Here is a 72,089-nt window from a genome sequence, read left to right as displayed (position 1 = left end):
ATCCTGTCTTGTTGGAGATGGCCAATAGCTGGTACTTACACAGGGCAAAGATTACCTACTACTTAATAGGGAACATCTGGATATTTTCCAAGTCTTACAGGCTTGGATGCTCGACTAATGAATTGCAGATAGACTGAACACCAGCCAACATCCCTGCTTCTGGTTTTATAATAGAGGGGAGGTTATTAATGATGGAACTTCAGAGCTGGGCAAAGATACTGGTCTCATAACCTATGTCATTAAAGGCCAGTTTTGGCTTGAGCCTGAGATGATTGTCTTCCAATGATCATATTAATTCAGTTTCTTGCTGAATAGTTGTTTCCTGATCCACTAATTCTTTCCACCATTTTTACTTTTATATCTGATTTCTATCATCCACAGTACTTTGTTTTTGTTTTAATTAATAAATTAACCCCTCATCTGATGCACTCATGCACTCTGTTTTGGTCAGAATTCGAAACTGCTGACAGGGTCAAAGTAGTTCATTGAAGTATGTCAGTGTCCGTTTAACACTGGCAATTCTTTTTGAAATGTTACAGCTTTTGTAGTAAAAAGTTGAACAACTTGCCAAATGGGTGTAAATATATGTTAACCTACAAAAATCTATAGTCAATACTTACATAGGACCTCACAAAGTATGGATGTAACAGGCATACCAATTAGAATAACACATAGATCTGAAATGATAACTAAAAAAATCCCATTCCTATGAGGTATTGAATAGAATGTACCAGTATGGTTAATAACGAACAAAATAAATCTTGCTAAGAGTAGCAACATGAATTTTCATGGATATGTTCAGATGATTTTTTAACCAAGGCAACACAACAGGTAAAAGGCACTGTAATTTTGAGTGAGTGAACGGGTCACATTTTAACAGCTACATTATAGTTTGATGAAGCCGTTTTATCAGTGGCTGATTTGTACAAGAGGATAAATTGTTTTTGCCATCAAAGCTGATTTGGAAGATTGCATTGAATAAATGGAATTGGAATTGGTAACAGAATAAATGATTTCTAATAATCCTTGACATTGTTGTGTGTTGTAATATAGAATACATATTTTTAAAAATACATGAATTTTTATGTCAATTTAATAATTTCTGGATGTCTCAAAGCAATTTACAGCCATGAACTACTTTTGAAGTTTAATCACTATTGTAACTTAGGCAGGCAATTTGCAGACAGCAAACTCCCAAAAACAGCATTGTGATAATGACAATATAAACTATTTCAGTTATGTTGATTCCATAATAAATATTGGCAATGTTGCTGGAAATAAGTCTTCTTTGAAATCTTTGGAATCGTTTGTATTCATCTAAGTGTACAAATAGTGAAATGGCTCTGTAGTATTGCAGGAGGGTGGTCTTGTAGCAGAGAGATAAAGGGGGACTCTGCAGGTTTGGTACCAGGCAGGGGTAGCTGGAACCAGTTCAAGCCAACCTGAACCACAAGTTGCAGGCTAAAGTGAACTATAATACACCCATGCCTGGTTACCAGCCGAGCAACTATCCCATAAATTCCAGGATGGAAGCTTGCCATTATGCATACAAGGTAAAGACCAAACTGCACATGGCTCACATAGCACACAAGGTGCTGAAGCTTGATGGCTCATGTAGCACGTAGATACTGAAGCTTGACACTGCAACAGGCTTACCTCACTCTATGTATACACAGCACATGCTAGTTATAGATAAAGGGGTAAAAAGTAGATAAGAAATAGTATAAGAATAATGGAAACTTTGGATTGGGGAGCATTTATTTCAGGACGAGTAACTCCACTGTTGATGTTAACTTGTAATAAAGAAAGTTTGTTCTGAAGGTAAACCTCAGACTCTGTGTGAATTCTTTCTGTCTACAACAGATATGGCCTTGCTTTGACATCCTATCCAAAAGAGAGCACTTCAGATAGTGTAGCTCTGCATGAAAACCTGCACCAGTGTTATGGGATGTAGATTTGCACACAGCATTCAGAAGTGGGACTTAAACCCAGCACCTTACAAGGTGAAGAAAATGCAATCAAATAACTGGCTTCATCAGTAAAGTGCACAGATGACTGTGCCCTTGATAGTGCAAACCAAGAAGGCCATGATTTGGGTTATTGCTTCATAGTGAGTCTCAAAAGGGTAGTCTCAAAAGCACCATAATTGCCCTTTAAAAAGATTTAAAATATAATCAGTGAGATTTCTATTATCTTGTCCAGTTATCCCTCAAAAGAGTCATATGTGACATTGGTTGAAAATGGCATCAGGCTCATTGTTGCCCATGGCTGAATATTCCAGATGCTGCTCATTGTCCTGGCTTCCATATTAAGAGCAAACACTAAGTTTCCAATGTCTCCACAGAAGCACAGCCAAGTAAAAGTTAATACAATCAACAGAGGGCAGAATAAGATACTCAGATGTGGGGATGAAACAATGTGAAGACGAAATTCTGCTGAAAAATACGAAATAAAGTTAATGTCAACATCAATATCCTTTCAGATTAACTCTACATCTCAAACATAGAATGAGATTATTTTGTAAAACAAGGCTTAATCTTAAAATACACAATATTCTGTGTAATATTGATTCAGAAACAACTGCAATGGTTTTGATATAGATGATCTCCAGATAAATGTGCCACAATAATCCGTGGGCCTTCCCACCAGAGCAAGTGCTGCATGGAGCATATGGACTTCTGATCCTCGCAAAATATCAGGGTCTGTTCCTGATTTTCACTGCACAGGATAACTGCTAAGTACTTATTACCCTCAAGATACATCCTGGGTTGAGGGTGGATGTTCATTTTTGTGTTAATGAATATAACAAGCAGCAATCCTCTGGTATAAGCATCCTCTGCAAAGGGGCTAATTTGACCATAGAAATGCAAGCTTGTTTACCTGACGATCCCCATATCTGCCACTGAGCTTTGCTTATTGCGGCATACTGATCACCTGATGTATCATGGCTAGCCCAGGAATTCTAGGCCATGATCTCTTTGATGTAGATAGTCATCTGTGAGTGGAAAGTAGTGCTGACCCCAAAAAAAGGCTTCCCTTGGGATCTTATCAGTAAGGCTGGGAACTGAAAAGTTGGAATCCCAGCTTAAATCTGATGCATCAACCACATTCTTGAAAGTAAAATTTTAAGATCATGTTCTTATTGTTTTGTGATCTTGCCATTATTCACAATAATTTACACTCAAGGAGGTCACCAATGAGCAAGCAAAGGATTTTGTCACGGGTGACATCCAACATTTCAGTCAGGTATAATGCACATTGGTTACAGCTATGCTCAAACAATATACCTTAATTCCTGTTTCAAAAAGCACCCTATTCCAACAATGAAACACTTCCAATATTTCAGCAGTTATCCTCATGGCCACTCCAAATGAAGCTGCCAACTTGGTAGTGAATTACAGGAGAGAGTACGTTGTGCTTAATAACATCTGAGCTCAGACAGTTGGAAATTTATAACTGGTAGATGGAGACTTTTGTCCTTTTAGTCTGGCCAGCACTCAAAACTAGATCAAAGGACTGAAAGAAAGTATTCAGACTTACTGTGACATGTGCCTACATGACTAATTATAGCTGTTTACCTTTGTGCATATCAGCCAGGGTGTGCAAATATTCTGGCTGAAAGACTATTTTCTTGCGCTGTTCCTATATGAGGATCTATATGGGGATCCTATATTAAAATTCCTTGCTGACACTAGCTTATAATTTCATCGACTATGTCAAAAGCAAACTTATGAAAACCTATGATGGATGCTGGTGGCTGGGATGCTGTCACGTGGTACATAGCATAAAGTTAAAACAGTTTTGCAGCTTCACAATTAACACAGAAAATTCACTCTAATGCTCCAAAATAGCAATGCCTGACACTGAATTGTAGCCTCCCAACTCCAGTTTATAAGGAATGAATTTCCATTTTCTCTAAAATTAGCACGGAATCTGATGTAATAACAACTGGTAGAACGCATGCTCATTCTGCACCCCTATTTAGCACTTTCCTAAGGATTCTGACACCTCCAGAGGGAGTTCAGCAAAAGGGATGCAAGTAATGGCAGCACCCAGCCATGCCAGCTCTTGATCCTACCTAAAAGTTTCCATGAGTGGGAAGGAACTCTACTCAACTCAAAAGGCCATCAAGAGAGCAGGATGCCTTATGCTGTCAGTTTTCATGTTATTTGGCTTTCTGAGGCCTAGCAGAGTATCCCTAACATTACAAGGCTAGCTCTAATGATTCGAAATTGTGGATGAAGGCTTCATGCTTCCAGCCCACAAGTATTTGCATTTTACCATTTCCACAGTGTGGCAGGTCAGCTTAGGTCACTGCTTACGGTGCAGGAATCTGGCATTTGGGTGGAATTGGAGTAAACTACAACATGGAACCATCATCAGGGTCAGGGGCCACACTTCTGACTGGATGGAATCTCTAACTGCTGGGTTGGCTGACCAATGGAATTTCAGCTCCATCATGTTTGCCTAGCTCTTGCAGAAGTCATTCATGGGAGCCATCAGCACAATTGGCATAGCATTGAAAGTCACATTAATGAACACACTTTTAATATTTGGTTTACTTTTATATATCTATCTATATCTATCTATCTATCTATCTATCTATCTATCTATCTATCTATCTATCTATCTATCTATCTATCTATATATATATATATATATATATATGTATATATGTATAAAATATATATATATATATATATATGTTTATTCATCAAAATATCATTATTGATTTAATTGATTTTGAATGCAAGTTAACTACTGTGTTTGCTTATATCTCATCAATCACATATCAAAAACTTTCTTTTGTATAAGGAACCTATATGGAATTCTTGTAGATTTTTTTAATTGATGCGTGAAGGAGCCGTATAAGTGTAAAATGCTCTTCAAAATCTTGCCAAAATAAACTGAAGATCAACACCTGCTTTAGTGTATCAACCTTCCAAACTCTCACATTAAAGGACACCTTGACAGAAGCCTTGCTTTATCACAGATCATCCTCTTAGCTTCCAGTCAGCTATGGCGCAGTGTGCACCTATGAGTCACAAAGTTTTGGGATCAGTTGTACTCGGAGAATTGAACATAAAAATCTATGGTTATATACCAGTTCAGCATTGAGAGAATGCTGCACTGTTGGAGCTACTGACTTTTGGACAAGATATTAAACTGTCACTCGCCTGTCATGTTGGCAGATGTATAAGATTCTGTGGCGCTGTTTTAAAGAATGTTGAGGGAGTTATTTCTGATGTCCTATCCAGCAATTATCTCTTAATCAACATCACTGAAAGATTATCTGGTCATTATCCAACAACTGCTTGCAGTGTGCAAATTGAATGCTACTTTTCCTGTATTACAATAGTAATTACTCTTGAAAATACTTTATTATCTGTAAATTGCTTTGACATGTTATTAAATCTTGTCAGGTGCTATATGAATGCACATTTTTCTTTCCTTTTGCAGAATCTTGGCATCATTGCCCATATGTAGGAAGCAAAGCTGTATCATACTATATTAGGAAATGCTTCTATTCAATCTATGTGCAAGTAACGTGGGCCATTGCCAGAGAATAATGCATGGCAACATGCTATTCCTGGGGACAAGCATATTGAATGCTAATGCAATCAAACGATGCAATATTCTGAAGCAAAAGGAAGAGCAGACAGCTTGAGTCCTCAAATATGTAGGTTACAAATGTAATCACACTGGCAACACCACATACAGTGATGAATATTGATGAAATAGAACCCCCAGTGGGAAGGATTGGGGTGCCAAAGTAATGAATGAACAAGCAGGGGGGGGGCCTTACAATATGAAAACAGAAACATCTGTGGAACGCGAAATGGAGTTAATGTTTCAATTCTGATGAGCAATTGTCTACCTGAAACATTAAGACTGTTTCTCCTGCCACAGATGCTGCCTGACCTGCTGAGTGTTTCCAGCATTTTCTGTTTTATATTAGATTTCCAGCAATTGCACTGTATTGATTTTCAGGACTCAGAATATGGCTGGAAGAAAGTTGGCAAATTTGCTATAAACTGTTCCTACATGGACAATCAATTCCATTATTTTCTGTGGACTGTGATTGCGGAATGACGTAGTATTATTTAAGAACATACACAAAGATGCTCCTCCCATTCCTATAGTGAGGATTAGCACAGTTTTCATCTCTGAGATCACTGATGCTGTCATCTTTTCACAAGACTATAGTAGTACAGATAACTATTCCGTCATTACATAATTTCCATGGAAGATGGATTTGCGATGCCTGAGTTGTATTCAGCCACATTATCTAGATCACTCTCCACTATTACCATAGAACCATACAGCACAAAACAGGCCCTTTGGCCCACCATAAGAGTTCTTCATTACTGTGACGGTGCTGTACCAGTCTTAGTTGCAAATCACATCTTTATCCACAGTGATAAAGATTTGTTTGCTTCTCGTTAGCCTGAACCAGTACTACCCAGAGTTCAGCTTCTCACCTTGCGTCAACTGCTGCATCACTGACTAATTCTTGCAATGTGTCTGTAATTGTGTTACAGAGAAGCACGTGTGCTAACAGGTGGTGCTTTGGTGAGTGTTGCTTTTTCAGTTTCTGGAGGAGTGTGACTTTGTTCTTCTCGCTTGTGAAGAGAGCAGATGGTGTGTTATGTGTAAATAAGACTCCGATCCATATGGGTATAACATTGCCATTACATGCTCCATTAAATGTTAGTGCTCAGTCTCTGTGGGTGGAATGTATAACATATAAGGACAGTAATTCTGAAGCTGCACTCCTTGTGTAGAGACATGCCGAAGATGAACATAGGCTATTAGTATACCATGTTATGGGCCAAAGTCACATATTTAACAAAAGTAAAGCATTGCAATTTCTATCTTACTAAGTCAAATCTGAAATAGAAGATGGCATTTACCCTGCTTCTTTATGTCTGTTTTGCCTTTAAAACAAAGAAAAGCAGACAATGAAATGGAAAGAATTAACCTTCAAAATCACAAATCTCTTCCAACCTTTACACATAAAATGTACTTTGCACAAACCTTGCTTTTCCTTCTAATTCCTTTCTTGTTACCTTTATGTTAACATTTTCCATCAGCATATTTCTTCCTTTTACTTTCTTCTATGTGCTCGTAGGGATAATTTTGCAATCTCACCAAGTTATTGAGGAATCCAAGCTTGTCTAGCAAACAAAAATGCCTCTCTTTTGGTGTACTATGCAGTTCAGATTAAAAAAAACAAAGCAAGTTGGGATGCTGATTGGATACATGAGCAGAACTAAGAATGGTCATGACCTTGAATGTTGTCTCCATCTCACAACCATTGACAGAAATCTGCAACCAGAGCAAACACAAATAATGACGAAACCATTAAACAAAAGAGGATTTTTGGAGATGTAAAATTGTTAAAGTCACAGCTAGTCCTTTCAAATGGTTAAGGAAGCCTTGGATAAGGAAACCATATAACCCAATGACCATCTGGACACCTCCAGAGATCCAGCCACCGCCAGACATGGATATGCACCTCCTGCGACTTCATTACAAATGCTGCAATGGTATTTTGTCTGTGCATTTGCAATTGATTGCACATAAGCATGCACAGGGATGCCAACAGAAAGAAGAAGTCAGTGAAACAGAAGGTTTTGAACTGGTGAAGTATTAAGCAGTAGTGAATAAGTACTGGAAACTGGATGAGAGTCGAAGTGCCAGTCCTCCCTGGCGAGTGTAGACAAGGCAGCTTCAGTCACAGAGCTCAGGAGCTCAGATTTCAAGATACACAGGAAGCATAAAATCTTATCTACACAAATAGTTTCTGTGCATATGATTGAGATGATGATCCTACCTGCTACACATTACTGAAAGCCTCTCATAGCCTGTAGAACTCTCTGTAGAACCAACAAAAGTCCATGAGATTTCTTCAGCAGCAAGATGGCTGTGATTGCTGGAACTCAGTCATCTCAGCCCAAGGACTTTGCTGCTGGATTTCCTCAGTGCAATATCCTATGCCAACCTTTCTTTCCAAAATTAGGTCAAAGGTGAGGACGGTTGCTGATGATTGCTCAGTTTTCAATTCTATTCCCAACTCCTCCGAAAATGAAGCAGCTGATGCCTACACACAGCAAGATTTAGGTACCATTCAGGCATTGGCTGATGAGTGATAAGTAATATTCATGCCACACAAATCCCAAGTAATGAGCACCAACAAGAGAAAGGTTAACCACCTACCCTTGACATTCAATAGTATTACTACTGGCAAGTGCATGAGGGTTCACCATTCACCAAACATATAACTGGACCAGCCACATAAATATTGTGACGACAAGAGCAGGTCAGAGGCTGAGTACGTTCTGGTGAGTGACTCACCTCCTGACACCCCCAATCCTGTTCACCATCTGCAAGGCACAGCTCAGAAGAATGAAGGAAATGTTCCACTTGTTTGAAACATTGCAGCTCCAACACCATCCAGAAGAAAGCAGCCTACTTTGTTGGAACTTGACACACTACCTCAAATGTTCATTCTTTTACCACCATGATAGCAGAACGTGTCATCTACAAAGCTCACTACACATACTGGTCTTGGCTTCTGCAACAGCACAATGCAAACGTATCACCTGACTTCTGACGGCAGGTCATTGACCCAAATCATTATCTCTCTCCACTGATGCTAACTTCTCTGCTGAATATTTTCTAAATTTTCTGTTTTTATTTGAGAATTCATTCTCTGCTTTATTTCAAGTTCTTTTTTGGAAAGAACAGAGGAAAGATAAGGGGAATGTTTTTTTTCCATATTGAATTCCAGGACACTGCACATATAAAGATGATGGAAACTGACTCCATAAATAACTTTGAAAAGCAGATGGACAGGTACTCAGGGATGTAGAATTTCAAGGTTGTGGTCAAACATAATTACACCTGCAAGGATTCATCACAGATTTGAGGAGTGAAATGCCTTCTTCAGTACTATGACTTTCTACGATTCTTGAGGAAATTTCCAATATTTATTTGCTACCACGAATACCACTATTTTCCTTTCAAAATCATGGCTTCTAAATTCAGTATTATTTTTAACAACCTCTTTATCTTGCTGACACAATCCAGCCTTTGGTCATTTGCTTTCCAGATAAAAGCCTGGTGGCAGTATTTTCATTAGACAAGGCACTTCTTTTATCTTTTGGTTACACTACAGCTATCAACAAATGAATGCATGAAAGGCACAGATTGTTCTCATTTGTACTTTGAAGGATTCATTCCAATCAAATTAACATAGCATACACAATGTGTATCCAGCAAATCTCCCATACTTTGTTCTGTTATTGTCATTGTCTTATGCATTTGGGGAAAAATTCTTTGTCACTACAAATCGCAACAAGTTATGATACCTGACACTATGCATATTTGAGAACTAATTTAGATTGGCCTCTTTTCAGTCTAAAAATCAAAATATGGATTTTAACTCCACCTGCCTGTTGGGAACAGGAGAGGTAGTGGGGTGGGAAAGTGGGAATTTTCTACCATTCTCCTGGGTTATGCCTTGCAGATGGTGGATAGATGCCAGGAGCTGAGACACTTGCCAGAGGATACCAGCCTCTAAGCATCACTTGTAGTCATAGTGTTTATGTGGCTGCTCCAGTTGTGCTTCAGGTCAATGGTGAACCATGGATGATGATGTGTCTCATCTTGGCGATGATATTGCCATTGAATGTCAAGGGCAAATAGTTAACATAACAGCTGGATGCTGCCTGCTACAATCCTACCATGACTGCCACACTATTTTTTTTACTCAGTGGAGGTACATAGAACATAAAACAGTACAGCACTTGACAGGTCGTTCTGCCCATGATATTGTGCCAATCTTTATGTCGATTTATACTAAATGTCCTCCTTCTGTTTATCATCCATATCCCTCCATTCCTTTCATATTCATGTGTCTATCTAAAAGCCTCTCAAACTCCATCAGACTGCCTAATTCCACTACTACCCCTGGTAACCCAATCCAGCGCGTACCACTCTCATCGTAAGAAACTTGCCCCTCACGTCGCCTTTAAACTTTCCCCATCTAACCTTAAGACATGTCCTCTGGTGTTTGACATTTCTACCCTGGGGAACAGATTCTGACTGTCTACCCTATCCATGCCTCTCATAGTTTTAAAAACCGCTATGACATCTCCCCTCAGCCTCCGATGCTCTAAGGAGAACAACCCAAGTTTGTCCAACCTGTCCTCATAGTTTATACCCGCTAATCCAGGCAGATTCCTGGTAAACCTTTTCTGCACCTTTTCCACAATCTCCACATTTTTCCTGTAATGGGGTGACCAGATCTGCACACAATACTCCAAATGTGGTCTGGCTAAAGTTTTATATAGCTGCAACATGACTTCCTTACTCTTATACTCAACGCCCCTACTAATGAAGAAAAGCATTCCATACACCTTCTTTAGCAACTTATTCATTTGCGTAGCCACTTTCAGTGAACTGTGGACCTGGACCCCAAGATCCCTCTGTATCCCTACCATTAACTGTATACTTTCTCCTTTCATTTGACCTCCCGAAGTGTAAAATCTCACACTTGCCTGGATTAAACTCCATCTGTTACTTCTGCGCCCGTATCTGTGACTGATTTATATCCCGGTCTATTCTTTGATAGTCCTTTACATTGTCCACAACTCCACCAATCTTGGTGTCATCTGCAAATTTGCTAATCCACCCATCTACATTTTCATCCAAATTATTGATATACGTATATCACAAACAAAAGAGGTCCCAGCACCGATCCTTGCGGAACACCACTGGTCACAGACCTCCAGCCAGAATAACAGCTTCCACCCCTATTCTTTGTCTTCTATGGGCAAGCCAGTTCTGCATCTAAACTTGAATTTCACCCTGGATCCCATGCATCTTTATCTTCCGAATCAACCTATCACGAGAGACCTTGTCAAATGCATTACTAAAGTCCATGTAGATAACATCCACTGCCTTACCCTCATCGAGCACCTTTGTCACTTCCTCAAAAAAACTCGATCAAGTTTGTAAGACATGACCTGCCCCACACAAAGCCATGCTGATTGTTCGTAAGCAGGCCTTGCCTTTCCAAATGTGCATAAATCCCATCCCTCAGTATCCTCTCTAATAGCTTCCCTACCTCTGACGTGAAGCTCACTGGCCTATAATTACCTGGATTATCCCTATTTCTCTTCTTGAACAAAGGCACAATATTTGCTACTCTCCAGTCCTCCAGGACCTTGCCTGTTGCTAGTGAGGACATAAAGATCCTCGTCAAAGCCCCAGCAATCTCCTCATTCAATATTCTGGGATATATGCCATCAGGCCCTGGGGACTTAACCACCTCAGTGCTTTTCAGAAGACCCAGCACTACCTCCTCCTTAATCTCAAAATGTCCCAGCACAATAGCATGCCCCACTCCGTTTTCACTATCCTCCAATTTCTCCTCCTCGATAAGTACCGATGCAAAGTTCTCATTTAGTAACTCAGCCACTTGCCCTGACTCCAAGCACACATTTCCTCTTTTATCCTTGAGTGGACCTACCCTCTCCTTCTTTATCCCCTTTTTCTTAACATAAGTATAAAATGCCTTAGGATTATCCTCGACCTTGCTCGCCAAGGACATTTCATGGCCTCTTTTGGCCTTCCTAATCGCCTGCTTGAGCACTTTTCTGCTACCTTTATATTCCACAAGGGCCCGGTCTGACTTTAGCTTTCTAAACCATGCATATCCTTTCTTTTTCTTCCTGACTAAGTTTACAAACTCTCAGGTCATCCAAGGTTCCCCTACCTTCCCATCCTTGTCCTTACTCCTTACCGGAACATGCCAATCCTGAACTCTGATCAGTTGGTCTTTAAACAACTCCCATATGTCAGACATGGACACGTCCAACAGCAGCTGCTCCCAATCAATGTCTTTTCCTGCCATAACTTGCCCTCCCTCAATTTAGTACCTTCCCACAAAATCCAATTTTATCCTTACTCATAACTATCTTAAAACATAATGAGTTGCAGTCACTACTCCCAAAATGTTCACCCATTGTCAGGTCTGTTACCTGGCCTGGCTCATTTCCCAAAACTAGGTCCAGTATGTTCCCTCCTCTGGTTGAACTCTCCACATACTGTCAAGAACCCCTCTTCAATGCTCTGAAGAAATCCCGCCCCATCTAATCTTCTTGTATTAAAGAAGTTTCAGTCAAATACTGGGGAAATTAAAGTCCCCCACTGAGACAACCCTGTTGTTTCTGCAACTTTCCACAATCTGTCTACACATCTGTTCCTCCATTTCTCAGTAGCTATTGGGGGGCCTATAGTATAATCCCATCAGCGTAATTTCACCTATCCTATTTCTGAGCTCCACCCAAATTGCCTCTGTGGATCAGCCCTCCAGCATGTCCCCTCTGAGTACTGCTGTAACATTCTCCCTTATCAGTTGTGCAACCCCCCCCCCACCTTTTATACCCCCCCTCTCTATCACATCTAAAGCAATGAAACCCAGAAACGTTGAACAGCCAGTCTTGTCCCTCATGCATCCAGGCCTCTTTGCTGGCCTTTTACTCACTACAAGCCAGTGGGGAGCAGTGATTTTGAATCTGCCAAGCAGTAATGTGTGTGTGTGTGTGTGTTTTTAAATATCTAATTATTTTAAGTGCCATATGTTGTGATTTTAGGGGTTTATTTTATGCAGAGTTGCTCATTGAGGCCTTTATTTAATTATTTATTTATTCACTCAGTGACTGTTCTCCAAATGGACATTTTGAATCAGGAAGGGGTGGACTTTCAAGCATGCTGTTTGGGAAGGTGCTGTTTGCAGCTCACAGTGATGCTTGGAAGGCATTTTAAGAATAAGTTGCTTATTTTCAGCTTGTTTTGTACAACAGTTCAACACAATTTCATTTTCGCATGGGAACTGGCAACACCAGCAGGAAGCTTATAACACTATAAAACTTGCACCAGTGTCATTATCCAGAGTCCAAAGTAACTTTAATTCAAATTCACATGAGGCCTTATCTGGGCCAGCCCAAACTTGCCAGTATTAAGATTGGGTGTGTGAGGCATACAGAAGCTGTATATTTAAATCTGCTCACAGCTGCAGCTGAGTGGATTTCAGCATTTTGCTTTGCTCTCTCAAATGTTTCTCTGATATTGTTTCATTTTTGCATTTATTACCTATAGTATGTCAGCTCTGGCTTAGTTGGTAACACACACTTGCCTCTGAGATAAAACGTTTTAGGTCAGTCCCACTCCACAAAATTGTAGGTAAAATTCTGTACTGACACTCCACTACAATGCTGAGGAAATTCTAAAGTCTTAAGTTTCAAATGAGATGATAAACCAAAGCTCCGTTTGTTCTCTCAGCTTGGTCTAAAACTCTCCATGTCACTATTTATCCCTGGTGTTTTGGTCAAGTTTGCTGTGTTATATCAGTGATTACGATTCAAACACTTTATAACCATTTTTGAGAGTGTGTAAATCTTGTGTTATGGGTCTTATATTGAAGGGAGCAATGTTTGGAGGAGGAGAAGGAGATGAAACAGCAGTCTTTCTCTATGAATTGATGAGAGATGCTGCCAATAAGACAGCTTACCAGGTACACAGGAAGCACACAGCAAGAGATTTTTTTTTGCATTTACTTGACCAAGCAGGTAGGAGGAGATGGCTTCTTTAGACAAACCACTGCAAACTTTTACAATTTATCTGCTACAGGGAAACACATTTTTCAACAACGTCTTCTGAAACAACCACATTGGGGCAGCAACTGCATTGAGTAGGCGATAGACTGGAGCCAGAGATGGAAAACATTACAAAGATGAGCACAAGCTGACTTTTGTAATGGTAAATATATAGGATTGTTGCCTGTATTAGAGGGCTTGACTTATAAGGAGATATTAGATAGGCCGAGTCTGTTTTCCCTGAAGCTGAGGTTGCCGAGAGGTGATATGATAGAGATATGTAAAATTATGAGAGGCATACATGAAGTAGTATGGTAAATAGCCAGAGTCTGTTTCCCATGATAGGAGTGTCTAAAACTAGGGGGCATAGGTTTAAAGTGAGAGAGAGGAGTTTAAAGGGGACCTTACGAGTAAATATTTCACTCAAAGTGTAGTTGGTATCTGGAATGAGCTGCCAGATTAGATGGTGAAAACCAGGAACCACGTTTAATAGGCATCTGGTCAGGTATTTGAATGAGCAAGGCATAAGAGGGATATGGACTTAACGCAGGCAAGTGGGATTAGTATAGATAGGCATGATGGTCAGCCAAGACACAACGGGCTGAAGGGCCTGTTTCTATGCTGTACAGCTCTGTGACTTTCTGTATCAAGGCCTTTAAAAAGAATGGCCAGGTGTGTGGTACCTGATGTAAGCAAAACCCATGGACCTATGTTCATCAGGGGAAAAGAGGATATATCAGAGGGATAAATACCATTAAAAAGTTAAAATAAATATTTCAATTGATATTCACACCGTTCTCAGCTACCTTCATAAAAAAGCTAAACAGCTACTTTAATGCAATGTTGATGATAACAGTAGTGAATATTAACAATTGCTTAGAAAAGTAGTTTCATCTTAATGACCAACTCTTACTATAGTTATAGAATTATTGAACATGTTGCAATGTATTTTTTTAGTTATAGCACTTAATACAGAAACAGGGAAATATATGTCACATATGTGCCATAGGGGTCAGTGTTGGGACCCTTGTTATTTGTTATTTATGTAAATGATTTGGATGTGAATGCACAAGGCTTGATCAGTAAGTTTGCAGATGACACGAAATTAGGAGGTGTTGTTGATAGTGAAGGAGGTTATCGTCGAGTACAGGGGGATCTTGATCAAGTAGGGAAGTGGGCCAAGGAGTGGCAAATAGATTTCAATACAGATAAGTGTGAGGTGATGCATTTTGGAAAGTTAAACCAGTGTAGGACTTATACTATGAATGGTAGGGCACTAGGGAGTGTAATGAAACAGAGGGACCTAGGAGTACAAGTGCATAGTTCATTGAAAGCGGCGTCACAGGTAGACAGGGTGATGAAAAAAGGCATTTAGCATGCTGGCCTTCATCAGTCAGGGCACTATATAGGAGCTGGGACATTATGTTGCAGTTATATAAGTCATTGCTGAGGCCACACTTGGAGTACTGTGTACCATTTTGGTCACCCTGTTACAGGAAAGACAAGGTTAAATTGAAAAGATTGCAGAAAAGATTTACAAGGATGTTGCCAGGACTAGAAGGCCTGAATTATAGGGCAAGGTTGGCCAGGCTAGGTCTTTATTCCTTGGAAATGTTTAAAATTATGAGGGGCATAGATAAGGTGGATGGTAACAGTCTTTTCCCCAGGGTAGGGGAGTCCAAAACTAGGGGGGGGGGATAAATTTAGGGGGAGAGGGAAAAGATTTAAAACGGACCTGAGAAGCAACTTTTTCACGCAGAGGATGGTGAGTATATGGAACGAGCTGCCAGAGGAAGTGGTTGAGGCAGGTACAATAGTATCATTTAAGAAGCACTTGGATAGGTACATGGGGGGGTGGGGCTTAGAGGGATTGGGCTGAACGCAGGAAATTGGAACTAGCTGGGTGGGCACTGTGGTTGGCATGGACTCGTTGGGCCGAAATGCCTGTATCTGTGCTGTATTGCTCTATGACTCTATATAATTTAGGGACCAAAATATTTTCCATCCTATATGTTCTTGAAAACATGGTTGTGAGATGAAAGTGGAGAAATACGATAGAAAAGAACTTAACCTTAGGGAAATGATGTTACTCATGGTCTTCATGTATCTTCTCAAGCCACATTCCAAAGAGGAGAAAGGAGAAGTTAAATGAAAGAAAACAATTTCAGAAAAATTCCAAAACAATCACTTTGGCAGTTTGTGAACTGACCAAATCATTCTTCAAATTTCAGATTATTTGAGAACATGGAAATGCAGGAAGTATGAACACCAGTTCTGACTGTTTCTATGTTATGTATTGCCAGCAATACTGTGCAACCAGGTTGTAGCTTTGAATTTATGGAGGGAAATGAACAGTCAATGTTTCGGGCTGAGACCCTTCATCAAGACTAGAAAGGAAGAGGGGAGAAGCCAGAATAAAGGGGGAGAGGGAAGGGGATGGGGAGGAGCACAAGCTGGCAGGTGACAGGTGAGTCCTGGTGAGAGGGGAAAGGTAGGTAGCTAGGGGAGGGGGGTAAAAGGGAATGATGTGAGAAGCTGGGAAGTGATGGGTGGAAGAGGCCAAGTGTTGAAGAAGAAGAAATCTAATGGGAGGGGACAGTGGACCATGGAATAAAGGGAAGGAGGTGGGCAGGTCATGAGGGCAGGGGAGGGGAAAGAGAAGGGGTGAAGGGGCCACAGGAATGAGGGAAAACAAAGGGGAGGGGGAGAGGGGTTGGGGGGGGGGGAAATAATGAAAACGAAGGGGGGTGGTTACCAGAAGTTAGAAAAATCAATGTTGATACCATCAGGTTGGAGACGACCAAGATGGAATATGAGGTGTTGCTCCTCCAACCTGCGTCTGGCCTCAGTGTGACAGTAGAGGAGGCTGTGGACAGATATGTCAGTGTGGGAATTAAAATGGCTGGCCACCAGGAGATCCTGGCTGTTGCGGCAGACAGAGTGAAGGTGCTCGATGAAGCGGTCCCCCAATCTGCGTCGGGTCTCACCAATGTAGAGGAAGCCGCACCGGGAGCACCCGATGCAATAAAGACACTGATGGATTCGCAGGTGAAGCACTGCTTCACCTGGAAGGACTGTTTAGGGCCCTGATTGGTGGTGAGGGAGTGTTGTGAGAAAGGTTCTTTTGGTATCTTAAAGATAAAGGTCTGGGCACACAGTCCTTGTAATTTAAAAATGGTTTATTAACAAAGACAAATGCAGGACAGAATGAATGGGAACAGATGCACACTCACACACTCTCAAGCAGGAGATCATGAATGTGGAGGGAAATCGCGACAGAGGGTGAGGTTCACACACACACACACACACACACACACACACACACACACACACACACACACACACACACACACACACAATAACTGGGTACAAATGATCAAGGAATAAACTATACAATGTTTGGACACCCTGATTCTGGACAAACATTGGCTCTTTGGTCTCAGGAGTCCTTAACTAACTGCCCTGGAGTAGTGCACAGCTTACCTCAACATCCTCGGACACAAAAAAAAGAGAAAAAAACCAAACATGCAGCACTTTTATGCTGCTGGGGGGCTGGGTAGCCCTGCAAGGACAAAGGTGTTTTAAACGGGCCAGTAGTAGATGTGGCCAGGAACAAAGGTGCTCGCACAGACCAGTCCGAGTGGTGCAGCAAGACAAAGGTGTTTACCTAATGGCGCGGAGCCGGACCCCTGATTGACAGTGGTGTAGCTTCCGACCTGATGGGCAATGCTATCATCCGACCATGGGGGTCAGTAGTGTTGTCACTGTCATCTGACCCCTGGCCTTTCATACTACAGGGAGGAGGTGTAGGGGCAGGTGTGACACCTTGCACGGTTGCAGGGATAAGTGCCTGGAGGGCGATCACTGAGGAGGGATGAGCGGACAAGAGAGTCGTGAAGAGACTCCCACAGTTACCATGACTACACCTCTTCCTACCCTGTCACTGTCTCAGGTTGGAGGAGCAACACCTCATATTCTGTCTTGGTAGTCTCCAACCTGACACCATCAACATTGATTTTTCTAACTTCTGGTAACCACTCCCCTCTGTTTTCCTTCTCCCCCCTCTCTGCCCCCTCTTACCCCCATTTGTTTTCCCTCATTCATGTGGCCCCTTCACCCCTTCTCTTTCCCCTCCCCCACCCTCATGACCAGCCCAACTCCTTCCCTTCATTCCATGGTCTACTGTCCTCTCCTGTCAGATCCCTTCTTCAGCCCTTTGCCTCTACCACCTATGACCTTCCAGCTTCTCACATTGTTCCCGTTTACTCCCCTCCCCCACCTACCTACCTACCTTTCCCCTCTCAGCTGGACTCACCTATCACCTGCCAGCCTGTGCTCCTCCCCATCCCCCGACCCTTTCATTCTGGCTTCTGCCCTCTTCCTTTCCAGTCCTGATGAAGGGACTCGGCCCGAAACGTCAGCTGTTCATTTCCCTCCACAGATGCTGCCTGACCTGCTGAGTTCCTCCAGTATTTTGTGTGCGTTGTTCCAGATTTCCAGCATCTGCAGAATCTCTTGTGAATTGTTCCAGTTTTTTTTATTTGAAATGTTAACAAGAGAAGGCTCAACCTATAGTGAGTGTCATGCACATTTCACACTACATGCCATTCACCAGCAACACTGAACACACAACCATCAGAAATATGGATGTTGGACAAAGTAAAACATCCTCTGCCTGCCTTAACACTAAATTCATAAGAGTATTAAATCAGGGTATCATCATAGCTTTCATCAGTTCCGATACCAGACATACTTGTAGCCCTTAGTAAAACTGCCATTGTAGTTTGTCACATGCTGCAGAAAATTGAGATAAGTTTTGATTGTATAAAGCATACAAAATCATATTTTCCCTGTTACAGTCTGTAATCCATTCTTTAGGCTGCCAACAGCTAGCATCTGTTTGTAATTAATAATTATCTCTCTGCATCCAGTTCTTTGAGTGCAGAAATTGATCTGAAATGTTTTGAATGTGAAGAAATGCTATGGATTCAGGACACTAAAAACAATTTATTATACTTCTGCACTATAAAAATGTTGAAGTTATTCAGTTTTTCAAATTAAGCAGTGTAAATAAACAACAAAGCAATAATTCACAGTCATAGAGTCATAGAGAGTCAGAGAATCATAGAGCACAGAAACAGGCCCTTTGGCCTAACTGGTCCACGCTGACCAAGATGCCCATCCAAGCTAGTGCCATATGCCAGCATTTGGCCCATAACCTTCTAAACCTTTCCTATCCAACTGTCTTTTAAAAGTAGTTATTGTAAATGCCTCAACCACTTCTTCTGGCAGATCATTCCACATCTATACCAACCTTTGTGTAAGAAAATTGCCCCTCAAGTTCCTCTTAAATCTTTCCTCTCTCACCTTAAACCTATGCCCCCTTGTTCTTGATTCCCCAACCCTGGGAAAATGACTGAATACCTTCACCTTATCTATGCCCCTCATGATTTTATACACCTCTATAAGATCACTGCTCAGTCTCCGATGCTCCAAGGGATAAACTCCTGGCCTGTCCTACCTCTCCCTATAACTCAGTCCCTTAAGTCCCGGCAACATCCTCGTAGATCTTTTCTTCACTCTTTCCAGTTTAATAACATCTTTCCTATGGCAGGGTGACCAAAACCGAACACAATACTTCAAGTGCGGCCTCACCAGCACCTTGGACAAGCACACCATGACCTCCCAACTTCTATACTTAGTGCCCTGACTGATAAAGGCCCGCATGCCAAAAGCCTTCTTCACCACCCTGTCTACCTGTGACTACACTTTCAGGGAATCATCTACCTGAAATCCATGGTCCCTCTGTTCTACAACACTCCCCAGGACCCTCCCATTCACTGTGAAAGTCCTACCTTGATTTGACTTTCCAAAATGCAACACCTTGCACTTATCTGAATTAAAATCATTTGCTATTCCTCGGCCCACTTACTCAGCTGATCAAGATTCCTCTGTAATTTTTGACAACCTTCTTCACTGTCTACTATACTACCTATTTTAGTGTCATCTACAAACTTACTTGCCATGTACCGATTAAGGTTACCTAATAATTCAAATTGCATAACAATGTGAGGCAGACTCACAATCATACTATTATTTTTTAAATATAAGATACAAATGTTTAGTTTTAATTTAGTCCCATGATTAACTTGGATGCAATTAAAAAGAGTTAGTCATAGCTAGTGTCTTATAAAAGTAATCAGGAACAGTTCCTTTTAGATCAATACAAACAGGTGACTTACAATGAGATTCTAATAAATATTGTGGAAGGTTATTTCAATTTAAGAACAAAACTGTAACTAATAGCCACCGACTTACAGAAGATGGGCCAGAACACTTAAGAAACTGATCCTTTGTCATTGTCGTGACACTAGACACACACTCGTGCATGATTAACTTTCTTTCACCTATGTCTTAAAGGGTTTGAAATAACAGTACTATGCTACATGTTGTTATGGAAACTGCTGAATCATCATTGTTCTTTACCAACTTCCTACTTTTGACATTGATTATGTTGTTAAAAGTGTTCAAACTTAATTTTTTATGTATTTGGAATACATTTAACAGTGTTGCATGTTGATTATCATTTACACAATCCACTAATGATGTTTTGGACCAGATCATCTTACTTGGCCCTAGTAGTGTTGTCGTAAGTAATTGAGCTTGTCTGATGGAAGATCATAAATAGTAGCACTTCTGTGTAACAGAATGGTACACATCCTGATTGAACTATTCTGGCATTGTTTGTGAACGTCATTCATGTCTTTAATTTATCTTCCAAGTACTCACTCTCATCTACTTTCGATCTCTGTTAAGAGAATGCATTTGATGTTTGTCTCAAATTAACTAATGCAGAACTTTCCATTGGATGTCACTCAGATTCCTGGAGTGCATTATAAAATGCATGTCTTTATTACACGTGGGTATCAGTGAGTGGTGGAGGAGCCAGCCCAGGGCGGGATGGGTTGCACAGATTTGAATGAGTGTGGTGGAGGATTGGGGCACGGTCTGGGGCATGGTCATAGTAAATAATGAATGTGTGTCTGTGTGTTAATGTATATATGTTATTCTGAGGGTTTGAGTTATGAGGAGAGACTGGGATTGTTTTTCCTGGAGCCTAGGAGGCTGAGGGGTGACCTTATAGATATATAGAAAATCATGAGGGCATATAGTGGCATGCAGAAGTTTGGGCACCCCTGGTCAAAATTTCTGTTACTGTGAATAGCGAAGCAAGTAAAAGATGACCTGATTTCCAAAAGGCATAAATTTAAAGATGACACATTTCTTTAATATTTTAAGCAAGATTACTTTTTTATTTCCATCTTTTACAGTTTCAAAATAACAAAAAAGGAAAAGGGCCCAAAGCAAAAGTTTGGGCACCCTGCATCGTCAGTACTTAGTAACACCCCCTTTGGCAAGTATCACAGCTTGTAAATGCTTTCTGTAGCCAGCTAAGAGTCTTTCAATTCTTGTTTGGGGGATTTTCGCCCATTCTTCCTTGCAAAAGGCTTCTAGTTCTGTGAGATTTTTGGGCCGTCTTGCATGCACTGCTCTTTTGAGGTCTATCCACAGATTTTCAATGACATTCAGGTCGGGGGACTGTGAGGGCCATGGCAAAACCTTAAGCTTGTGCCTCTTGAGGTAGCCCATTGTGGATTTTGAGGTGTGTTTAGGATCGTTATCCTGTTGTAGAAGCCACCCTCTTTTCATCTTCAGCTTTTTTACAGATGGTGTGATGTTTGCTTCCAGAATTTGCTGGCATTTAATTGAATTAATTCTTCCCTCTACCAGTGAAATGTTCCCCATGCCACTGGCTGCAACACAAGCCCAAAGCAAGATCGATCCACCCCCGTGCTTAACAGTCGGAGAGGTGTTCTTTTCATGAAATTCTGCACCCTTTTTTCTCCAAACTTTCCTGCGTCCTCACCACAAAATTCAGCGTCAGAAGTTTGCAAAGGAACATCTAAACAAGCCTGATGCATTTTGGAAACAAGTCCTGTGGACTTATGAAGTTAAAATAGAACTTTTTGGCCGCAATGAGCAAAGGTATTTTTGAACGAGCTGCCAGAGGAAGTGGGTACAAATACAACATTTAAAAGACATTTGGATAGGTATATGGATAGGACACATGAATGATAGAAAAATAGTGGGCTATGTGGGAGGGAAGGGTTAGATAGATCTTAGAGCAGGATAAAATGTCGGCACAGCATTGTGGGCCAAAGGTCCTGTACTGTGCTGTAGTGTTCTATGTTCTAAAAGTTTAGAGGATATAGGCCAAATGCAGACAAATGGAACTTGCTCAATTAGGCAACTTGGTCAGCATGGACAAGTTGGGCTGAAGGGCCTGTTTTCCATACTCTATGGCTCTACATTTTAAAACAGCACATTATGTTCCAGAACTTTTATTTTATTCAACCCCTTACTCCAAAAGTTCTCTACTTATAAATTGATAAGTAGAGTGCTGTGAAGACTGGAACATTTTAGGTATGAGGAACGATTGGATAGATTGGGGTTGTTTTCTTTGGAACAGAGATGAACACTTGAATCATCAAGACATGGAAGGCTACGTATGAGTATAGATGGGTCAGCATTGACATGGTAGGCCAAAGGGCCTTTTTCTCTGCCCTTTGCTTCATATGACTCCGTGACTTACAACTTAATTGCCCTCAAAATAGTAAATAAGAAGGAACTATTTCCTTTAGCAGCATGTTTAAAAACTAGGGGGCATTGAATAAAAGGATTTTATAGGGTAAATGAGGAAAAGTGTTTTCACTCAGAGTTTGGAACTCACTGCCTGGAAGAGTGGTACAGGTAGAAACACTCACCACTTTTAAAACATGCCTGGAGCCACATATCAAGTGTCGAAGCTGGATTAGGTTGAATAGCTTTTATTTCCACCAACAGGGACACAGTGGGTCATATGGCCTCTTCTGTGTCATAAATTTTCAACGTTTCTGTGATATCTCCCACTTCTTCCAGTTTCAGATCCAGCACTTTTTAATCAACGTCTCAGGATGCACAAAATAAAACTGTGCAGCATTTGTTGAGCAATTGCTCAACCATTCACATTAGGGTGTCCTTGAAAACGTTTCCTCCTTGCTCCCACGTGGCATGGAAACCTTGCCATTTCCTTGTTACACGGCGTTCTTTGTGATGTCGTCGCGTTCTGTTGTCATGGCAGCAGAGTCCTTCGGTTCGAAAGTCCCTTCACTATTTTGTGTTTGTCTCTGGAGGTGACTAGTTCAGTGCAGCAGATTAAATTATTGTGGGTGTATTTTTATTTGTTGTGTCCGAACTGTTTAATTGCGGCGAGATGAAGCCCTTGACATAACCGTCTTTAGCCAGGCTTGCTTGGAGTAACCTATTATCAGACAAGCAATGAAGTTTCTCCAAACGAGGTAAGTTACGTTCTCTCTATGTTATCGTGTTACTGATGGGGGCTTCAATTTGGGCTTCAACAGTCCGTGATTTTTGATTTTACAAATGCACTGCAAACAGCCACATTTGGTTGCTTCAGTTGCAGTGTCCGAGAGTAGGAAATTACATCCACATTCAAAAAACGAGAGTAGATGAAAGTTTGATTCTTCATATCAAATACTCCTTGTCTTTTATCTAGAATACCCCGAATGTGAAGAAGGGTAATTCGTCATGCAATGGCGAAATGTCGCACCTGGTACAAGGACGCCTTCAAACTTTGCAAGTTTACAGACTCGTCCAGTTTGTCAGGCAGCGGGAGAAAGCCGAGATCGAAAAGTTGATCGCCTTGGGAGTCCCACACTTGGTGAATTTGAGCGAACCGAGCCAGGGGCAGTTCGCTTTGCATGTGGCTGCTCTTGCTAACGATGTTGAAATATGTAAACTGCTGCTGTCGCTTGGGGCCGAACCAGACGTGGTGGATCTAGATGGCCGGACGGCAGCGATGATCGCCGCCGAGGCGGGGCATGACCTGACGCTGGAGGTGCTGGCAGAGGCAAACGCGGACATGACAATCGTAGACAAGGATGGGAAAGGTACGGTGCAGCGATTAACATGCATTCCATTCTCACTTTGAATTATTAATATCATTTAGATGATTGTGGCTCTGAATTGCACTTTTTCACAGTTAAATTTTATGAAAATATTATAAACATATCAGAAGTAACAGTCGGGCGAATTTGTATGGCTGCAAATTTCGTCTGCGCACGTTTAGTTAGCGCACGTCGCACTAATTGAGCTGAAATTTTACCACGATGATTTCTTGATGAAATTATCAGTGTAAGAACGTGAACAATGATTTAAAAAATCACAAACGGTCACAAATTGAGTTTTGTAGCAACTGAGTAACCTCACTTTATACTGAAAGAACAAAAAATGCTGCTGCTGGAAAACTGAAATAAAAGTAGAATATTGATATCACTCACGGGGTGTGGAGAGAGAAAAACAGAGTTAACTTTTTCAGGTGGATGGCCTTTCATCAGACTTTATACTCCTGAACTACTTTATACTTCTCACTATCTTCCTTCAAGCTTGCTTCTTCTGGATATTTTTACATTCACACTGCAGCCGACTAACAGTGCTCCTCTCCCTGATTATCTTGAAGGTATACCACCAATCCCGGAACAAATTAATGTTAAGATGCTAATTGTTTCCAACAATAGTTTGTGGAGTCTATGGAATATGGCGCTTCATAGGTATCAGGACTTCCCAGGTGGATGACTGTACAGACTACAGAATTAAAAACAAAAACTTCTGGACATACTCGGCTGATCAAGCAGCATCCATTGAAAAAGAAATATAGTTAATATTTTAGGTGATAAAAGGTCGTCAATCTGAAGTGTGAGCTCTGTCTTTCTATCTGCACAGACATTCCCTAATCTGCTGGGTATTTCCAGCACTTCCTGTTTTTATTTCAGATTTCAAGCATCTGCAGGATTTTATTTTGCTTAATGAGAAATTACAGAATGTTGTTCTGCAAAGAATCTGGTGCCCTCATCCATGAAGCAGAAAGTAAGCTGTCAGGCACGGCAAACAATTCAAATTTGGAATGTTGGTCTTTAATGTAAAGGAGGTGGAGTATAAGCATAGTGAGGTCTTGCTACCACTGTACAGAGCATTGGTGAGACCATACCTGGAAACTGAATGTAGTTTTGGTCCCCTTATTTAAAGAGGATATAGTGGCTGTTCCGGAGTAACAAACGGGTTCCATTTTTTTTAACAGATGTCCATAAGTCAATTTTGTCCATAAGTTGGAAAATACACAATAATCAATCAATAATGGTGACCACTCCTCCACAGTGTTGTAATGAATGGCATCAAAAGCACATAAGACTGATCGGAAAGAACAATTACTAAAAGTGGGGGGAGAAAGAGAGAGGAAACTAGTTCTGCCGTTCGTAGGAACGAATGTATATATGTATGTTGGACTTTTGAATTTAGTAATATTATGGGAGCACTTTTGTATATAGGGCTGACCATAAGCCATTTGTTCATAACCCAGGGATGGCCTGTACTTGCACTGGAGGCAGTTCAGTGCAGGTTAATATGGTTTATTTTGAGAATGAAGGATTTGATTTGTGGGGAAATATTGAGCAGATTAGGCCTATAGTCATTGGAGTTCAACAGTACGACAAGTGATGTTAATGAAATGTATGAAATTCTGAAGGGACTTGATAGAATGCGTGCTTAAAAGATGTTCCCTCTTGTAGGGAATTTAATAACTGGTGGGCATAGTTCCAGAATAAGAGTCATCCAATTAAGACAGAAATGAGGAGGAGTTCCTTCTCGTGGATGGTCTTGAATCTTTGGAATTCCATACTCTAAAGAGCTGTGAAGATTGCACCAACGAACCAACTGCATCAAGGCAGAAATACAGATTTTTGGATGACTGGGGAGTCATGGATTACGATGAATAGCAGGAAAGTGGAATGAAGGCCAAGATTGAATCAATCGTAACCCTTGGTGAATTGTGGAACAGGCTCAAGGGGCCAGATGGCCTTCTCCTTCTCCTGCTTTTTATGCTCTTATGTCCATATGTTCTCCTAATTCTAGCTGCTTGCCCAATCCCAAATTTATTTATTTCACCATTGGTAGTCATGCCCACATCCACCAAGCACCAAACTCTAAAATTCCCTCTCAAGACAACTCATCCTGACTACTTCTTTCTCTACCTTAAAACCTACTCTTCATCCTTTTTAGTTGGCTGCCCCAATATCTCCTGGTGATTTGGTGTCAAATTTCATTTAATAACATGCTTCAGGACTTCTTGATACATTAAGTGTGCAGTTTTGAATACAGGTTGTTGTAGAATCAGATTTGTTATCCCTGACATATGACGTACATACATTCATTCCTACAAACAGCAGAACTAGTTTCCTCTCTTCACTTTTAGTGGTTGTTGTTTTGCGGCAACAGTACAGTGAAAAGACATAAAAATCTATGAACTACATAAATAGTATAAAAAAGAGAATAACGAGGTAGTGTTCATAGGTTCATGGACCATTCAGAAATCTGATGGCGGAGGGGAAGAAGCTGTTCCTAAGTCATTGAGCGTGGGTCTTCGGACTCCTGTACCTGCTCCCTGATAGTAGTAACAAAAAGAGGGCATGCCCTGGGTGGTGAGGGTCCTTAATGATGGATGCCACCTTCTTGAGGCATTGCCTCTTGAAGATGTCCTCAGTGGTGGGGAGAGTTGTGTCCGTGATGGAGCTGGCTGAGTCTACTGCCCTATGCAGCCTCTTGTGATCCTGTCCATTGGATCCTCTATACCAGGCTATGACGCAACCAGTCAGAATGCTCTCCACCGTACATCTGTAGAAATTTGCAAGAGTCTTTGGTGACTTACCAAATCTCCTCTAACTGCTAATGAAGTAGAGCCACTGGTGTGCCTTCTTCATGATTACATCAATGTGTTGGGCCCAGGATAGATTCTCCAGGATGTTGACGTCCAGGAATTTGAAGCTGCTCAGTCTTTCCACAGCTGACCCCTTAACAAGGACTGGTGTGTGTTCTCTCGACTTCCCCTTTCTGAACTTCACAATCAGTTTCTTGGTCTTGCTGATGGTGAGGGAGAGGTTGTTGTTGTGACACTACTCAATCAGCCGATTGATCCCACTCCTGTACACCTCATTGCCATCTGAGATTCTACCAACAACAGTGGTGTCATCGATTCAGTATGTCACTCAGAGTGACACCCCTTTTATTCTCAGTTTGAATGTAATTTTTACTGATGCTATGAAAATGCGCTGTACCATATGGTGTATGATCAGTGAACTTGGACTTTTTATCACTGCAGCTGTTACTTTTCCAGAAATAGTATTGTAATTTAATGTGCCATTGTAAAATCAATCTACAGTCTATGATCATTTGTTACTAATTTGATGTCAAATAAAACAATAATCTGGTTATTAATTGCTGTGAATTTAGAATTTTGAATGCCACTATTAAACCCCTTTGATTATTAATCATAGGAATAATGTTTTATCTCTAGAATAATTCTAAAATCTGTGCTCTGCCCTAACTGTGGCTCGTACTGTCTTTTATAGATGGAGCATAAGAAACTAAACTCAGGCCTATCTAATATCACCTAATTCAAATCACTTCCTTTTATATTCACTGTGTGTATTTATAAAATCTCTTGCTGTTTTATAGCCCTCTTTTATGTGTAATCTGCCTTTTGAAGATCTGTTTATATGAATGTTTTGTTTTTTTGCTCAGCTAAGAATTGGCTGAATTATTCTCCATTTAGCCTGCCATCTAGACTCATCCCCTGCAATCTCACCATTCCCATACTAACCATGTACAGATCTGTGGTCCCGGTCGTACTGGGTCTCCTGATCCTGGAGTTGTGTGCCAAGGTATGGCAATGTGTCAACAATGTCAAGGCATCGACTGGCATATCACCTGTACTTGGAATGCTCTGACAGTCCTTGGCAACCTTAAAAAAATGTAAAAAAACAGTCAATTAGTAACAACTAATTAAAAACATTAAAATAAAGTGAAGTATTTTTAAAAAAAAACTGAACTTGCCATTCTCTTCCTAATCTCCATGTTGGGAACTCACATTCAAATGAATCCCAGCATGATTGGGCTCCATCAGTGGTCTCCTTGATGATGGAGTAGAGTGACAGATGCTTTGACATCCGTTTCTCAGTTTGTTCCGGATTTACTGTAGAGGCATATAAGCCTAAGATACACTGACCTTCCAAGTAGCAGAGAGCCTGTGGTTCCCTTTGGAACTACAGGTCACAACCACCTCAACTTGGCCCATTCTTATTGTTTAAAGTATGCTTTTTTCCTATCAATAATCTTACTGGAGCACATCTCCTTTCACCACTTGTCCTAAAATTACTTCACAGTTCTTGAAATTGAACAGCATTTGTCACCTTTCTGTCCATTTTATCATTTTTTTCCCCCTGCTTTTTAGATTTTGTATCTTGGGTCTTTTGTTCAGTTATAAATTTTGTACAGATGCCAAAGGTAGAAACAATGGAAGGAATTTTTGGGAGCTTTTTCTCATATTAAGAATAAATACAGAAAGAAATAGATATAGTTTCAGCCATTTAAAATGGCATTGTAATGGGAATAAAACATATAACTGATGATATGTTTGACAGAAGAAAGCAAACAACTGCATTCACTATAAATGGAAATTAAATAAATCTGCCGATGCTAGAAATCTAAAATTAAAATACAAGATGCTGGAAACACTCAGCATGTCAGGCAGCATCTGTGGGAAGAGAAACAGTGTTTGGTTAAAGGCCCTGATAACCAAGGTCCAGATAGGTTCATACACATGTCCAAAATGTAGCACAGAATCATGTAAATAGATTGTGATGAAGGGTTGCAGACCTGAAACGTTCACTGATGCTAACTGGCTGAGTTTTTCCAGCATTTTCTAGTTTTCTGTTTTTTGTTTCCAGCATCTGTATATTTTTTTTCTGATATTCATGTAGAGATAAGCAGTCTCACACACTGAGGCTGACAAATTCTCTTGCATATATGCAGATGTACAGGTATGCACATGTGCACACGCGCACACATACACACACACACACACACACACACAAATTATGCATGTGCTGCATTGTTATATTATTATTTAAAACACAGCCATTTAAACAATTTAGAGACAGAGGTACAGAGGTTTTGCAACACAGGCACACACAGGCCATAGTTCGAAACAAATATAGAAAGGCACAAACCGATAAAAGGCTGATACAGAATACTGGCACTGTTGAAAATATATTGGCTGTTGTTAAAACAACAAGAGATGGAGTTTTTAGAGCAGTCCATAATTTTTAGAGCAGCTTTTTTTTCTCTCTGGAGGTTTGTGGATAGTACATCTATTGCCTGCATCTATAATTTTCATAGATATACTGTAGGCTAATGAGAAATAAAAAATAACTTGTCTTTAATTAATTCTTTGCAAATACCATTGCATTTTCACACTACAACCAAAAATAGTGTTGTACAAAAATAAATTATGCTTTAATTAAACAGAACCATGTATTTGTGTTTGTAATGTGATCTCATTTTAGTCCTTTGCCAAATGGTGCATAACAGATATCCCCACCAGTCCTGCCCCTCCTGTATTTGGGTCAGTAAGCTGCAGTGACCAATTCGCATACATGGAATCAGTGATTTTGAAATTTAGTTACAGTTTAGATCCTTCATGTGGTGAAGCTTCATTGGAACTGAACTTAATACTCATGAAATCTATGTAGAATTCTTTTGATTAAAGCAGGTGCAGCTTGCCTTTGTCAGCCTGGTCCAGTGAGTCTCAAGACTTAAAATTGTAATTGACAATTTAGGACATTTTCTTCTCATGACTTTTTTTTTGCCCCCGAATATTTCACATTTGCTGCTGATGCTGGCATTTTTGCATTTCAAGCATAGGCTTGTTTCCATAGTACTTCTATTTACCGCTGCTTGGTACAATGAGTGAGTAGACCATAGGACCAAGCTTGACTTCTGGGATATAATCTAGGCTAATATATTGAGGGAGTGTTACATTATCAAGGGTCCCAACAGCTGGATAAGGAATAAACCAAGGTCCCAATTTGATAAGGTTCCATATTGTGCTATTTTGAGAAGAGGTTGGGGATTGGAAGTTTAGTTATGACACAAAAGAAAAAATATAGTATGTGATAGAACAAGATAAGATATCTTTTTATTAGTCACATGTACATCGAAACACACAGTGAAATGCATCTTTTTGCGTAAAGTGTTCTGGGGGCAGCCCGCAAATGTCGCCGTGCTTCCAGCACCAGCATAGCATGCCCGCAACTTCAAATCACCATGTCTATACAGAAGTGTATTCACATATTATATTGGTTAAGTATGTCCTATCATCAGAGTACCCATCTAAAACAAATGTTAGGGTTCCACTTTACTCAAGCATAATTAATACCTGTTTGAAGATGCTTTGTTAAATGGACTGGCAACTGAGCATCCCATAGACATTTTCTTTAGGCCAGTACAGCAATCAAATTAGTGGTTCTTAAGGGTGCTGCTGGAGCCTGCCAGTGGAATGGTAGGTTCAATGTTTTAAGTTAGAAAGAGAAGGACTTCTTCTTAAGGATCCACATTATAAATTCAACCTGCTGTTGGTCTGCACTTGATTCACCATCTCTTGCCAGTAACTGTACCCTCTTCCCCCCTCCCTCCAACTCGGTCTCCCCTTCCTCATACACTGTGCTTTCTTAATGACAAAATGATGATAGAAATGCTGATGACCTCCTACGTATGATCTAGTCATAAAGTCATACAGCAGAGAAACAGGCCCATCATGACATCGTGTCATGACAACAACCTTTCCCCTCAATGTCAACAAAACAAAAGAGCTGGTCATTGACTTCAGGAAAGGGAGCAATGTACATGCACCTGTCTACATCAACAGTGCTGAGGTCGAGAGGGTTGAAAGCTTCAAGTTCCTGGGAGTGAACATCACCAATAGCCTGTCCTGATCCAATCATGTAGACGCCACAGCCAAGAAAGCTCACCAGCGCCTCTGCTTCCTCAGGAGGCTAAATAAATTTGGTATGTCCCCTGTGACACTCACCAACTTTTATCGATGCACCATTGAAAGTGTCCTATCTGGATGCATCACAGCTTGGAGTGGCTACTGCTCTGCCCAGGACCGCAGGAAACTGCAGAGAGTTGACACAGCCCAGCGCATCACGGAAACCAGCCTCCCCTCCATGGACTCTGTCTATACCTCTCGCTGCCTTGGTGAAGCAGCCAACAAAATCAAAGACCCCGCCCACCTGGGTCATTCTCTCTTTTGTCTTCTCCCATCAAGCAGAAGATACAGGAGCCTGAGGACACATACCACCAGGTTCAAGGACGGCTTCTATCTCACTGTGATAAGACTATTGAATGGTTCCCTTATACGATGAGATGGACGTTTGACCTCACAATCTACCTTGTTGTGACCTTGCACCTTATTGTCTACCAGCACTGCACTTCCTCTGTAGCTGTGACACTTTACTCTGTACTGCTATTGTTTTACCTGTACTACCTCAATGCACTCTGTACTAACTTAATGTAACTGCAGTGTAATGAATTGATCTGTACGATCAGTATGCAAGACAAGTTTTTCACTGTGCTCAGTACAAGTGACAATAATAAACCAATACCAATACCATCAGCCCATTGAGTCCTTGCCAACTATCACCCTTTTAAACTGATCCTACAATAATCCCATTTTATTCTTCCTGCATTTCTATCAACTCTGTCCAGACTCTACCAATTATAGTGGCTAATTGACCCACCAGTCCTCAGATCTGTGGGGTGTGAGAGAAACAGGATCACCTGGAGGAAACCCATATCGTCATGTGAGAATGTGCAAACTCCACACAGACAACATTGAGGTCCGGGGTTAAACCTGGGTCATTGGAGATGTGAGGCAGCATCTCTCCTAGATGAGCCACTGTACCACCCTATCAGTTCTCCTTTTTACCTTCTCTCCTATTATGAGGCATCCATCCATTTACTATTGGTGTAGAGAGCAACACTTAAAGTAAGTGCTGACCAAAGCAATGCACACCACTTTGTGGGCACTTGATCCATTCCAATAGTTTTATTTTTAATTCTAAAACAAAACCAACACATTTGTAACTCACTTCAGTTGAGGTCCTGCTTTTTATTTGATAGCACCTGCTGTAATGCAATGTGAGTGGCTAAAGATGATGAGAGACCAGGAGAATCCCACGGAAATTCTGCCCAATGGTTTCCAGTAATAGGTGTAAGCAATTTTTTTTTGTTAGTCATTTGTGTTGAGTAGCCACTATAAAATAAACAAGTGCCTAGTATTTTCATATAAGTTCTCCTGACGTTCTGCGTCTACATAGGAAGATTGTTAAACATTTGGAGAAAAATCATAAAACTGCAGTGAAATGCTATGAAATTATAAAGCAGCTGACAATGCCACTCCAGCCACTGATCTCCCTCCAGATACCTGTTGCCACCAACACAACCACTATTCTTCACCTATTTAATTCCATTCAGAACCTCCACCTTCCATAGAAAATCCTTCATGTCTAAACAAGCCAAACTTCAGTTCTGCCCCATTTTCTGATACCTGACTGCTAATGCAATTGGAGAAGCACCAGGAGCTGATGGTAGTTAGAAGCCGGATGATCTTAGGTTTATGGCCATTGACAGATGATCTGTCAACTGTGCAGTTCCTTCGTGAACTAGGGGTGTTAAATAATCCTGCTGCCATTATCTTAACCTACATCAGTCCACCCATCTATCACTGCGTGCTCTCTGATGTGTATCTGCTCCTGCTCCAGCAGCATCTCGATTTTAAAATTCCTATGCTTATTTAGAAATCATTCTAATGTTATTGAAGCCAGAAACAAAGCCAAAAATTGTGATTTTAAACTCAACTATGTACATGTTTCCTAGGCACATTTGAAGCAATATTTCTAAACTAAAACTGTAGTGATACAATGCGTGGTCACTTCCATACAACAGAAAGGAAGGAGAAATTTGGTTTTAAATGTTAGCATCCAACCTGCAGACGTGCCCTTTGAAATAGAATAAACAACTACCAAAAACTGCATTGAAAATAGAAAGGGGCAGAGCAACTGACATCAACCTCAGTACCAGATTTGACAAGCACCAAGGCACACCCTACTCAGTTGATCCCGAACAATCCTTCCTGCTAATATCTGGGGAACCTGTGCCAAAAATGGGAGAGTTGTCCCACAGACTTGCCAGGCAACCGCCTGACATTGACATCTGTCTGACAAGCAATACAAACGGAACAGTTTCCAAAACATTAGCATTCTGAGTCACTATTGCAAAGCATTTTTTTGAAACAGTTCCATAATATAAACAGCTTTTGCATAACTATGGCAAAGGAATTTGGATGTAATTTAAAAACTGTGGGTAAAGCAGTTACATTTGTATTAAGTGTCACCAGAGCAGCATTCTAGCTGTAACATAATCAGCTCCAATTAAAAAAGCAATATAATCTTTTGATCGTGTTGTGGCTACCATTTCTACAACTTACTTTCACAGTATTTCACTGTAACAAAAGGTTAACATGCCTGAGCATGTAGTGATGATAATCACATAAACAACTGGTTTGTAAATAGAGGTTAAAAAAAAATCATTATGTACCTTTGTGGCAGTCATTTTCAATGTACATGGTGATCATGGTTAAAACTAAATTTTGTCATAAAAAATGAATTTTTCTATGTTGCTTGCTTATAATCGTTAAGACAATGTCTTTACAGTATGAAATAACTATCAGAAGGATCAAGTTTATTCCTTTGTTTCATCCTTTGTGTATTGTTGAAAGATATTTGTCAAGAAATTCATCTCCATTCAATAGCATTAAATGAACTATAGAGCAGCGGGTACTTGTTCTACTCTTCTGTAAACTGCTTCTGAAAACAATGCACAGTTTCTACTATGTAGAGCATTAAATGCTTCTGACTGAGTATGAATTTCTAGGCAAAAATAAGTTATTACATGTCTCTGCTTTTGACATAGATGAAACCAATGAGAGAACTCTTCCCAATTATTAATGACACAAATTTGGTTGTTGAGAAACTCATCTGCAAGTTGGCAAACTTTAGTATTGTACAGGTGACAGAAAAAGCATGATCTGTTTTGTGAGTGTTTGCAAATAACTGTAGTTTTACGTACTTGGATCAGTTTGATGCTAAATAGAGAACAAGTAGAGAAAGTACAAGTTATTTGTGATATTGTACATCATTCTCTAACTGTTCATGATCAGTCCCACAGAGGTATGGCTAAAGTAAACAAGTATCGAGGCATCATTGACAAGCATGGAATTGATTTAGTCCATGAGTTTTTTTTTGTTTCAAACATTTTTTAACCAATTTCTTTCAGGTATTCTGTATTACTGCATCTCTCCCTCTCTTCGTCATCTTCATTGTTTGGAGATTGCACTCGCAAATGGAGCTGATGTTAACAACTGTTCAAAAGAGGGAAAGCCGGTCTTCTTGCTTGCCTGTGAACAGGCTGCAGCATGCTCCGAAATGTGTCTGCAGATTCTAGAGAGGGGCGCTAATCCAAATTCTAAGTTTGAGGTAAAGATGCTCCAAATGGACAAACAGCCTGCTTAAGAATACCCACTGTTTCAATTCTCCTGCCATTATTGAAATAATGAAACCTTATTTCATTTGGTTTGAAATGAAATAACCTTCATTTCAAAGGTCATCTGACCTGCCCATGGGAGGCAGGTGGGGGTGGGGGAGGGGTTGCTGATGGTTTGTGGGAATGAGGTTGAAGGTTGAGAGTGCATTTTACAGATGTTACACACTGTGATAGTGGTGGAAAGAGTAAATGGCAAAGGTAGGGGGGTCAAATCAGTGCCCTGGTCTGTCCTGAATCTTGTCAAGTGTCTTGGGTGTTGCTCAACATGCACTTATTAAAGTGAGGAGTATTACGTCACACTCATGATGTGTCCCATATAGATGGTGGAAAGATATTCCAAATTCAGGAAGTGAAGTCATTTCAGAGGTTATCTGACCTGCATATGTAAGCAATGTTTATACATGGTCAGTTCATTTAAGTTCTTTGTTAATAGTGAGGGGATTTTCTGATGGTAATGCCATTGAAAGTCTATGAGCACAGGGATCAGCATTTACAGAAAGGATATAGGTGACCTTTGTTTGCATTCAGTCTTATGAACATCAGAAAAGCTGGACTATGTATGATTCCATTAGCAGTGTTAGCTGGTACAGTGGAAAGTATGGTGAAGGTCTTTTAATTCTGCAGGGATTCTCCTGATCTCCTGTTATTCCTGTGGTGTAAGTCTAGCAGAACTCTCAGCAGGAAAATGTGTAGATGGTTATTTAAAGCTACTCTTGCCATTTTCTGGGGGAATCAGTCTAGACGGACCCATGCGGAACTCCAGAAACAAAATGTATGCAGGTGCAGGCTACACCTTTTGTGGGGTGTGTAAAATAAATGTTCCAATTTTATCAGCGTCCTATTCCATTTGTCTGCATTCTGAGAAGCATTGTCACTGATTATAATTCATGGAAACACCTACAAGAAATTTCATTGGTCTTCGTACCCTATCAATAATACCTTGTGATAGGTCGTTCAGTGCATCCTGTTGCATAATAAGCTGCAGACTGCAAGTGACAAAGTTGAACTTCCCTTGTTGATTGAGCACGATATACCAATCTTTTCACCTTTTACATGCTTTTACAGGTAACAGGTCACACTGCTTTAATGGAAGCATCCAGAGAAGGTGCCGTTGATGTTGTGCGTGCTATCCTGGAGAAAGGATGCGAGGTTAATCTTATGCAAGTTGATCGGTACAATGCTGCACATTTCGCTGCCCAGGGGGGATTCTTTGAGGTACAAAAATCAAAACATTATAAGCAACTACTATGTAAGTTTAGTCACTGATTCAATTGTTTTGTATCTTTCTTGGCATCAATATCAAATTGTAAAAATGATAAGGTTTTTTTTCTTTAGCATTTGCTTCCATCTAAACTTCATACTAAGTTGAAAACATGCTGTTTTAATGTTGTACATTGAATCTGTTGAACAATCCAGGAAGTTGAAGTAATTCATGTGGCAATGAACCAAAGAAACATTGCTCAGAAACCCGGCAATTAGTCATCAAGTCAACCCTGGTGTTTTTCTTCACATGAACTAGTTCCTCTAATCTCCTGCAAGTTTCCTAAACTCATTAATATCCTTTGTTTCAAACAACTATTGAAATCTGTTTTAAAATAATCTATCATCTCTGCTTCAAAAACAATTTAGGGCAAAGAACTGAATGTTCCAAGCATGAATTTTTAAAAGCCTGCTGGTGGTGTCTTGCACACTCCATGCAAAGTCCTGCCTTGAGTTGAATTCTTCTTGGGGATTGCAAGAGCACCACCAAGGTTTTCCTATTCAACAGAAGTAGGCTCCTTCTTGGGAGCAGGAGGCCCTAGAAGAGATGCCTTGCACAATAACTAGCCCTGATTAAAGAAGATTGGTGGAAGCTATAAGAACATAAGAGCTATGAGCAGAAGGAAGTGGAATGACCCCTTGAACCCGTTCTAGTGTTCAATAAGGTCATGGCTGATCTTCTGTCTGAAATCTGTTTGACCCACCATACAGTAAATTCAGTTGGTTTCCTTCAGGTCCAAAAATTTATTGATCTCATTCTTGAATATACTGAGCTACAGTGAACACTACCTAGCATGTGCTGGATTTGACAGCTGCCAGTTAATCAATTGTGCAGAGTTGGCCCAGGCACTCCCCTTGTGCTGCCACTCTGTTGGCTCAGCCACTCCCAGGTAATGGCACTTACTGAAGTGTGCTGGATTGTAAGATGGCAAATAACAAAGTTTTTACTAGAAGTAAACCACCACAGTCTTCAAGAATAGAGAATTCCAAAGATTTAAACCCTCTGAGTAAAGGAATTTCTCTTCACCTTCTTCCGTTGTTTTAGAACAAAGGTCACCCTTGAAGAGGGAGATGAGGAGGTATCTCTAATCTGAGGGTTGTGAATCTTTGGAATTCCCTACCCAGGTGATCTGTGGAGCCTCAATCTCTGCATATATTCAAGAATGAACAGGCACATTCTATAGCAGAGTCAAGTATTATGGCAATCAGACAGAAAAGTGGAGTTTGAGGCCAGCATTAGATGAGCCATCATCTATTGAATGACAGAGCAGGTTTCAGGGGCCAGCTGACCTACTCTGCTGTATTATATTCTCTTGTAAATAGCCAATCTCTCAACCTGACTCTTTTGATCCCTAGTTCAAGACTCTCTTTTCCTAGAGGAAGTATCTAAGCATCTACTCTTCAAGCCCTTTAACAATGTTGCATATTTCATTAATTCCTCCGACTCCCTTTCTGTGGCAGAAACATCGATCGGGTGGGGCAGTGGAGGCAGGGATGGGGCTTTATAATAGAAGTTTGGCCATACCGTTACCTACTGGAATGAGGTAATTCAAGCTCTCAAAGAATAAGCAAGAGTCACTATGCAGTTTATTCGACTCTCTGAAATAAAGACAAAAATTGCTGGAAACACTCAGCAGGTCAGGCGGCATCAGTGAGAAGATAAACAGTTAACGCTTCTGATTAAAGACCCTTTATCAGAACTAGAAAAGTGAGAAAAAGAGCTAGTTTCAAGTTGATGTGACTCTGTGACTCTAGGAAAATGCTGGAAACAGTTAGCAGGTCAAGCAGCATTGGGAAAAGAGAGAGTTAAAGTTTCAGGTCAAAGACCCTTTGTCAGAACTGGAAAAGGGAGAAATTTAAATTAGTTTTAAGTTGCACAGTGGGTGTGGGCGGGATGGAAAGGATAAAGGAAATATCTCTGATAGGGTTGTCGTAGTGATACACAATTTTCAAAATTGACTGCTAATGAGGATGGCTGGAGAGAAAGCAAACAAAGGGACATGGAAAAGCTGTGAAATGGAGGTCAGATCTGTTGCAAAAAACAGTCCGAAACGGCCAGCGGATCAGGCAGCACCAATCCCCGTGTTCCCTGCAGCACCCCACTAGTCACAGCCTGCCAACCTGAGAAGAATCCATTTATTCCACACTTTGTTTTCCATCAGGTAACCAATCCTCAATTCATATCAGCATTTTACCCTAATTCTATGGTGCGGTAATGCCAGTGCCCAACTTTGTGGGAACTTATTAATACCCTTAATAAATATACAATACCCTTAATATACAGTAAAAAGGCTACTTGATTCATATCCTCAATTGAGGCAGAAACTTCCAGGAATAGAAGGGAGGCTGTCCAGATAGGAATGGACCCTCTGAGGCCCAATGCCTTACAAAGCTGGAGGATAGAGCTGTCCTCCTTTTTACTATAGTGGTCACCGAGGCACACTTTGAATGATATCCTCTCTCTTTAAAATCTCCAAAAAGCACTCTTTGCTTTGTTTGAGCACACTTTGAGTATTGAGCAGTCTGCAGTGGTGTTGAAGTTGACTTATGAGGTATCCTGATGTGAGTTGAGTGGCTCTTCACTTGCGGCTAACTGCAAAGCTCAGCAGGCTGTGCTCCTTCTTCCTTTTCTGGATCTGTGGACTCCAGTTTATGTTAGGAAACATTCAACCATGCATTGCATGAGAATTGAAGTCATTAGCTGCTCTGAGAAAAAGCCAAATGCATTATCATAGATACCAACTGGACATGCTCAATACAATTTCACCATTGATGTGACTTCACTTGGAAGTGATCGCCAACACAACTTACTCCAAGTTGCATTGATTTTTGGATTCATAGGACTAAAGGAAAAAAAATGATTATGATCCATTGGCTCAACAAATGAAATTGACTGTTTGCTAATGTGTTTATTTCTCTTAGGTCCTTCGAGCCTTAGTTGCTTATGACTGTGATATAGATGTTATTAACATGGATGGAAATACCGCTTTACATCTTGCAGCAATGGGAGGATTTGCTGACTGTGCCAAGTTTTTGGCACATCGAGGTACAGTTACAAAATCCATAAGCAGGCAGATGCTTCCCACAGATGCTTCTGTCTTAGTACATCATCCAAAATGCACATTTACACTTACTAGTGTTATGGTAAAAGTTCCAGGCTCCCAATTTTCAAATGTATGTAATTTTGTAGAGTCATAGAGTACTAGAGCACAGAAACGGGCCCTTTGGCCCATCTAGTCCATGCCACCTGATCTTCTGCTTAGTCTCATCTACCTGCACCCGCACCATATCCCTCCAAATCCCTCCCATCCATGTACCTATCCAAACTTCTTTTAAATGTTTGATGGATAAAGGTGTTAGATAAATGCTGGTTGTTGTCATACTATACAAAGTGCAATATATTTATCAGGCACATGGTAATTGCATTTCATTACTGCTCCATATTTTGGCCTCAAAGTCATTCTGCAGCTAATAATGTGCAGTTTACATTTAAAGCTCCCGAGACCAGACAATTTTAATGGCTGACCTTGCTTTGATATCTGAAACTGACCTCCTGCCAAAAGCTGCCAGGAGTGACTTGGTGGGAAGATGAGAGCTCATAAGGAGACCAATTAGGCCAATGCATCAGTGACAGTACAATGAAAGAACTTTCTAATTAGTCCTATACTTTTCTGCTTTTTCTCCATAGCAAGCAGTTTTTCAAGCATTTTTTGGATCCCCCTTTGAAATTATTGGATCTGCCTCCATCAGTATTTCAGGCAGTGTATTCTGGATACTAATAATATAGGAGCAGCAATAGGACTGGGAACTGGTGACCCAAAAGAAGCAGCCTCTGATATGTGGTAACTAGCTGGGTGGGGGGGGGGGGGAGCTGCTGCTGGGTTACAGTGATGAAGTTTAGGAGGCCCAAGGATTTCTTCCCAGGGCACAGAGGAGTGCTCCTGTTCCTTCCAGGTGTTCAGAGACATCCTGTGAGTACTAAAAAATATCATGAACCTTTGATTCCCTTAGCAACTTCCCTGCTTCCAGCCTTGACAACAGCTATAGTTTTAGGTTTAAAGCTGACAACCAAAAAGTTGACAAGTATTGAACATATCAGGGTGGGTACATGGATTCATTAGAAGGAGGCCATGTCGGCATTTAGTCTGTTCCAAGCTTATAAATGGCCATTGAAAAGAAGCATCTTCTGTCTCATCCTTCTCTATTCTGCAAACTTCCTCAACTCCCCATCCTTCTGCTTCTCTCCCCTCCCCAGGTGGTTACCAAAGGCTGGGCATTATTACCTTGGTTCCTCAGCAAAGAATGCTTTCTCCTTCTCACCTCTTCTCACCCTCAGTTGCCTGACCCAAAGTCATTATGATCTGGAACATGTTGTACTGCCTGGCAGAAGCAGATTCAACAAGAAGGAAATTGAATAAACACCTGCACTAGGAGCCTCATTCAGATTCTAAGTTGCCAGTTATTTTGCCACAGTGTGGGTCATGGTTTCATAAGACAGAGGCTACTTAGACCATTGTGGATCAGTAATGCTTTGAAAAATCTGCCTGATTAGCCCCTCTCTCTTGTTCTTTGCTCAAAAGACCTGCAATTCTTTTTAGGTAGGTCCCCGTTGTAATCGCAAGCCATTGAATGGCTTGTTTCAACCCCTCCCTCATATGTTCATTCCAGAGTAGATTAAAATAGATCTCTACAGCTCATTTATATTTAGTTTTAGATCATTTTAGTACATTAGCTTAGATGTAGCTATGTGGATTATAATGGCAGGAAAATTCTGCAGCACCTCTTAATTTATATGCTTAAATTCCCAAAATGCATCACCTTAGTGCATATTTCTTAAATATGTTTAACATTATCAGTTGCATTGAATTGTCAAGACAGAACATATTACTTATTGGTCTTCAATGTTAGGGTGGAACTGGAAGAAGAGAGAACTGAGGTGATATATTTGAAAATTTACTGCAATGCAAAGCTTGTAATTCCCATTCTTTTGATATTTTGGCTTTTCTCTCAGGGAGCAATCCCAAATTAAAAAATTTACAGTTGAAAACTCCAAGAGCTGCAGCTAAAGCACTTGGTTTTAAACCCGTGTCGAAAGAGCTACGCAAGGCAGAGCGACTCTACAATAAGTATTCCAAACCTGGTGTGAAAAATCCTAGTCCACCCTGGGCCATCCATCTCTATGACTGGTCTCTATACCATGAAAATACTCTCCGGAATGCTTTTGCAACAATGGACAGAGGAGATGGCACACTTACCCGAGAGGATTTTGCTGGAATTTTACTGGAAAAGAATGCACCAATAAAGGAAGAAGAGGTAACTACATTAATGACAGCACTTGATAAAACTCGTACTGGAACTATTGACATCAATGAGTTCTTCAAAGGTACCAAATACCTTGAAAAGATTTACCTTATGTCTTCATATGAACCAAAGAAGAAAAAGGGAAAGAAAGGTAGAAGGGGCAAGAAAGGCAAATTGAATATACCAATACCAATTTGCACAGTTCCAGAAGAATATATGATTCGACGTGAAGATGGAGGCCCGCCAGACTTTATGATAGAACAATTTAAGAATTTTACTGACACAAATCGATTTAACCGTGATAAGCCACCAGAACATCCGCTGCAGGACGATTCTTCATGGTACTTAGAGAAACCAGAGAAAGTGTTCACAAGTATTAACTATGCAGCAAAAGCTGATGATATGCAATCTTTAAAGAAAGCATTTTATCAGGGAGTACCAGTCAATGTGCAGGACAAATTTTTTACAACTCCACTTATGGCAGCATCTGCAGATGGAAATTTTACACTTGCCAAGTACCTTGTGGAAGCAAAGTAAGTTTCTTTTCTGGCTGACATTAAAAATATCTGAATTTATCTTCATAGATACTGTATATATTTTTCTCCAAACTAGTGAAAAACTTTGCACCTGCAGCTTTGTAGCAGATTCAGGAGAGAAAAGTGGTCAACCAGTTGCACTGGCATCTCTCATCCATAGAATACAAACATTAGGATTATAGCTGACCACTTACTTCTTGTCAGTTGATAACAATCCAGTGTTCCTGGCAGTGACACAGCATGCAGGGTTCCAGATGGGCTCCACCTGCTTGATTGCAGGAGAATTAATTGACTGCATTGGATAGAGTGGAAAATGTAAAAAATTATTCTATTGGTTTAAAGTTATTTTCCCTTAGTGGGATCTCCAGCTAGGCTATGATGGGCAAATACCTACTACCCCTTCCCTTCCCCGTTTCTGTTGGAGGCAGGCAAGCCAACAAATAATGCTGGGAGTTTGTCAATATCGTGCTAATAAACCAAGCCCAGGAAAGCATCTGAAGTCATTTCAGTTCTTAGCTCAAGATTTATCCTGCGCTTAATTACTGTTTTGCAAAATGCATGATAATTACACCTTGCTTTCTTCATGATGAAGCTTTGTCCAAAAGTCATAAAATCAAATGGGAGCAAATATTTGGAGTTTTTTCTTTGCAAATTTAATTATTTGACTTTAGTCAGCCAAAACTCCATAAAAGGAACAATAATACATTTGCAATTGTCCTCATAAAGTAAAGCATTAAAAAAAGTTGACCTGCATCGTTATTTGTATCCTTGAAGACCTAGGGATCTTCATTTAGTTTGATTACCATTGAAATAGGGTTAAATTGAAGATTTCTCATGTCAAGTAGACACTGGGGCTTATTGTCTTGCACCACAACGATAGGACTCTAACTTGACATTCTCAGGTTTAGTGTTTTTAAGCACAGCCTTGGAATTCATTATTCAGGATTTGGGATTTAATTCTGTATGCTTAATGAGGAAGCAATTGATTTTTTACGTATGTTATTTACCATTGTAAAATCAAGTTTTATTTCTTTTATATCAGGCAAGTCCAGATTGCGGAAATATTCTGCTAAAATGTCAGCAGTTCTCACAGGGTTATAGAGTCATCAAGTCATACAATATAAAAGCAGTCCGTTCAGCTCACTGATTCTGCACCAACCATCCACCACCCATTTACACTAATCCCATTTTCTGTTGTGCAAGACTGCTGGCTTTTAATTTAAGTAATTGTGTGCAAGTTCAGGATTCCTGAGCAAAAATGCTGAGAGATTCCTGGTGAACTTGAATCCATTTATTTGACTGGAGAAAAATAGCTGTGAGAGAGAAAAGTGAATGTAATTTACATATGCAACCTTCTTGATCTTAATTATGTTAAGTCCATTTAATTCTTTTGTGTTTTCAGGTCTGCTAATTAATTTACTTTTTCAAATTAATAGTATGTTTAATTTATAATAGTCTTTGGATGTTTGTGAATGTCAGAGGCATTCTGTTGTCAGCCAATAGCCCTAAAACCATGGCTTGCAGAGTATTAAAGCATTTCTGGGGGTAGTGCTTGAAACATACTGTATTACTGGAATAGCCCTGTATTACACAGGTCTCCTATGATCAACTGTGTTACGAACCAGCAACAAAAGAAACACAGCGAATCATGTATAAGTGTTAAAAACTATTTTATTAATAACTACTTATGATAATAAGAAAAATAAAAGTAAAAATTTTAGAATGTTAGAATTAAAAATGTTAGATCTTAAACATTAACCCCAAAACTAAACTCATAGTGTGTGTGTGGCAAATTCCCAAACTCCAAGTCCAGGAATGGTTCTCAAAGTTCAGTTCAGCAAGCCGTAAGGTGAAATGTGAGCAAAGGCTTCTTCAACAACCACCATTGACTGAAGACAAAATGTAGAGAGAAAATAGAGAGTAATTATGGAATCCAGATGTTCCACAATGGAACCCATACAACACCTCAGTGTCTACTCAGCAGTGACTACTCCACCGCTTTGTTCCAAAGCTTCTGCCACCCTGAAGGGCACTCGAATCGTGGCCGTCCACACAAATACCTGTTTCCTTCTACAGGTCAATAACAAAGTGGATTCCACTGGATTATTCCAAAAATCCATACGTGGATTGTAGTGACAGATGCAGTTACTGTTTTTCATCCATCGATAGAGACTAGCAGGTTGGTCTCTCTCTCTCTCTCTCTCTCTCTCTCTCTCTCTCTCTCTCTCTCTCTCTCTCTCCTCCTCTGACTGATTCTGACTGACTGCTCCAAAAATGTCATTACATCCTTATCTTCTGTTGACATCATCACGCCGCGCGCGCGCGAGCACACACACACACACACACCACTATGCTCTATCTTAAAGGGACATTCACCAATAGTAACCTAGTCCGTAACAACTGGGAGTTGGCTTCATGGTGGAGTTTGCTTCCAAAGATCTGCTCCAGGTAAGAGTGAGTTCGGTGGATGAGCAACTCATTGGTCAGTGGCTGATTCAGGTAATTGTCTTAGTGTTTTACTACTTAAATGAATTCTGTATGGTTTGCAGGATGTGCAGTACAACATAGCTAATTTTTACTGAAGTAGTTAAGGAAAATCATCTGCGTATAACTGCCACAATATCCCTCTGAGTGATGTCATACTGCACATTAGTTTACTTTGAGATAGACAAGAGAGTATTAGTAACATCTGGTTAAATTTGGAATAAGCATACCCAAAATAACTCAATAGCTCCATTAGAAATATCTTTATAATACATATTCTTACAATGTGTTGTGCATTTCTAGGGCTAATGTAAATGCATATGATAATTTAATGTGGACACCCCTTCACCATGCATGCCATGCAGGACAGCTGGACATTGTGGAACTGCTAGTGAAGGCTGGTGCATCAGTAAATGCAGTTTCCATAAATGGAGCCACACCTTTAATGAGGGCAATAGAAAGCTGCAGACTGGACTGTGTAACGTATTTGATTAACCACGGTGCTAATGTTGAACTGGAGAACCATAAAGGTATGCAAGAACTGTGCGATGTGTTTGGAAAACGGTATAATGCAAAAGTAAAGAAAATATTTCTGATAACTAGCACTGGTGTAGATCTTGACTTGGAATGATGGTGTAAAGAAGGTGTGGGTAAGTCAGATGTCTTATATCGAAGCTTGTTTTTACTTCCAGCGTGTGCCTGAGATGATGATTTAAAGGTTTGTTGACCCATTGTGAACTGAACTTTACTGGTTGATATCTCCAGAAAGTTAGAATAAATTGAAGAAACAATTGAAAAGAGCATCCTACATACATCAAAATGGAGCAAGTTTCTTTTCCATGGGTTCCATTGATTATTTCCACGAGGCCAGCAATGTTCCCTTGTACTGTTTGTAGCACTCTGTGATTCCCAAACTCTGAGGCTGAATAAAAACAGTGCTTATTTGAAGTAAATAAAGAACTACTTCTCCGAAGCATCAGGATGCCCTAGTGTTCTTTATAGCAAGTTCAGTGCAGTCATCGTTGTGGCTCAGGTGCTATATTGCAAGTAAGGTTCAGTAATGGAAAGACCTTACATTCTGTGCAGCATGGGAGAAACTTTTGGAAGTGTCTGAAGTGAGAAATCAAATAACTTACCATCCCAGATCATTTTGGATTAAAGTTTCAGTAGCTGGTTCCTTAACGCTCCTGGTTAGCTCGTTAATGTAGTAATCCATTCTGTGTCTCTTTCTCTCAAGCAACAAATGTTGCTGGACTGTTTATAGTTAACTTTGATAGCCCAAAACTTGAGCTAGTATGAGGAATATGGGAATATTATTGTAAAATTTTGTATATGTTGTAAGTCTGACACAAGAACAGAAAATGCTTGTTATTTTCAACATATCAAGCAGTGTCTATAGAAGGAGAAGCAGAGTTAGCATTCCAAGTTAATGAACCTAAAGACAAACTGCACAGATGTTACCTGACCTACTGAGCATATCCAACGTTTTCCGTTTTTAATTTCAGGAGTATTATCACAGTTCAGACGCAAATTCCCAGCTGGATCAAACACCCAGCAGTGCTTCAAGTTAGCCTAATGGTAGTGTGATGGATTGAAATCTGAGAATGGTTATAGAATTACACCAGATTCCACGAACCCATTCCCATCCTGACCCTACTACAACCACCTCCTTGTCCCCCCACACTCTGCCCCCAGCAAAATAGATAGAAGATGTGTTTTTTTTCCCCCTTGACCAACATTTAGATTGGAATTTATACAGTGCAGATACCTAGTGGATTCCAGTTGTGCTTCAGGCTCCAACAAAATTTATCCTCCTTAACATCAGCTCCTACCCCTCAGCTAAGGAGATTTCAGCATTCATGAAAAAAAATCTTGAATTAATAACAAGCATTGTCAGTTTGTTAAAGAATTTTTTTTTTCTAAATTGGATATTCCGGCCCAGCTACTTAAAATCCTGAAGTACTGTATAGTGAACTGTGACCATTAGAATATACCTAAGAAATTTGCGAACAGGAGAAATAAAAATATTGGAAACTATATATTGCAAGGACCAATAAACCAAGCACATTTGCTTTGTTCTTTCTGCCTTGTCTGCATTTTTTGGATGATCAGAGTGGCAACAGTGCCTGTATCAGCTTTTAAAATCTATTGAACAATACTTAACAGAAAATAAGATAACTTTGCTCACAACAAGCTTTGAGGTTACTGCTTACAGCATCAACACTTGCTATAAGCATTGTTAGTTGGAGGAATTTCTCACTTGAAATGAAAGAGAAGGAAACAAATTCATACACTGTTGGAAATGATGTGTTCTGATGAAACATTAATCTGTGGCATTATCTGCAGAGTCAAGAACTCCTAAAAATCCCCATAGCGACATTTGGTCAGTGAAGTTCTTCCAATATTCTTGTCGATATTTATTCCCCTCAACCAACGTCATTGAAGGATGATTAGCAATTTATCTCATTGCTGTTTGTGCATGCTTTACTATGTGCATTGTCATTTTTGTTCACATTACATCAGTGTCTAAATTTCTGAAGTACTCCTTAGGCTTTGAAGTGTTTCTTGGTGCCCTGAGGAAATGAGAGACTCATGCATATCTGTCCAGTTTTCTATTGCCTATTTGTTATTTCTACACTCATATTTTTGCTTTATGCTCAGTTGCCTTTGGTGCTGTGGGAGGAATGTCTTCAACACCAGCAAATGACACTATTCTGTATGCATGGAACATTTGACAATATGACATCATACCAGAAACATTTTATTTTTCATTAAATCTAGGGCAAAATGCTTTGGACATTGCAAATGCCTACGCTGACTTAAGGATAATTGAAGTGGTCAGAGCCAAGATGGATAGTCTTCCAAAGAAAGAGAAGCTAAAAGGCAAAGGAGGAAAAGGAGCAAAAGGAGGAAGTGCACCTTCCTCAAGGCCTCAGACTACTGCAGCTGGGTCTTTGGTTGGAGAATTGGTAAGCAACACATTTTCTGTCTTGCTCATGAGTTCTTGCCAGTAGCATGTTTCTTTGAATTTCTAGCCAATTTTGTTAATTGGTAAATGTGAAAATGAAGAGCACAGAACCTGGGATTGATCCTGATGTTTACTCTGCTCATGAATGCCTTACAGTCCTGACCTAATATATGTGGAGTCAGGGGTTACAGCACCAGGGTGGGTGGCACTCTGCCTGGCCCAGCTGCCAGGAAATATAACCTCTCTGCTTGATGTGGCATGATAATTGGCCTCGGGAGATATAGCACAGAATCAGGCCTTTCAGCCCACTGATTCTGTGCTAAACATCAACCACCCATTTACACTAACCCTACATTGATCCCAATTTCTTTTATCCTCCCCACATAATGATTTTGGGGAAATTGTCAGAGGTGGGCAGGGTGTTGGGTATGAAATCTGAGTAGAGATTTCATTTCTAAAAGTGTCGCAGTTACAAAACTGTGAAGAGATGCAGCCTACATTCTTGAGGGCCCCAGCAATAATTCAGGCCATGTTCCCCATTCAATGTTGTATTAGATTTTAAAGTGTGGGCATACAGTCCCAGAAAATTCAACAGGCTCCTGCCAGTTGAAAGTCTACTAGATCCGTCAAAGTTAAGGCTGCAATCCAAATACATTAAGGGGTAAATGTCTTTCTTTACTACATGGAGAGTATTGTGGCAGAGATTTCTTATATGAACTCACTGAAATTCCTGAGGTCAATGCTGAATTCCACCAACACAGAGAGTGGTGCTTCTTCAGGGCATTGTACCCATCTGTGGGATGCACCCCTCCCCTTCAGCAAGGAATCACACATTTTCAGGGTAAATAGTTGCAAAATCTTTAAAAAAAAAGTAGTGTACGTGTACATTAGCAGCAGGCTATTGGGGTATTTGAAATATTGGCACCAGATTTTCTGGTCACAAGAATATAAGAAATAGGAGCAGCATTGAGTCATCTGGCCCTCAAGCCTGCTTAAGCATTCATTAAGATCACAGCTGATTACCTATCTTTGTACCACTATCTCCAAAATCTTTGACTCCCTCAATATCCAGAAACTTATCAATCTCTGTTTTGAATGAACGTATCAAAAGAACTCATTTCAGCACTAAACAGGCAATCCCTTATTCTGAGATTATGATCCCTGGTTCTGAACTCCTTAACCAGGGGAAACATCCTTCCCACCTCCATCCTGTCAAACTTTGTAAGGATTTAGTCAGTTTCAGTGACAATGGACATACCTGTTACATCGCATTAAGATTTAGCAGGCTCTGTAGCATGGGTTCTTTTAGTCTGGGAGCATTTTAAGTGGACTCTAACAGGCTGTTCAGCCAATTAGTTCAATTAGTTAACTATAAAATGAAATATAACACTTAAAAATAAAAAAAGTAAGTTATGTTAAACATCATCCAATTTTAAATGCTCTTTTGAGAAAATTACACCCCACACGTAAAAACAGTTCTTCAGGGCCAGGGAGATTGTTCAGCTGTAATATTGATGTAATATGCTTTTACAAACCATATTCAAAAAGTTTAATATTTTGGTTGTCATAGAGCAAGAATAGAGGGTGAAAGGTTTATATTGGCATCAAATCGCTATGCTGATTGTACTTGAAACATTATAGAATAGCAGGGAATAACTGACTGGATTTCTACATTCACTTGTACCTGCTCAAGAAGTTGCTGTGATAATGGCTGCTGACATTTTCACTGTCATTACAATTACAAGCTCAGGTCCATTATATCCAGTGTGTTTTCCTACAAAAGACACTGAATACCTTATGGGCTCCATAGGGTACTGCTGTTCAAAGTTTGTAAGTCCTATAATGTATAACTACTGCAGGCTTCAATTAGTTGAGATATTTTGAATAAATGCATCTGCAGCTCTTTTCTCCTGTAAAATATAGCTTAATTCTGTGGATTTACAGGATCTACTGGTCAATATTGAGTGTTTTGTGATCAATGAAATCCCACTCAAAATAAATATCAATCTTTCACTCTAAACACAGTTTTCTCTAACAAATGCAGGTTTCAATACAGCCTCCCACAGCAAGAGTTCCAAAGAAAGAAATCCCCAAAGACAGCATAGCAAAGAAAAGTGAAATGTTAAATAGTGGAGTGGCCAAGAAAGTGGACATAACCTTTGTACCAAAAAGTGTAAGTACAAGATTTGCTGAACCATGTTTTTCTTCAGCAGAACCACTAAGGCTCTTAGATCTCCTAAAGCTGGCAAACAACCTCAGATTCTTGGTCAAGTGGATATACTATGGCAGATGAATGAATATATGGAGCTTGTGAAAGAAACCAAATGTTGTCATGTTCACACAAAACTTCCCATGAAAGTCCACGGGAAGATTTAAGGCAATTTGGGTTCAATTTTTGTTAAGGCAAACTCCAAACACTGTCAAATTTTTGCAGACTAAAATTTTCAAAAGCTTGTACTCTTGGATTTATTAAATGTATCCAGCAAGTGTAAGCTCTGAGGTCAGCACAGTGTCACAATTAACCTAACAACAGGTCGGCCTTCTTTTGTCAGCTGGTTCAATTTTCACTTTAGAGGAGAGCAGGTTGGAGGATTGACTCCAGCATATCAATTAATGTATTCATTATGTTGGAGAACAATTGAATGGAATGTGCTGTTTATCTGGTGTATCTAGGGCATTAACCCAAGCACAGACTAATGCTTCCTTGGAAGCCTTGGGTGGTAAAATGAAAGTTGAAGAACATAATAAAAAATCAACATTTGTGAAGTTCCAGGAAATCTGGTTGGTGACTAGTTGAGTTAAGGCCTGTCTTGCAACTAAACAGAAATGTAGAAACAACACTGGGATATTAGAGCAGCAGCAAGTCCTTTTCAGGGTACCGTGGAAGGGACTTCAACTCATTCCAGCAGGAACTGGGCAATAAATGTCGGCAGCATACTTTGCACTGGAAAATGACACTGGAGATAATGGGGAACAAAGAAATGGCGTATTTTGCGTCAGTCTTCACTGTAGAAGACACCAGCAACATGCCAGAAATTTGAGAGAGTTGGGGGGCAGAAGTGAAAGTTGCTATTACTAAGGAGAAGGTGCTTGGGAAGCTGAAAGGTCTAAAGGTGGATAAATCTGCTGGACCGGATGGACTACACCCCAGTGTTCTGAAGGAGGTAGCTGAAGAGATTGTGGAGGCATTAGTAGTGATCTTTTAAGAATCACTAGAGTCAGGAATGGTTCCAGAGGACTGTAAAATTGCTACTGTCACCCTACTCTTTAAGAAGGGACGGAGGCAAAAGACAGGAAATTATAGGCCGGTTAGCCTGACTTCAGTGCTTGTAAGATTTTAGAGTCCATTATTAAGGATGAGGTTCCAAGGTACTTGGAAGTACATGATAAAATAGGCTAAAGTCAGCACGGTTTCCTTAAGGGGAGACCTTGCCCGACAAATCTGTTGGAATTCTTTGAGGAAGTAACAAGCAGGATAGACAAAGGGGAGTCAGTGGATGTTATTTACTTGGATTTTCAGAAGGCCTTTGACAAGGTGCCACACATGAGGCTGCTAAACAAGATAGGAGCCCATGGTATTACAGGAAAGGTACTAGCATGGATAGAAGATTGGCTGACTAGCAGAAGGCAAAGAGTGGGAATAAAGGGGGCTTTTCCTGGTTGGCTGCCAGTGACTCATGGTGTTCCGCAGGGGTCGGTATTGGGTCCACTACTTTTCACGTTATATGTTAATGATCTGGATGACAGAATTGATGGCTTTGTGGTCAAGTTTGTGGATGATACAAAGATAGGTGGAGGGGCAGGTAGTGTTGAGGAAACAGGGAGTCTGCAGAAGGACTTGGACAGGTTGGGAGAATGGGCAAAGAAGTGGCAGATGGAATACAGCGTAGGGAAGTGTATGGTCATGCACTGGTAGAAGGAATAAAGGTGTAAACTATTTTCTAACTGGGGAGAAAATTCAGAAATTGGAGGTGCAGAGGGACTTGGGAGTCCTAGTGCAGGATTCCCTAAAGGTTAACTTGCAGGTTGAGTCAGTAGTAGGGAAGGTAAATGCAATGTTAGCATTTATTTCAAGAGGACAAGAACAAAAAAGCAAAGATGTAATACTGAGGCTTTATAATGTGTTGGTCATACTGCATTTGGAGTATTGTGAGCAGTTTTGGGCCCCATATCTAAGAAAGGATGTGCTGGCATTGGAGAGGGTCCAGAGGAGGTTTACGAGAATGATCCCAGGGATAAAAGGGTTAACGCATGAGGATCGTTTGATGCTCTGGGCCTATACTCACTAGAATTTAGAAGGATGAGGGGGGATCTCATTGAAACCTACCAAATCTTGAAAGGCCTGGATAGAGTGGATGTGGTGAGGATGTTTCCAGTAGTGGGAGAGTCTAGGACCAGAGGGCACAGCCTCGGAATAAAAGGATGTCCCTTTAGACCAGAGATGAGGAGGAATTTCTTTAGCCAGAGGGTGGTGAATCTGTGGAATTTATTGCCACAGACGCCTGTGGAGGCCAAGTTATTGGGTATATTTAAAGCAGAGGTTGATAGGTTCTTGATTAGTAATGGCGTCAAAGGTTACGGGGAGAAGGCAGGAGAATGGGATTGAGAGGGAGTAATAAATCAGCCATGATCGAACGTTGGAGCAGACTCGATGAGCTGAATGGTCTAATTCTGCTCCTATGTCTTATGTTCACTGTTTCCGCTCTACAACAGTTTAATTCTACATTACCATATTTCCATTCAACGTAATAGGAAGCCATCAAGTCTATGTTGACTTACAAAGCAATCCATGAATGTTAAGTCTCCACTTATTTACCTGTACCCTATTCTCTTAAATATACCCATTAACAACCCACCCCCAAATCTCCCAGCAGCCACTTACACTAGCAGTAATTTACAGTGAGACAAATAGGTCCTTTTGTTGGTGGTTCTATGATTCACCATCAAAAGGTAAGCAAGCAAACGGATGAGTTAATTGGGAAGTATGAAAGGGTTCAGAACATAACACGTTAATCACAGGACAGCTCATAGAATTCACACTGCGCTTTACTAGTCAATGAATCTGTCAGCCCAGTTCACCTACTCTTCACCCTGCAAATTAAGTGCTTGTCCAATCCCTTTTTGAAAGTCCAGTTTCCACCACTCTTACAAATCACAACTACTCTCTGTGTAAAGAGAAACAAAGGACTGCAGATGCTGGAATCTGGATGAAAAAACAACAAGATGTTGGAGGATCTCAGCAGATCAGGCAGCATCCGTGGAGAAAAACAGATGGTCAATGTTTCAGGTCAGGACCCTTCGTCAGTCTTAAATAAGGGTCCTGACCCAAAACGTTGACCATCTGTTTTTCTCCACGGTTGCTGCCTGACCTGCTGAGTTCCTCCAGCATCGTGTTGTTTTCACTCTCTGTGTAAAATTGGTTTTCCTTCACATCCCCCATATATCTCTTGTTATTACTTTAAAGTTTAAAGCAGTTAAAGATTTTCCATCCTTCACCTTATCCATATAATTTTAACACTTTCTCCCTTTGCTCATATATCTATTCATTCTAAGGATGGTCTGTAATTTCTTTCCGATACGTACACTCCTCCACCTTTTATTACAGGTCTAATTTGGTGAAAAATTTTCTTCTACTTTCTTTGCCACAGTTCCTGGTTCTCCTTTACTATGTTCCTTGGGTGTCAATAACATCACCGTTGTCAATAGTACAGCAACCACAAATTATGGTGGAACTGATATTCTATTTATATTGGAGCTCATTGGGGGTCAGAGAGCTTAAGTAAATAGGCCATCTGGAGACAGATCAAGAATTTTATTCCACCCATTGATGATCTGACTTCTGACCCAGCCCATACAATCTGATAATATGGGAGCAGCTTTCAAATGAGGTGTGATCCATCCACCAGAGTTACCATCAGATAATGAATGTGAAAATTATACACCGTGCCTTCAATGTTATGAAGCTGTGCAGATCTTTCACCAAGATCAAGAGCTTCAACATTCAGAGAAAATGGATCTTATTTCATTGTGACTACTCATGAAGAAAGTGGGGTAGATGCAGTTAGTTTTAAGTCATGATTGCAACTATTGAACAACACGTACAAATCTTGCATGTGCAAAATACTGATGTTACTAGATTAGCATCACAACATAAATAGAAATTGTCTCCAGTTGTGACAGCAAATCCAGCAGAAATGGTACTATAGTACAAACTGAATGCAACAGTGTGATTACATTCAGAAACTATCAAAACAAAAATAATGTCTCTAAGGTCGCTTCAGCTATATTTTAATGAATCCAGGTGAACTTTGTCAGAATTTGCAGTCTAACCTAAATTTGTTTTTCTTATTCTACAAATAATAACTAACAGATGAATGGTCAAATGCAAACAGAAAATGCTGGAGATACTCAACAAATTAACTTGCATCTGTGGAGAGAGAAACAGTTAATATTTCAGACCAATGACCTTTCATCAGAGCTCAGAGTGCTTCCTACATTTTCTGTTTTTATTCCAGGTTCCCAACATCTGCAGTTTTATTTTTGCGTTTTGATATGTGTATATTTGTTCTGCATGACAATCCTTAAATTTATTTGAATTTCATGTGGTGTAAGAGTATTTTTCTTTTCCTTGAAGATGTGGACTAACCCACCAACAACTGAAGAACTAATTCAGAAGAGAGAAGAAAATCGGGAGAGGTTCACTTACGAAGTAGATTTTAGTGACTTCCTAATGCCTTTCAAAAAAAATATCAAAACAAAACTGGAAGAATCGTAAGGTATGGGTGCCAAGTAGTGAGAATATTGCACGAAGTAGCTGTAGAATTTGGAAAAATAATGTTATCTCACAGAAAATTATGTGAATTACAGGCAAATGCAACAAACTTTTTTATTGCAAGGACTATCAAATACATGTAAAAAAGTGTGTGAAACTATGTATTTTGAGAAAAGACAGAAAGGTGTCAAAACATTAAAAATGTGATGCTATTTCAGTTTGTAAGACTATATAAATTAATAAAGCAGTCAATTTCTACAAAATAAACAAGTTTTGTCTTTATTTTATTGGGTATCTGTTCTAAGTATGTAATGACTACATTGTTGAAGCTTAGCAATTTGTATCTTAAACCAATAAAACAGTGAGATACTGCATAGACATGTGCAATTAGATGGGCTCTGAGCTACAAAAAGTAGCATCCTGGACTCAGCACATGTGTAAGCTACATGAAAGAAGGCATAAGCTCCTTGTGTGACATGCCAAACCAGGAAAGGCTTGAGTTCAGAGGCTTTAACTTTCTGCACTTTGAAGCTTCGGGCATAATTGAAGTACGTAGAACCATCTTTTCCCAATGACACTTCTGAGAACAACACATTGTCTTTCAGCAATTTTAGATGGGGAAACTTTAGCTGCATTGCATCCTTCTGAGGCTGGCATTCCCACATAAGATCTGATTGCGAAAATTGGAACGGGAGCAGGAGAGAAAGGAGAATGAGCTAGGCATGCACCATCAGCCTACACCAAAGGAGATGATGACCAATTGGGGCAGCCTGGCAGCGCAACAGTTAGTCTTTTTGGCTCCAGCAACCCATTTCAGTCTTGACTTCAGGTGCTGCATATATAGACTTTGCATATTGTCACCATAACTCCAGTTTCATTTCACATCTCAAAAATTTGCTGGTAGGTTTATCCACTGCAATAACTTTGTGTAGTTAAGTGCAAAGAATCAAAGGGGAGTCGATGAGCATGTGAGAGGGGTACCAGGAAAATAAGGAAGAGGGAATGGGGCTGCTGGATGTTGTCGGAATCTGGCATGGACCTAATGGGCTGAATGACCTCCTTTTGTTTGTAACAAGTAAGTAACTAGGAGGTAGCATTCCACCAGCATCTAACATTTGGGGATGTCTCAAAAGAGATTTGCAACAGGAGGCAACCATTCAATTAGGAGGTTGAGGTGGAAAGGGGAATAAAAGGTTGGTGAGGGAGCAGTTTGGGAGAAGGAAGCGAGGGGAAAAGGAGATGAGAGGGAGGTGGGGCAGAATGGAGGACGAGAGGGGGAGTGAAGGTGGAACAGGGATCCACAAAGATTGAGTCCCAAGCCAGCACTGGGCTAATAGAATTTGGCTCAGGATTTTTCAGTGAGTGGTGAGTTTTGGTGACTCACAGTTGACTTCCAAAATAAGCTGAAATTTACAGAAGGTTCTTTCCAACAGGAACCCCTGCCATTCTTCCTGACCAGCCCAATGCACGACATTTTGCACCTCATCTGGCCCTGATTTCTCACTACGCCTGGTGAGTTAAACGAGGAGTTGGCCTTTATGGCACCTTTGGACACTGGTCTACTTGTTGAAAGAAGTTCCAATATATGTCCCTTGCATCAGCTTAAGAAAAGGTGGTTTGAATTAGATCAGAACCCATGGAATTCAATGTGATCTCTCAGATAAGATCCAGGGATAATTTTAACTACTTACCAATAAACAACCCCCCCCGCCCCTCACATCCCCCGATTTCAGGATTTAAAAATATTTTAAAATTATATGATTACATTGAAACATGCAAGATTTCTCTTTCAACTCCATTCTGTTATATGAATTGTTATATGATATACACAATATGCTCAAACTGGTTATTATGGGAAATGGACTGATGAACTAACAAGGTTGTTCATAATTACCTGCAGGTTTTTTGTTTAATTCAGTATTTGTTTCCCTCAAATGTATCTTATTGAATTTTCCCCACACTGTATGTGCCTCACCTCTGTCCCCTCATGTTCTCAAGGCCGATGCCCAGCAGGAGTTTTTTCAAACTATATCCTTCACCTGCATTTAGGAATTCTAGTGAAATTGAACCTGCCTTTTGTTGCTGCTGCTGGAATGTGCCAGGGTCAGAAAGGGGAAAGTCACTGCGGCCCAGTGATTCTGTTACACGATACTGCTACAGATGGCTTAACATGTTTATCCGCATAACTCACCTTAGACTGTGAATGTAATGCATTACTTCAGGCACTAGACTTTGTTGATTGATTGTAAGCGACATAACAATAAATCAGAAGTGAGGAAACTTGAAATATATTAAGCAAAAACAACAAAAGCAAATGAATAAACCACCAAGAGAAACTAAGAATTATAAACTGGGCACTTTTGCCTGAAGGTCTTGTTTGATAACGTCATAGAGTAATACAGCACGGAAACAGACCCTTCGGCCCATCTGGTCTATACCAACCACAGCAGCCTCTCTGTTGGTCCCAGTTGCCCGCATTCTGCCCATAACCCTCCAAGCCTTTCCCCTCCGTGTACCTATTCAAATGCAATTGTACCCGCTTTGACCACTTCCTCTGGCAGCTCATTCCAGGTATTCACTATGTTCTGTGTAAAGAAGTTGCCTCTCAGGTCTCTTGTATCCGTGCTCTCTAGTTTTGGACTCCTCAACCCTGGGGAAAAGTCTATTATTGTCCACCTTATCCATACCCCTCATGATTTTATAAACTTCTATAAGATCACCTCTCATTATTCTAAGCTCCAAGGAATAAAGATCCAGCGTGGCCAACCTCTCCCTATAACTCAGGCCATCTAGTCCAGGCAGCATCCTCATAATTCTCTTCTGCACCCGCTCTAGCTTGACAATATCCTATAACAGGGTGACCAAAACTGTACACAATATTCCGTGTGCCGCCTCACTTGTATAATGACTTGTATAACTGCAACATAATAATGCCCCTACTCCTGAACTCGATGCCCTGACTGATGAAGGCCAGCATGCTAAATGCCTTCTTCACCACACTGTCTACTTGCGTGGCCACTTTCAGAGAACTGTGCACTTGTTCTCCCAGGTCCCTCTGTCCCATAACACCAATCAGTGCCCTGCCATTCACTGTATAGGTCCTACCCTGGTTTGAATGTCCAAAATGCACCACCTCACACTTAGCTAAGTTGAGTTTGACTCCCAACATGGTTAAGGATGAAGGATGTACGGAGATCTCCCTCCTTTTATTTGTTTTCTCCATCACCATTCCCAGCTGAGCACACAGTATGAGTGATCAGCAAAACCACAGTGCCACTGAATTGGTGCTTGCTTTTGGAAAAAGGAATAAATTGCCTTCATTAATGTGAGTTCAGTCTCAGTGAGTCATTGAGAACAGAGAAGGAACTACAGACAATGAAATCTTTGTGGAGTAAAAGAGAACATGCACTGACTAAATGTATATGTGAAGAGGTCTCCTGCATGAGAATGGCATGACAAATTTTTACAGTCTCTCAGGGTCTGCGCAGAGTTTGTACATTCTCCCTGTGACTGCATGGGTTTCCCCTGGGTGCTCTGGTTTCCTACTACAACACAAACACATGTAGGTTGGTAGATTCATTGGCTACTGTAAGCTGCCTCTAGTACATAGGTAAGTGGTAGAATCTGGGGGAGTTGGTGAGAATGTGGGATTTGTGTAAATGAACTTGGTGGGCTGAAGGGCCTGTTTCTGTGCTGTATCTCTCTATGACTGGTTTCTCCCATTTAAGCTATTGTTTCATTTTTGGATGAATCCCCTCCTATCCTTGGATTCATTCTTTCCCTGAGGAACGATGTAGGAAGCATTCACCGTGGATGGAATTTTCATCCATAATTTGGCATTGGATGCCCAATTTATGTCAAAATACACAGCGGATTTTTGGCGACGCTGGAAAATCCTAAACAAAAATAGAAAGTGCTGGAAACTCAGTGGGTCAGACAGCATCTTTAGTGAGAGAAAGAAAACTAAAAGATGCAATTCTTTAGTTAATGGCAGACTTTTCTGACAGGCAAGGATATAATGGGCTGAATGGCCTTCTTTATTGTAAGTTTCTATGGATCCAATTGTCTCAAAAAAAATTGCTGAGTTTTGTGACCTGGGTTTAAGGATAAGTAAGCAATTGCATTTGTGTGCAGATAGCACCATCTATTGGGCATTGCTAATAGAAAAGTAACTACAAGATCATATTTGTAGTATATTAATGACCCAAGACCTGTAATTCTGGAGTGTAAAACATCACATCCTAAGATTTATAGCAAGCTGCTCATAGCTGCAAATTACAGGGTGTGATTTTCAGTTTGAGCTTGGTGGAAACCATAGAACCATAGAACCATACAGCACAAAACAGGCCCTTTGGCCCACCATGTTGTGCCGTCCATCAAACCACCCTCACACTATCTAACCCTTTCCTCCCGCATATCCCTCTATCTCACATTCCTCCATATGCCTATCCAACAAACTCTTGAACCTGTCCAATGTATCTGCCTCCACCACCACCCCAGGCAGTGCATTCCATGCACCAACCACTCTCTGGGTGAAAAACCTCCCCCTGACATCTCCCCTGAACCTCCCACCCATAACCTTAAAGCCATGCCCTCTTGTCTTGAGCATTGGTGCCCTGGAAAGGAGGCACTGACTGTCTACTCTATCTATTCCTGTCAATATTTTATATACCTCTATCATGTCTCCTCTCATCCTCCTCCTTTCCAGTGAATAAAGCCCTAGCACCTTAAGCCTCTCCTCATATTCCATACGCTCTAATCCAGGCAGCATCCTGGTAAATCTCCTCTGCACCCTCTCCAACGCCTCCACATCCTTCCTATAATGAGGCGACCAGAACTGAACACAGTACTCTTAGTGTGATCTAACTAGAATTTTGTAAAGCTGCATCATCACTTCGCGGCTCTTAAACTCAATCCTACAACTTATGAAAGCTAACATCCCATAGGCCTTCTTAACTGCTCTATCCACCTGTGAGGCATGTCTGATTGTCTGATTAATCTTTCCATTGTGTTCAATGAAAGCAGAATTGGCTGGCTAGTGTACTGGGCAGATAGTCTACCACTCGGTGTATGCCAATACTTCCGTTTAGAGCCACTGGCATCTATCAGTAAGCTCTAGTCCATTATTTATCATAGCCTCTTGGCTCAAGTCAATGCCATAGCCAGTTTGTTTTGATGGCCAAATTTTGTGGGCTAAGTTAAGTATTTAAGGGCCAATTATCCAGCTTTCTGCCCTATGAATGTGTGGAAAAGGGAATGAAAACTGGAATCTCTTTACCTCTTTTAGATTGCTGCTGATTAATGCTGTTTTCCTGGAGAAATAGAGCCTGACTTGAAAAGATAGAGGGAATATAGTGGCTTTCAGTTGGATAAGCTAAGATTTGTCAAATGGACTTCCTAAATCTCATTTGTCATTGTCTTTTATGATCAATGTATACCACAAAGAGCAGAATATATTGTTCCTCTGAGACGAGTTAAATTACATATATTTTGGGAATGGTAGAGGAAGCTTAATTCAGAGTCCAGCTGCAGTGAATTTTTTAACAACTGCTCATAAATTCTGCACACATCTGTTGCAAGCCACTGGATGGTATGGAAGTACCTCTTCAGAAACACAGACTGGAATATGTGTATTGCACTGCAGGATCCTTTGATATATACTACCTTCCCGTTCTCACTGATAAAAATGATAAAATGCTTCATTTGTGAAAACTGACTTAAAATCTTAATGCACATAATAATTAACAGAGAGAAGTTTAAACAAATCTGTAAAATAACACCCCTAATACTGGCAAATTATGTATTTTCTTTCAATTGGTTGCAATACTGTGTGTATGAATTATGAAATATGAAGGGTAATTTTGAATTTGGACCATCTAGTGTCAACTCTGCCCACCCATTTAACACTTCACTCCCCCATATGTTTCTATTATATCTCCCACCAACTAATTTGAATAATATTTTTACAAACCAGAACTGAAAGATGACAACAAATTTATAAATAACTTGAATCATGTACTGCGATTTCATTTGAACTATGAAATTTGTAGTGTGATGGCCAATATAGCTTGTACAGATGCGGCACACAGTTCTAGCAACCTGGGTTCAAGCCTGACCTCAGGTGCTGTGATTGCATAGATTTCCTGCAGACACCCCAGTTTCTTCCCACATCCCAAAGAGGAACAGGTTGGTAGGTTAATTGCCTACAGCAAATAGCCCCTAGCTTGTAAATGAGTGGTAAAAACTAGAGGAAGTTGATCAGAATGTAGGCACTAGAAGATTAAAATGGGATTAGTGTAGGATTAATGTAAATGGGTGCTTGATCATCAGTATGGACTCAATGGGCCAAAGACTCTATCTCAGAATCTATGATTCTATAGTTTACTTCCCACACATTATTCTGTATTGTATCCCTATGATGTTGATATTAAGAAGCACCAAGCAAAATACTGTGGATGAGAATGGTAACACAATGGTTAAAGTTAGTAAACTGGAAATCCCGTGCCTGGACTCAAGATCAAATCATCATATGAAATCCTGCTAGCAAATTTAAATAATTCCAATTGATTAATCTGGAATTTTTTATAGCACTATTTCTTTGAAATAATTGAGTTGTCAATTAAAAAGAATCTGTTTCACTTTAGGAAGCAAAATCTACTACCCTTACTAGTTTAGCCGATAGCAATGTGTTTAATTCTCAAATGTCCTCTGAAAAACTACTTAAATTCAAGAGCAATGAGGGATGGGCAATAAATGTTGGCCTTGCAGGTGAAACCTATAAGCTGTCCAAGAATAATGAAAAGGATAGGTATCTTAACTGTGCAGAATGCCTAATTTTTGACTCTGAAAGCTATACACATACACTCTACACATAGCAAATATGGCACAAAAAATCAGTCACACAATTCTTCTATCTCATTTATTTTTGTTCTGTTCTGTCTGAGCAGCTGCAGTTTAGAATGGCTCACATATATATTAGATTTCAATATATGAATATAATCATTTTGAATGCAGAAACATTGCCGTAAACCAGAATACTGATCTGAATACAGTCGGCTACTTCCTACAAATCACATAATTTAGGAGGCATTCTGCAATACAATTGCCACTGCTTTATGAGATTCGAAGTTTATTTATTACTATGATGGCTAAATAAGTACATCCATTTGTAAAATATACATTTTGTAATCCATTATTAGCCATTTTCATAATCTTTTGTTTAAAATCCGTAGTTCTAATACAAGTTAGTCTGAAACTAGCCAATGGTAGGTTATTTCCCCTGTTTTATTGGTTAAGCAAGAGCATAGAATGTGTTTCATCTAAGCTTTTTTCCTCTTAAAAACTGATAACAAGCAGTTTGATCCTTCATCAAAATAAGATTTTTGGAATCATTAACTTGGACAACTTTTCAGATCAATAAATTTGCTTTTGTTTATTTGCCATTGCTGACTTAACCAAAATGGACGAAATTTTGGGACAACAGTTTCTACTTTCAAGGCAGATTCAGTATGAAAAATCAACATGCACCAGAGCTATTTTTTAATCAAAGAGCTGGATTCAGTAACGTACATCTGACAAAAAGCAAATTTTACAAAGAAAGCAGGTATCAAGCAGGTTTGAATTAAATGCCAGCAGTAACTTAAATACAATGAAATTATAAGAGATACAATAAGCTCTGCCATTAAGTATTCATGACACAGTCTGAGAAACTGAAATACAAAGATAATTCTGATTTATTAAAACTGCACTTATTCAAACAAAATTATTTGAATTCTGTTATTTCTTCTTGCAAGCGTTCCAGAGTTTTAAAATCATGACTTTCAGTACGATATTGTCTTGACCACTGGCTAGGTTAAATTCCATTTTTATTTTGAGAGAATTGGGTTTTTACTGGCATTAAAGGATCATTTTGTGCATGTACTGCATGTTCAGATTAGGAACTTTGGCTCAATATGACTGAATTACATTCCATTTTTACTACATGGGATTATGGGATTTTCTTTAATTTTTAGTTGAGTCTAATCCTTTTTTTTGTGTGGAAACTAGAAACCAGTTGATTTATCTATTGCAAGTTGATGCTAGAGCTAGAATGTGGTTGCTTTTCCCTAAGGGGAGGAGCTGGAAAAATGATTGGATTATGAAGTAACTCGCAAATGTGCTTGCTAAATGTCTAAGAGAAGGGCATATTATTTAAAACTCATGCACACACATTTATGAACATGGAACAACTTTATATGTTCAGTGTAAGTTTTTATTTACCCTGTTTTCTCTTTGTTTCCATTCGCCGTTATTTGAGAAGTACTTGTGTTACATGTTCTGAAACAGTAACATTGGCAGAATGCAATCCATGTACCTGTTGAACTAAATTATACTAATTTCCTAAAACTTTTGAAGATAAATAACCATAGAACACATACCACTTGAGTAAAAGCAGAAAATGACAGCTTAGATTTCACATATATTTCCTGGTCAAAATAGCAGATTAATATGCCAAGTCCTGAAATTTAAAGAGTGGCACATTCATAAATGGCAATGTTGCAATTGTCAAATCATATAATTGAATTTTCCAAATAAAAGTGCTTCTTATTTTTCTTACATTAATCTTTAGGTCACTAAATTTCCTCAGAGATTTTCTGTACATGGTTCACAAAATATTGACTAAAATAATATTTGATATATATTTAGAGGTACTTTGGTTTGACACTTAAGTGAGAATTGAATTGTAGAAAATTATTGCATTGAAATTTAAACTTCTTTATTGTTATACATTTAGAACGTTTACCTGCAAATTGACTTTGTTCTTCCTGCTTTTTGAATCTCTCTCTACATCTACCCTTTCAGTTCAATAACTACTTTGGATAATATATGGCATTTACTGTATGATAGATTACAAACACACAATCAGTTTATCTTAATTAGTTCCTGGATTTTATTTTACTTGAATATACTTGACAAATAATTTATAATAAGCTTCTATTTACTATTCATCAAACTCTAATAACATCATCTCCTTTGCCGTGACTTGTCTTAGCACCGATTGCACTTAGCACCCTTCATCTGACATTCAACCTTGGAGAAGTTAAATTGGAGCATTTAAACACATTTCAGATAAATAAGTGTTTCAGGTTAAAGAAAAACCAGCAGTTTAAGGACCACTGTACAATCCATGTTGGTGGTTCACCAAGGTTGTTTTCTAGGATTTGTGACTTCTGTCAGCATGAAGGTGTATTCACATTCGCAGATAGTGCCATGTGATTGAAGCAGATGGTCACAGATGCTCTAAAGTCTTTGCCTTCTCAGCTTATTCTCCTTTTAAAGTTCCCTTCCTAAATTATATGCCAACTCCTCATTGAGAAGACTGACAGAGAGCCTGCTTCCAAACATCTGTCAATTCCACTCTATACTTGTCAGCTGAGACATGTCCAAGAATAGCCTGGATTAAACTGTCCTCTAATTTTCTTTGACAGTTTGCAAAAACTGCTGGGTTCCCTTTACCAATATTCCACATTGCAAATCTTGAGCTGTGGATCTCGCATCCGAAAAAAAAAACCATTACAGGTACAAGTATTGGGCTCCTTTTACATGTGACACTGCATTTCTTTTTATTCAATAATATTTATTCAACAGAGGAAAACTGATGATAAACATTGATCCTAATGAAATTCCAACATGACCACAAAGAACTGTGAACTCATTTAACTACATCAGATGTTTTGTGTGCAGGCATTCAGGTTGTTGCTTGCAAGCATTTTGTGAATGTATTACTATTTCTGTATGAGTGATCCAATTTTTCACTTATTAATTTACATATTCTACAACCCCAGTGAATCTTAAGATGGCCTAGTGAAGGACATCCATTTGAAAGTTACATTCTGTCTTTTTTTTAAGTTAACTTGTTTTTCTCTTTCTCAGTTCTAATGAAGCATCCTTATCCTGAAACTTTATCTCTTTTTTTTCTTTCCACAGATGCTGCCTGACCAGTTGAGTACTTCCAGTAATTTCTATTTTTATTTTGGATTTCCATCATCCTACAATATTGGTCTTGCATGTAGTTTTTTTCAAAAGAAAATTCAATTTCATTAATTGCAGTGATTTGATTATTTTATCATTGCCATTTAAATGTTATTGCAATACAGTTTTAATATGCTTAAAATACTAGAGAATAAAAATGAATTGTGAACATTTTATCTGGAGACATATATTCTGTAGAATACCTTTGCCTTATTTTTTAAGTTAACATTTTAATCTAGTAAAAATAAACCAGAAATATGTGCAATGATTGCATGAATTGTCTTCTTGTCTATCTTATAATTCTGCTGGAAAATGGTTAAGTGTACTAGTCTTACACATGGAATTCTTAAAGATTCCCAATTCCTTTCATATCAAGTATTCGTCAATCTGAATCAGGTTTATTATCACTGACTTATATGTCTTGAAAATTGTTGTTTTGCAGCAGCAGTACAGTGCAAAGACATAAATGTTACTATAAATTACAAAATAAATAAACAGTGCAGAAAAAAAGGAATAATGAGGTAGAGTTCATAGGTTCATGGACCATTCAGAAATCTGATGGTGTAGGGGAAGAAGCTGTTCCTAAATCGTTGAATGTGGGTCTTCAGGCTCCTGTACCACCTCCCCAATGGTGAAGAGGGTTGTGCCTGTAATGGAGCTGGTTGAGTCTACAACCCTCTGCAGCCTCTTGCGATCCTGTGCATTGGCGCCTCCATACCAGGCTGTGATTTCAAATTTCAAATGCTGATTCTTTCAAACATTGGAAGGATACTTTTATCAATTCTATTAGAATTTCAGAACAACCTGCTTACAAAAGAACATTTTACATAGTAACATGCCCCTAGATACTTCATGGCAGCATAATCAAAAAAAATTTAAAACTGAGCCACATATGGAGATATTACAGGAGTAGAGAGGTGGTGAAGAGGAAGGGCGGGAGAGAGAGATGACGAAGGATTTGTGGCAAGTATTCAAATCGAGACACTGATTACATACGGTGCCAAATAAAAAGCAGAACAAGCTCAAGAAGATGAATGGCCTACTTCTGTTCCTAAACTCAGTTGTCAATGGCAGAGCAATTGAAGTGGAGGAAATACAGGAGGTCAGATTGAAGAAGTGCAATGCTCAGAGAGTTGTTGGAGATTACAGAGCCAGGGAGGGGTATGATCACAAAGTGATTTGTAAGCAAGGATGAGAGTTTTAAATTTATGCCATGTCAGTTATAATCATAGGCTCACTGCACTCTCTGGAATTGTAACGTCCATTTGGTTAACTAACTCGTTCATCAAGTCTTCCTGTAGGCAGTTCAACATTTTCCATTACTCTATTGTTAGACACAAAGAGAGAACTAGTTCTGACAAAACAAGTCATCAGAGCTGCAGATTCCAAAGCACTGCAAGTAAAAATCATTGTACAATGAAGAAAAATAGCAATGTTTCTGGGAAATGAGCAGAAGTGTGGATATGACAAGATTCCTCGTGTATAAAAACTTCATCACAGACTTCAAGACTATACATAACGCAGATTTGACATATCACTTCAGAATCACTTTGAATGAGTTTTTTTGAGGAAGTAGCTTAGAAGCCTGATGAAGGCAAGATGGTGGATGTTGCCTATATGAACTTGATTAAGGGATTTGACAGCGTACTGCATGGTTGGCTGATTTAGAAAGTTAAGGTACATTGTGTCCAAGGCAAGCTGGCTAATTGGATCCAAAATTGGCTATGTGATAAGAGGTGGAAGATTGCTTTATAATTTGGATGTCTGTGACCAGTGGTGTACAGCAGGGAATGGTGCTGGGATCCTTGTTGCTTGTGATATATATTAACAAATTGGATATGAATGTAGGAGGAATGTTTAGTAGGTTTGTGGATGACCCGGAATTGATGGTGTTGTGGATTGTGAGAAAGTTTGCCTAAGGCTATAGCAGGATATAGATCAGATGGAATGTTGGGCAGAATGCTGGCAGATGGAATTTAATCCTCACAGATTAAGTGAAGTTAGGTTCAGAGGAAGAAATAAGAATTTGATATAATGGACTGTGTTGAGAGGTGGACCTATTGTCCAGAAGGATTGACAATTTTGTAACATCAATGCCTGCTCTGGTCAATGATTACCTTTGTTCTCACAATGGAATTCCAAATATTGGAGTTTGCTTCATACTGAATTTGGAAGATTGTGGTAACTTTATGTTGTATAATTATATTTACCATTTTGGCATAAATACTCTCCAAACACAATATTGACTTCAAAGACAAAGGTTTCAACTGATGCAAATATTGAAAGGTAAGTGGAGTGAGATTGGAGCGCAGATAATCTAATTTTTTTTTCAAACTGAGGTAACAAGGATTTAGAGCAGGAACTTGGATGCCTGGTCTCCAATCAGTTTAAAAGGAATCCCTTTGTAAACACAGAACAATGAGGGTGCCCAACTGATAAGAAGACCAATTACAGATTTAGGAAGGGATGATATTATTTGCTTCAAATCTCACAATTCTCAACCTAAAATTTGCCTTTCTAATGTGTGCCTGAATAAAGTAGACATACTTGCCAGAGAACAGCAAACATGCAAACCTCAGAGGTTGTTTGATAATGCTTTGGTATTGTAGCTACTAGCACTCAACCTTGGCAAAACTAACAACAGCACAAACTGAGTATGTAAAAGGAGCAAAAGAGCTAAGTCTCAGTAAAGTAAAACTGCTGTAGGTACTACTCAGGCAATCCACAGCTTTTGAAGCTCCATCTAGTGGCTGGTGGTCATATGTCATAAAGTTTGTGCTGAGAAGTGTCTCCAGAACACCACAATGTGAAAATGAAATAAGTTGGTAGGCTGCCAAAAGCAGCCAGGTATATAAAGAACATAAGAACATGAAAAAGGCACAGAAGTAAACTATCTGGCCTACTCTGCCATTCATCAAAATTATGGTGAATCTTCTTCCTCAATGCCATTTTCCTGCACAGTTTCTATAGCCCTTGATTCACTTAACATCCAGAAATCTATCTTTGTTTTGAATTAACTGAATAACTGAGCCTCCAGAATGTGCTGGGGTAGAGAACTCCAAAGGTTCACCACCCTCCACATGAAGATCCCAACCCAAAATGGCTGTTCCCTTATTCTGAACTTTTGTATCTTGCTTTCAGACTCCTCAGTCAGGAGAAACATCCCCTTGCAACCAGCCTGTCAAACCCTGTAAGAATTTTGTAATGAGATCTCCTCTCGTTCTTCTAAACTCAAGAGAATTAAGGGTCTTCTAGGGAAAGCAGTCATGGCAGGAATAGAGATCCCAAGGAGTGAAAAATGGGTTCTGTGAAGCATGCGAAAGTCACGTAACAGACTGTGGAACTGAATTTCATGGACAATATTCACTGTACTTGTGTAGGGGAAATCGAAACAGACTGGATACCCACTTCATTCCTTATCCATTTGGAAGGCAAAATCTGGCTCACTTGCCAATCTAATGCCATCTGTTTCCTGTTGGGTGGGTTTGGTTATAATTACCAGAGCTCTACAAAAATAGGCAAAGAAATCTACTAAAAGCTTAACTATGGGTAAAAAAAACATGGGGAAATCATCCTAAAAGATTGAAGGGTGGGAAGTGGATCATATGTAGCAGGAGAGCAGTTGGGAATAGTCTATAAATTCAGTCAAATTAAAATTCAGCCTCAGTTGTGAGTACTTGGCCTAAAATATACTTCCTGCTCTATGAACCGTAAACAGAATATAGCTTCTATATTGCACACTGAGAGCAAGTGATCAAGAATGAATTTATACCCTGATCTCTCTCAAGAGAGTGAGAAATTAGAAGATTTTTATATAATGTCTTCAACAACCTCAGGACACTCCGATGTATTTTACAGGCAAAGTGCAATCTTTAGAGTATAGTCAGTGTTGTAATGAAGGAAACACAGCAGCAAATTTATGCACAAGCTTTCCACAAACAGCCCCGAGTTAAAATGAATAGATAATGTTTTTGTTTAGTGATGTTGATTTAGGGATAAATATTTTCTGGATCAGCAGGGACAAAGACAGCTTCCCTTTGAAATAGTGCCAAGGGATCCTTTATGAGTTCAGACCAAAGGCACTCTACCTAAAATATCAACTCTGTTTCTCTTTCCATGGATGATACCTGACCTGTTGAATATTTCATGTATTTTCTATTTCTTATTTCAGTTTTCCAGCACCTGTAGATTTTTGATTTTTATTTTCAATTCGTTATGTATGCCTGAGAGAGCAGGCGGGGCCTAGTGTAACATCTTCTCTAACATCACATTGGTGGTCTGTCCTTCCAGCCCCTTGCCCAATCTATTAGTAGTTCACTAATTTACCACCAGATTCACCACCATCTTGCCAATCCTCAATACCCTTTGCTAAGTGAATTTTGTGGGCTGCAGTCTTGTGCAAATTTAGACATTCTCCAGTAGTCCTACACAAGTATCCTTTACGCTGTTTTCCAAGCACTAATCCCATTTGCCACAGACTGTATTTCTTGCTTGCAACATTAACAACTAGCATATTCATTTCAACTATTTATGTTAACTTCATTCTCATCTCATTCACCCTATCCTCCACTATCTTCATCAATTTTGCCAGTGAATCAAAATCTCCTCCTTCTACCCCAACCCCTCTCCAATTCTCTTCAGAATGTTTGAGAACAAAACCCTTGGTGCCTCCTTACCTTCATCATCTTGATTACAGACAATACATTGCTGATATCTCTGACATCCTACATCCCTCTATCCTAACCCTGCTTCCTTTCTGGTTCTGGCTTGGAATAATGCTCACCACCACCTTCATCCCACCCTTCCAAAGTTCTGATATAATGTTGTGATCGGTAAGAACTTTGTTCTCAGAGAAACAAAGGACTGCAGATGCTGGAATCTAGATGAAAAACACTATGATGCTGGGAGAGCTCAGCAGGCCAGGCAGCATCTGTGGAGAAAAGCAGGAGGTCAATGTTTTGGGTCAGGACCTTTCTTCAGGACTTGTTCTCAAGTAAGTTGTTCCATGTGATAGCGTGGTCGGAAATAGAATAGGCCAGATGAATTTGTGGCTGAGGAGCTGGTGCATGGGGCAGGGATTCAGGTTCTTGGACCACTAGGATCTCTTCCGTACAAGAGGGACAGGTTGCACTTTAGCCAGAGAGGGACCAATCTCCTTGCAGGGAAATTTGCTAATGCTACATGGGAGGGTTTAAACTAGATTAGCAGGAGGGGTGGGACTCTGAGCAGGAGCAAGTCATGGGATAAAGCAGTAGTCAGCGAGAGCAAGTTTAATCAAGGTAGCCAGGGGCACATAAAGGTAGGGAAAGGAATATTCAGTTAAACTGCATTTATCTCAATGCACAAGGTTTAACAGGCATGGTGGATGAACTCAGAGTGTGGATTGGCTCTGAGGATTGGCATGTTATAGCCATAACAGAAACATGGCTGAGAGAAGGGCAGGACTGGCAGCTTAATATTCCAGGAAACAGATGCTTCAGGCATGACAGAGGTACAGGTAAGCGAAGAAGGGGTGTTGCCTTTTTGATAAGGGAGTATGTGGCAGCAGTACTTAGAGTTAATATTCTTGGTGGAGCGTCAAGTGAGGCCATATGGCTAGAACTTAGAAATGAGAGAGTCACTCTAGTGGGGCTGTATCATAGACCTCCAATAGTCAGCGGGAACTTGAGGAGCAGGAGTGAGAATAGTTGTAAGAATAATAGGGTTGTATTAGTGGGAGATTTTTATTTCCCCCAGTATTGACTGGACTACCCAGAATGTTAAGGGGCTGGACGGGGTGGAGTTTGTGAAATGTGTCCAGGAAAGTTTCCTGAGTCAATATATAGAGGGCCCGAAGACTGGAAGGTGACTAATGTTTCTTCTGTTGTTTAAGAAGGGTAGCAAGGACAAGCCAGGGAACTACAGGCCGGTCAGCCTGACATCAGTAGTGGGGAAGCTACTGGAGGGAATTCTGAGGGACAGGATCTACCAGCATTTGGATAGACAGAGTCTGATTAGGAGGAGTCAGCATGGCTTTGTGCGTGGAAAGTCATGCTTGATGCACCTTTTAGAGTTTTTTGAAGAGGTAACCAAAAAGGTAGATGAGGGTAGGTCAGTGGATGTTGTCTATTTGGGCTTTAGTAAGGCTTTCAACAAGCTGTCCTGGAAGGTTAGGTCCCACGGAATCCAAGGAGAGCTAGTTAGGTGGATTCAAAGTTGGCTCGGAGCTAGGAAGCAGAGGGTGGTGGTTGAAGGTTGTTTCTCGGAATGGAGGCCGGTGACTAGTGGTGTGCCACAGGGGTCAGTGTTGGGTCCCTTTTAATTTGTTATCTATATAAATGATTTGGATGTGAATGCACAAGCTTGATCAGTAGCTTTGTGGATGACACAAAATTAGGAGGCGTTGTTGATGGTGAAGAAGGTTATTGTAGATTGCAGGGGGATCTTAATCAGTTAGGAAAGTGAGCCAAGGAGTGGGAAATGGATTCAATACAGATAAGTGTGAGATGCTGCATTTTGGAAAGTTAAACAAGCATAGGACTTATACTATGAATGGTAGGGGACTGGGCAGTGTAATGGAACAGAGGGACCTAGGAGTACAAGTGCATAGTTCGTTGAAAGTGGTGTCACAGGTAGACAGGGTGGTGAAAAAGGCGTTTAGCACGCTGGCCTTCATCAGTCAGAGCACTGAGTATAGGAGTCGGGATATTATGTTGCAGTTGTACAAGTCATTGGTGAGGCCACACTTGGAGTACTGTGTACAGTTTTGGTCACCCTGTTATAGGAAAGATGTGGTTGAATTGGAAAGAGTGCAGAAAAGATTTATGAGGACGTTGCCAGGACTAGCAGCCCTGAGTTATAGGGAAAGGTTGGCCAGGCTAGGTCTTTAGTCCTTGGAACATAGAAGAATGAGGGGTGACCTTATAGAAATGTTTAAAATTATGGGGGCATAGCTAAGGTGGATGGTTACATTATTTTACCCAGGGTAAGGGAGTCCAAAACTAGGGGGGGATAGGTTTAGGGTGACAGGGAAAAGATTTAAAAGGGACATGAGGGGCAACTTTTTCCACACAGAGGGTGGTGAGTATATGGAACGAGCTGCCAGAGGAAGTGGCTGAGGCAGGTACAGTAGTATCATTTAAGAAGCACTTGTATAGATACATAGAAGGGCAGGGCTTAGAGGGATATGGGCTAAACACAGGAAATTGGGACTAGCTGGATGAGCGCCGTGGTTGGCTTGGACTTGTTGGGCTGAATTATTTTAAGTGTAATTTCAAACTCCTAACTCTCTAGCCTTTGGCCTTCCACTTAGGACATAGAACACTACAGCACAGTACAGGCCCTTCGGCCCACAATGTTGTGCCGATAGTTTATCCTGCTCTAAGATCTATCTAACCCTTCCCTCCCGCTCTAAGATCTATCTAACCCTTCCCTCCTGCTCTGAGATCTACCTAACCCTTCCTGGATGTCAACATTGCCAACCCAAATGACTGGCTATCTTTCTCCTTTCACCCTTGTTTATGTCTCCTCAATTAGATTTTATTCCTGGCACAGCAGTGAAACAGCTATATTCAAAGTAACAAATGTCTGCCCTTGTCTGCTTTCATGAAATACCTGTAGTTTAAAGGTTAATTGCAATGTAGCAGAACATCACAAGTATCGTCTTCCCTTCCTATGTTGACTACAACAAATTACAATTACATAGCATATTTTACATAATACAACATTTATGTTGCAAAGCACTTAATAGCAATGTTATCAGATGCTGAGTCACACAAGGAGGTATTTGAAAATGTATGTAAACTCTTGGATTTATAACGCATCTTAAAATGAAGAGGAAGAGTGAAGGGCGGGGGTCATGATGCACCATTTCTTGTTCTTCATGCTATAACACACGTTAACCAATTCTTAACAAGGAAAATATAATCTAGTTGGAACAATGATATATAATCAGCTGGCTGGGTTTTACAATCACAGAAAATAATTTAAGAATAGTAATCTTCAAAACATCATCCTCACTTCCAGAAGAAGTGCTAAAGATCATTATTTGGTAAAGTAAATATTGTTTCCTAGTGACAAAATTAAAAATAATTCATAACAGTGGGGACAATTGGTTTGATGGTTGAGCTTCGAATCCAATAAAAGAAAGGCAATGGTTCAAGGTGCTTAACAATTCTGCTGGTTGCAAAAGATTTACAAATAAGTGTTATGCTAATCATCAATCAATGAATTTAAACCCATGTTTTCCAAATTAGTCAATTCAACAAAATTAGGCAAACCTCTGCATCTTTAAATAGCGTTGCTTTACTATCAAGGTCCATTGGAGATTGGGAGATTATTTTTTACAGGTTCCATTTATTAGCATTCTTGATATTTCTCCTAACAGCTGGTAGGTCCCAAGAGGCATTCCTAGCCTGTGATTCTAACCTAGATTAGGTTTAAACTTCAAATCATCTCCTGTACAAAAAATGCTGAAAAAACAGAACAAAGCATTTCAC

At 40.0% G+C, this 72,089-nt stretch overlaps 1 protein-coding gene across 1 annotated transcript; it reads left to right on the top strand.

The window, feature by feature from the left end:
* Window positions 1–22,569: 22,569 nt before the first annotated feature.
* ankef1a (ankyrin repeat and EF-hand domain containing 1a) lies at window positions 22,570–53,860 on the top strand. The gene is made up of 10 exons (XM_052012097.1): window positions 22,570–23,065; window positions 23,284–23,677; window positions 34,014–34,213; window positions 35,346–35,495; window positions 38,463–38,586; window positions 40,552–41,374; window positions 44,165–44,391; window positions 46,643–46,830; window positions 48,874–49,002; window positions 53,464–53,860. Exons 2-10 carry the CDS (start codon window positions 23,329–23,331, stop codon window positions 53,602–53,604), a joined length of 2,331 nt encoding a protein of 776 aa, XP_051868057.1. The 5' UTR covers window positions 22,570–23,065; window positions 23,284–23,328; the 3' UTR covers window positions 53,605–53,860.
* The last annotated feature ends 18,229 nt before the right edge of the window (window positions 53,861–72,089 follow it).

The sequence above is a fragment of the Pristis pectinata genome, chromosome 3, assembly GCF_009764475.1.
Source record: "Pristis pectinata isolate sPriPec2 chromosome 3, sPriPec2.1.pri, whole genome shotgun sequence".
Classification (NCBI taxonomy): domain Eukaryota; kingdom Metazoa; phylum Chordata; class Chondrichthyes; order Rhinopristiformes; family Pristidae; genus Pristis; species Pristis pectinata.
The sequence above is the reverse complement of the archived record's forward strand: the minus strand, read 5'-3'. Positions and strand labels throughout refer to the sequence as shown.

Excerpts from the sequence above, each read along its gene's own strand:
- ankef1a (XM_052012097.1), top strand. The coding sequence starts at position 23,329 with ATGTCGCACCTGGTACAAGGACGCCTTCAAACTTTGCAAGTTTACAGA. Across the intron at positions 46,831-48,873 it reads GGTCTTTGGTTGGAGAATTG|GTTTCAATACAGCCTCCCAC; the intron begins GTAAGCAACACA and ends TAACAAATGCAG. Across the intron at positions 49,003-53,463 it reads TAACCTTTGTACCAAAAAGT|ATGTGGACTAACCCACCAAC; the intron begins GTAAGTACAAGA and ends TTTTCCTTGAAG.